The 72089-nt window shown below is 43.6% G+C and overlaps 2 protein-coding genes and 1 long non-coding RNA gene across 10 annotated transcripts in view; 2 read left to right on the top strand and 1 right to left on the bottom strand.

Moving 5' to 3' along the window:
* Nucleotides 1–7037, top strand: part of LOC129711581 (sphingosine-1-phosphate phosphatase 2-like) — a 19539-nt gene extending 12502 nt beyond the window's left edge. For both annotated transcript variants that reach the window (XM_055659302.1, XM_055659301.1), the window contains 2 exons: nt 849–938; nt 3595–7037. In XM_055659302.1, the coding sequence (XP_055515277.1) occupies nt 849–938; nt 3595–4137 (633 nt within the window). In that variant the 3' untranslated portion in view covers nt 4138–7037. The remainder of the gene's footprint in view (nt 1–848; nt 939–3594) is intronic.
* Nucleotides 7038–13234: 6197 nt separating this feature from the next.
* LOC129711583 (uncharacterized) lies at nt 13235–45807 on the bottom strand. 6 transcript variants are annotated; one of them, XR_008725865.1, is made up of 6 exons: nt 45436–45761; nt 42362–42443; nt 33138–33303; nt 31623–31659; nt 23681–23751; nt 13235–14100 (listed from the first exon to the last, which is right to left on the bottom strand). It is a non-coding gene; the product is annotated as an uncharacterized LOC129711583 (long non-coding RNA). The 6 variants fall into 6 exon arrangements; XR_008725867.1 differs by lacking the exons at nt 42362–42443; nt 45436–45761 and adding an exon at nt 45769–45807; XR_008725866.1 differs by lacking the exon at nt 42362–42443.
* Nucleotides 45804–55375, top strand: mrps16 (mitochondrial ribosomal protein S16). Of its 2 annotated transcripts, XM_055659304.1 has the most exons (5): nt 45804–45870; nt 46935–46971; nt 48239–48499; nt 53769–53915; nt 54666–55375. In XM_055659304.1, exons 2-4 carry the CDS (start codon nt 46959–46961, stop codon nt 53906–53908), a joined length of 414 nt encoding a protein of 137 aa, XP_055515279.1. In that variant the 5' UTR covers nt 45804–45870; nt 46935–46958; the 3' UTR covers nt 53909–53915; nt 54666–55375. The 2 variants fall into 2 exon arrangements, with proteins under 2 accessions (XP_055515279.1, XP_055515278.1); XM_055659303.1 differs by lacking the exon at nt 54666–55375 and having other exon boundaries at nt 53769–54075.
* The last annotated feature ends 16714 nt before the right edge of the window (nt 55376–72089 follow it).

Below are 72089 nucleotides of genomic sequence, written 5' to 3'. Positions count from 1 at the left end.
GTCTCTGTCCGTTTAAGCTGAAATGCAAAACGTTCATTACAAATTGAGGATGCACCTATGGAATGATCGTTGCTTGGATTGTGTTGGGACCCATACACTCAACCTTTGTAAAATGATGCGATTCTAGTTTGATTTATGGTGATATGGAAATCCCCTACACAAAATCAGCACTTTAAACCCCAAATCATCAGAGAAGCTAAAACGCCATTTTGACTATGTTTTCCTGCGGTTAGATTTCGTTAAACCCTAGTCCCGATCTTGCCTGATCCTTGAGATTGCCTGGGTTTACTGGAAATATTTGAGTTGGTCTCACTGCACTACTGTCTCTCTTTCAAAGGTCACAGGCACAGCTCAATGGAGAGAGCTGTGTGTTTGGCTTATAAAATGTATTTGTTAGCCTTGGGGCTTTGCAAAGCAGAGAGCTGTGTCTGTAGTGGGATCTTTATTTCACACAAGAAGATGCAAGGAGCAGGATTAAGCTGTGACATTGACTGGGGACCATGGGTGACGCATTGCACAGCCAGAATTAGAACACATACAGCCGAACATTTGAAGATCAGTCCCGTAGTATGAAATGAAATGTGGGTTCATGATTTTGGATGTCAAGGATTATAATTATCCCAAGCAACCCAGTCTCATCACATTTACTTAGATCCAGAGTGTCGACTGCAACTGCTCCCACTTGAATTAGCACTGACCTCAGAGGGAAATAGAATTCGATAGGTTTTAAATATGTTCTGAATCTAACCCGTGTGGTTCCTGTCCTTGTATTGTCTAATGGGCAGTGCAGAGAGAACGTTGCATGGTATCAAACACATTAGTAACTCCGTGTCTCTCTTTTTTTTCAGTACCCCTTTGAGCTGGCATTGGTATTTGCTGTAGCCATTTGTACCTTGGTCTCGCTGAGTCGTATTTACACAGGAATGCATACAGTTCTGGTAAGGCACGCACAGGGATTTAGGCACAAAGGATTCTATAGATGAGGGTTTGCATTATGATTTAATATGTTCAACAGATTTAACATAAAATGAACCACATTGCTAAAATGTAATGAGCAGTTACATAATCTAACATAAAAAGCAACTGAAATGGTTGTGCTTTAACAAGTGCAGGAGGCTATGTCTGAGGCATGCAACTTTCAGCACTGTTCGAAGGAATAATCACAACAAAATGTTGACATTTGCAAACTTATCAAATCCCTTCTTTTGACATTGTTATCAAATCCACTTTTGCATTAATTTTCATCTCACTATTTTACCCCATCAATCTTCCCACTGCATCTCCACACCGTCCCTTTTGATCCCCCAAGCCGATGTACAGTGTTTCTCACTGTACCCTTCAGTCCTACCTTCTCATTACAATCCCATCCCACCTACTCACCAACCCATTCTATCTCACAACTCCGCCAGAGAACCCTCTTCACCGTTTCCCCATGAAGTAGAATTGGACAACAGCTTGTTAGCTAAGAGTTCAAAACGCAGCGATTAAGCAATTTTAATAAATTGGTCAAATTGTGACACCAGATACTTGTAAAATGTGTCAAGAAAGGCGAACCTCCTGTTGTTGCTGTTGACTCTGACTAGCACTGGATCAAGACGCACCATATACGGTTTGTTCTGAAAGTCTTCATGATATCCAGGAATGGAGATTAGGTATTGCCATGGCAGCATTGCATACATTCACAAAGGGTTAAATAAAAATGGAAACCAAAATGCACAGAGCAGGTGCCATACTTTAAAAGTCGATTAAATCTGAAAAAATGAATTTTTTTGGTTTCCAACTGTATGTCTGCTCACTACCCCGTGGGTACATGAGAGTGCTTCAGACTATTCACCCTCTCCACTATTTCCATCACCCTCAGGTTTGTTGACTTACTCAAGTCAATACTGACAAACATTGCCCAGCCCAAAGTATTTATTACTGCTGGGTGTTGAACAGCTAAAATCAGCAATGTTATAGAAGTTCTCTGTTCACTAAAAGCTTCTGCTGTTATCTCAGTCCAAGAACACTCACTATTTTAGCTGGAGGATAAACTATGAAATAGAAGACTATCTTTGTACAAAGTCTGGATTGTTAATGAATGGTTAGGCATTGTAAGGCTTTAACCGGAACTTGTTCCAACCTGGAGTGTGTGTTTGTTGTAAGATGGGTAATTACAAAAGTTTTGCTGGGATGTGATTCCTTTTAGGGTCAAATAGTCTGCCAATATCATTTGGAAATGGGTTATTAAGGATGACTACTCAATAAGACACTAACGGGTGTCATTAGAATCCATCCCCCAATAAGAACCAAATACTGTTCGGAGGTAAATCGTGTCAGAGTGGTGCAACTGGTGCTGGGTTCAATCCTGACCTCAGGTGCTGTCTGTGTGGAGTTTGCACATTGTCCCTGTAACTGCATGGATTTCCTCTGGGTGCCCCAGTTTCTTCCCACATCCAAAAGTTATGCAGGCTTGACAGTTAATTGGCTTATATTAAAAATGGCCTTTAATCGTGCTGGATGTGGATGAGAAAGCGAGATAAAAGAGAACTAGTGTGTAAACAAGTGATTGCTGATTGGCGTGGAGTCTGTTTGCCGAAGGACATGTTTCCATTGCTGTATCACTAAAACTAATAGAGATATACAGTACAGAAACAGGCCCTTCAGCCCAACTTGCCCATGCCGACAAAGATGCCCCATCCACACTAGCACCACTTGCCTCCATTTACCTCATATCCCTCTAAAACATTCCTATTCATGGACCTGTCTAAAAGCTTTTTAAATGTTGTAATAGTATCTGTCTCAACTACCTCCTTTGGCAGCTCGTTCCATATACCAACACCACGTGTGTGGAAAAAGTTGCCCCTCGGGTTCCTATCAAATCTTTCCTCTCTCAACTTAAACCAGTCCCCTGGTTCATGATTCTCCTACTCTGAATAAAATACTCTGTTCATTCACCCTACCTATCTCCCTCATGGTCGTATATAGCTCTATAGATCACCCCACATCCTCCTGCGCTCCAAGGAGTAAAGTCCTAGCTTGCCCAACCTCTCTCAATAGCTCAGGCCCTCAAGTCCTAGGGCCCTCAAGGCAACCAAAACTAAATCCAATACTCCAAATGCGGCCTCACTAATGTCTTGTACAACTGTAACATAACGTAGACACTAAAAGCTGGAGTAACCCAGCGGGGCGGGCAGCATCTCTGGAGAGAAGAAATGGGTGATGTTTCGGGTCGAGACCCGACTTCAGTCACAAAATGCAACACGTCACACTTGTCTGTATTATAATGCAACTAATCATTTCTCAGCCCACTTGCCCAACTGAATTAAACCCGGCTGTGATTTTTGATAACCATCTTTGCTATCTACAGACCACCCACTTTAGTGCCATACTAAACAAGTAGGGGTAAATGTTGCACATTCGAGATTGATTAGCATGCTCCCAAATAACTCCCAACCCGTAACTATTTCTTTGTGATGTTTGATCCTTATCAGATGTTTTAGTTCCTCATTCAGAAAGTGCCTAGCTCTGGAATGCCAGCTTGGTGAGAGATTGGTATTAATATAAATGTATTCCCATGGCCTGTCACAATTCATGTTTTCTTCTCTTCTTCAGGATGTGCTCTGTGGAATTGCCATCACTGCTGTGCTGGTAACCATCTCCTACCCTCTCTGGGATGCCATTGAGGCATTTCAAATGAAGAATCACTTTGCTCCTGTGTTAGCATTGACTCTGTCCTTCCTGCTAGCTATAAACTACCCTGAGCTGGATCACTGGAGCACAGCCAGGGGTGACACCACCAATATAGTCAGTGCAGGTGGAGGAGCTACTCTGGCCACTTGGATTAATTATCAGTGGAACCTCATCCCGGATGCTGTGTCTGCTCCTCCCTATGAAATGCCATCACTGACAATTGAGCTCATCTGTAGGATGGGGGCCCGATTTGTCATTGGTATTGTGATCGTATTTTTTGCCCGGCAGGCTATAAAATCTGTGGCCTTAGCTTTTGTCTGCAAATTGGCTGGAGTGTCCCCTGGCGACAAGCAGGCTCGGAAGCTCCTGTGGGTGGAAGTACCCTACAAGTATATTACATACACATGCCTTGGAGTGGTTGGACTTGCACTATGCCCAGCAGTGCACAGATATTTATCACTTTGATATTGTTACTAATGTACATCACTGCATGCTAGGAATCTGTAAGAGCTACTGGTGGACATAGTGCAGAAGGCCGCAGCCAATTAGTCTGTTGGACTTTGGGCTCGGCCTGGGCTTAGTCAATAATCTGAGGGACAGAAGGTCAATGTTCTATAGTGAACATCCCTCAATTGACGAGCTACAAATTCTCTGGCAGGAGATGGACATTCTTCTCTTGTTGTTCAGTTGTTGCCTTGGCAAATATGTTTGTATTTAGGATCTTTGGTTTGCACTGCCTCTCAGGGTATACACAGTCAGTATGGAGTATAGGAACAAAATAACTCAGTGGGTCAGGTAGCATCTCTGGAGAACATGAATAGCTGACGATTGAATGTAGGAACAATTAGTTTAATTCTATGCCTTTAGCTCTTTAACAGATAACTCATTCCCACCCGAGTCAGATTTTGAATGGTTTGTTTGCTCCACATCTGGGTTGGGTGCAGCATTTGCTTTAAACATTATCAGCAGTGGTTCCATCACAGACCATTCGATGGGCTAAATTTTATTGCTAATATTACTCTGGTAGCTGCTCTCCATTTGATTTAATGAGCTCAGCAGTGGTGGTTTGGGAGCCGATGAACTGGTGGCCATTGTCTTCAGGGAATCTCTGGCCAGAGGGTGGGACCCAGTGCTGCCCTTGGAAGAGTTAGGAAATGGCCCTGGTTCTCCTCTACATTTTATACAATTTAAAAAGCATTATAACTTTTCAGAATTCCAACCACTTAGCTGATCTGGACTTACCAGTGGGGATGAAATTGGCTTACCTGACCCACAGGCCTTCACTGACTCGGCTTGCAGATCTACATGTGGGGTGCTGACTGTGAACAAGTCTTCACCTGTGGGCAAGGTGCTGACTGGATGTGCAGAGCTCCACAGATCACACAGATGTTGAGTACATTTACATGTCTCTAGATTACTGCGGGGACTTCTGACACCCAACAACCCATCATTCACCTCCATCCCAACTCCAAACCCATACCACAGATTGGCGTCTTGGGGATTAATTGGGTTGGGTGGAGGTTCCAGATCTTTCAAGAGCTGCAAGGAATACCTGGGTTTGGTGGAGGCCTGTTGCTAATGAGGCTGTCATGTATTCTGGTGCACTCGGCAAGAGCTTTTGAGTCACAGAATTTCAGCAAATGTGTCCAACATGAATCTACTAAAGTAAAATGAAAACATAAATACAGGAACTACTCAGATGGTCCGAATCTTTAACTCTCGGAGAACCATGATGAAGGTATTTTACCGGGGGAGGAAACAAGAATGAAGATCACACAGGAAAGCAATATCTACATATTCTATGCACATGTTATGATGTTAAGATGTTTTCTTGCAACATCATTCTGTTCTTGCCCTGGTGTGAATGTTAATAGAGACACACTTGACTGTTAGAACCCAGATGAGCCACAAAATGAATTTGCATTCTGCTTTGAAAATACAGTATTTGAAATGCCTCTGTTCAATCTTGATTACTGAAATCCCAGTACTGTATCCCAATATTAGAAACATAGAAACATAGAACATATTCAAGGGTGCTCCCTCATGTAATGAATTTAAAATAAAAGAAAATTCCAATTTGGAATTCAAATCATTTCCAGTTAACTTCTATTGCTCGAGTCCAATTTCCTTCTCGTTTCACACCTGTGACCTCTTCTACTGCGTTTGGTTCTCCCAATATGGCCTCCTTTACATCCGCGAGACCAAGTGTACACTGCTGCTTGCTCTGCTGGATCTCCCCATTGCTAACCATTTTAACTCTCTTTCCCATACTGATCATTCTGCCCTGGGCCTCCTCTATTGCCAAATTGAGGCCACACACAATCAGGAGGAACTGCACCTTATCATCTTTTACACAGAGTGGTGAATCTCTGGAGAAATGCCCATTTCCCTTTTTCCCTTAACCCCCCCACCCCCCATTCATTTGCACATATCCCTTCCTCTGGCTTCATATTTCACACCTATTCCATCCTTATCTTTTTATCTCACACTTTTCACCTTTGGTTTTTGTCCAACCATCTGCCAATCAAAACCCCCTTCAACTATTTCTACACTCTGTTCCCCCATCACCTCTCGTCCACATTTCTCCCCTCCTACTACAATCGATTTGAAGGATCCTAACCCAAAACATTGCCCATCCATGTTCTCCAGAGATGCTGCCTGATGCACCGAGTTACTCTAGCACTTTTATTTTTGTAAACCAACATCTGCAGTTCCTTGTGTCTGTGTCTTCCTTCATACTTGGTCTGTTCAGCCCATTGTATAGAATCTTTATGGACTAACCCACCACCCTTTCACAACTATTGTACAGATTCTAATGAATGACCACTTCCTATTCTTGCCATTCATCTGAAATTCCAGAGGACTTAATTCTTTCCCCTACATGTCTGTTGAATGGAATCCCATTGGATTTACAGCTCCCCATTCAGACCCAGTGTTTCAATTCCTAATGGACTGAAATCCCTTAATTTTTAGATCTATTGCATAAAATCTCTTAACCCATCCCTTCCCAAGTTATAGAAAGACACCGTTTAAGACAACCTAGCAATTATAAAGATAGACACAAAATGCTGGTTCAGCAGGACAGGCAGCATCTCTGGAGAGAAGGACTTCTCCCGCTGAGTTTCTCCAACATTTTGTGTCTATCTTCGATTCAAACCAGCATCTGCAGTTCCTAGGGCTCCATTATAAAGGATTTATTGGGATTTTCTCTGTTTGGTTAAATGACAGAGAAGAGCAATTCACGGAAATTGAGTTGTTTGTGAGTTTTATTGTTATTCTGTTGCTGCTATGAAGCAATATTTGATCATTTGTAAAGTATGTTGTAGTTTTTATGACTTCTAGAGCTTGCATAAATGAGATGCATCATTATATGTCATTATTCTTTGGTCTGTCCACATTTGATCCACTGTGGGAGCCTTGATGGGCAGTGAATACACCTGATATGTTGGGGGAAATGAGAGGAAGATCATTTGTATTGTTTTATTACAGCCATGTGTGAGGAGATACAGTGAAACGTTTTGTTTGCATGCTATCCAGTCAGTCATACTATACATGCGTACAATCAAATCACACACAAGTACAATAAATAATGCAAAGAGAATGGAGATTTAAAAGAGTGAAAGGATTGTATTTACAGTGTTGATTGCAGTTTTAGCTGTTGTCAGGGAAGGAGCACGTTCGTTACGAGAGACTGCAAGTTTTGTTTTCCCTGGAGTGAGTAGGTTAAGAGGGGATATGATTTGAGATATATCAAATTATGAGGAATATAGAGAGGGTAGACTGCAGGAATCCGATTCCCATATTATAGGTGAATAAAACAGAGGACATTAAATTGAGGTATGGGGGTAATGAAGGCATCTGAAGGAACCTTTTGTTCACCCAGAGAATGATCATAGGCTAGTGACACATGATAGAAATGTCATCACGAAGGAATGAAAGGACTCCATTCTCTGGGGTGTAGACTGAGGGGTCATTTGACGCACGGGGCACATGCAGATAAATTGTTTCCATGTGCAGATGTTTCAGAGGAAGCTTATTCACCCAGTTTGGAACTCACTCACACAGGAAGTAGTTGAAGCAATAAATGAAGTTAGTGGGCAAACAGGAGAGAAAGTGACAGAAGGATTTACATATAGGAATAAATAAAGGTTCTTGCAAAGACACAGGTGTGAATCTGTTGGGCTGAATGGCCTGATTCTGTACTGAAATAATTGTAGTTCTATGGAATTGTATTTGTATAAAATGATGATAGACAAAGGTAGACAGTCGGAACCCGTTTCCGAGAGTGGAAATGTCAAAGACTAGCAGGCAGAGCTTTAAGGAGACGGGTAACATTTAAAGGAAATGTACAGGGCAATTTGTTTTGTTACACAGAGGTGGGTGCCTGAACGCACAGACAGGTGGTACAGTGGACAAGTTGCAGCATGGAGTTCCGTTCGAATGATGTCAGTACGGTGTGATGAGACAGGAAAAGGAGGTGCAACACATTTCCTCGTGAGAAAGTCTAGTTCACCAGAGACGGAAACTAAGGTGACCAGTCATCAGCAGATACCATTGCAGCGATTCCAAACAGATAGCCTACAGGTACAAAACCACTGTGAGGGGAGTAGCAAGGCCATGTTAGTTTAGCAGCCATGTACAAGTGTAGGTACAGAATAATATACTAAAAATCTGTAAATGCCATTCTCGCTCAGTGTTGGCGTGGCAGTGAGTTTCCAAGTGGAGAGATGCGAGAATCAAGAGTGGCAGGTTCAGACAGGAGATAAAGACGTGTTCAGTTTAGGAAAATAGTGCAACATTAGTTTCTTTCAATCCTCGTGCTCTCTACTCTTCCATGTTTAGGATAGAAGTGTTACCAATTGAATTTGCCCCATTGTTTAGCTTAGTTTAGAGATACAGCATGGAAACTGAATCCACGCCAACCAGTGATCCCCGCACACTAACACTATCCTACACACACTTGAGACAATTTACAATTATACCAATGCCAATTAACCTAGAAACCTGTACGTCTTTGGAGTATGGGAGGAAACTGGAGCTCCCGGAGAAAACCCACGCGGTCACGGGGAGAACGCACAAACTTGTTTACAGACAGCACCGAACCCAGGTCTCTAGCAATTCTACCACTGCACCACCGTGACATTGTTGGCACTCGTTAAAATGCTACTACATCGACACCCAAGAACCACAGAGACAGGATAGCTCCCTCTAATATAAGCCAGCAAATGCTTCATTGTTTTTAACAATCTCAAAACTTCCCAAAGCTTGATGGGTGAATATCAATATTTTATGCATTAACCACACAAATGCAGCGAAACAAAAATGTTCCCCACGATTGTTATGCCCTTGTGTATGCAGAATGTTCAGCATGTATGCGTGACGTCAATTCTTGCGCAAAACTTGTTTTGTAGGTTGCTTCTAAAATTAGGTCACAATTGTCTGATTAAAAAAACCCATTATGGGTCAACTCACAGAGGGGAAGCTTTTCACAACAGTTTCACAGAACCCGTGCTGATTTTATCCAGGGGAGCAATATTCTCTCAGTCTGAAGAAGGGTTTCGGCCCGAAACGTTGCCTATTTCCTTCGCTCCATAGATGCTGCTGCTGCACCCGCTGAATTTCTCCAGCATTTTTGTGTACCTTCGATCTTCCAGCATCTGCAGTTCCTTCTTGAACACAATATTCTCCAGATTGTGGAAGAATTCCTATTGCAAAAGCTACTTTGGCTAAGTGCATGGATATTTCTCCAGCTATTATCTTCTTAACATGGGTGCTTCACTTCTGTGATATGAATGGAGGCAGAAGGGATACCAGGGGGTGCTGAAGAAGGGCCGATGCCTGCTGACACTATACATCAAGAGTATAAAAAGAGCAATCTCCAACTCCTGGGGGACAAAATATCCACTGAATAGGGTGTTTAAAGTCAAAGTTGATAAAGACCCGAACCTAAGGGTGCCTCCAGATTGTCAGGCGAGGGTTAAAATTATTTGCAGTTCATGTGATGTGTCCTCTTCTAATCTCTGCACTACTTGTATCTGAGGGCTTTCACTCAAGCTACTGATTGTTATCAAGTGAATGCAATGAAGATGAGATGCCACACTTTCTTTCAGTGACCTTGTGAGGGCATGGCCAAATAAGAATTGCTAACTGTGAAATGGGATGTTTCCTGTCACTCACTGAGCTGCGGGAGTTACAGAGACTGACAGATGCTGTGGGAGTGCTGTACAGTCAGAGCTATCAATGTTTATAAGCACTAGATTCTGCTGCTGATGAGTGATTCCATCCCATATCTGGGATAAGAAAATCGGGGAAATTCTCCCCAGTATCACGCCTGTATCTATCCCACAACCAACATCGGGAGTATAAGGAACAAATTTTGACATTGATCTACACAAGAAGTCCATAGAACAAGAGAATGAAAATTCAAGTGATACGCAAAAAAGGTTCCAACATTGAAAGGCTGAATGTCTCAATAGGTTCCTGTTACCATTTACACCCAATATAAACGGCATCTTGCTTCTTTACATTTCACTCTATCAATATATTTTATACCTTTCTCCCTTGCGTTTCGCCCTAAATCCTTCCTGGCTACTTGCCTTAATTGTTCATTGTATCAGTGAGCTCTACATTCATACCAATTCTGGTTAAGGACAATTCTTTATTTTATTGGATTTATTGCTGATAACCAGTTAGATTCAGTGGGGACCCGGTTCAAACAGTTGAGTGCCGCACTGAGCCACTGCTTCTACTTGTCAAAGGCCACTCAAAATCCACTGATTATAAGATGTTAACATTTGCAAATTAAAAAAAATTGGAGTGCGTTTTAAAATTTGAAAAGGTTGGGTATAAATGAATGGACTCCAGTTTCCCAAGAGGCCTCCTTACTCTGAAAGATCAGGCTAGAAATGAAGAAGTAATGATAGAATTCAACTAATTTGTAAATTAAAGATTGCCTGCTTTAATCACAGAGCCACAGCATTCATATTACCAGAGTTCATAATTGTTATATAAGGACTGAGAGCAGCAACGGCCATCTAGATAACTGATCAGCTCTCAGTAAGATTATTTTTTAAGCCTGCCGGAGGCTTGTCAAGATGACCAGGAAATGTGTCTGAAAGTTGCCTGCTCTTGAAGCGGGTCCATGTCACTGAATGGGAGATTTGGAAGCGATTAGGCACTTTTAAAGATTTGCTGTTTCACTCTCACTGGTCTTTTTTCAAGCGTTAAGCTGTTACTGAATGACTTTCCAGGACTGACCAAGACTTCGTTACTATTCTGCTGAAGGACTGTGGAACCAGAGAAAAATTGCACCACAGAAGACCATTCAGGCCATCATGCCTGTGCCAGTCCAGGGAGAGCTGCCCAACCTAATTCTACCTTCCAACAATGATTCACGGTCTTGCAGTCTCTTCAAATGCCTTTCAACATACTTTAAGTCTGTTGAGATTTCTGCCTCTATCACCTTACAGGCAGTGAATTCTAGACCTTTGTCACCTGAAGGGTGAAAACATTAGGTCCCCTAGTTTTTTTTATCCACCTACTGAGGGGAATTAGTTTATCTGGCCCCCCCATCTTATACATCTAAATTAAATCACTCTTCGCCTCCTTTCCTCTGAAGAGAACAAATCTAGCCTAACCAGCCTGAAAAAATTGGTATCTGTCCATTCTCTCCACAGATGCTGCCTGACCCTCTGAGTTCATCCGGCACTTTGTGTTTTGCTCAAAATTCCAGCATCTACAGTTCCTTGTGACTAAATACTGACAGCTTGGGCCTGTGAAACTCATGATTAATTGTGAGGTGCAAATTTAAACACAAGAGAAAAAATACCAACTGTAAAAGTGTTATGAATAAGAAAGAATGCCTAGTATCTGCTGAAGTAGAAGACAGCACAAAGTGGCAGTAAACTCCACAGATATTACAGTACATTGTTAAAACCTTGGTCATTGCTGCAGGGAACTGAAGTTCATTCATTAGCACATCAAATGAATAGACCTCTTTTAAGGCAAATATCACCATCAAGATACAGATTGAGGGCACAAATGCTCAGATTGAGGCCAATATGAACACGGGAAGGTGATTACATTAGCAGGAATGTGGCCAATTACCTATGCTACACTGCATGGTTATGTAGGATTGTCAATGTACCATTAAAAACATTTGAAACGTTGAAGAACCATTGCAACCCAATAGTCAGTCAGTCACACAGCATGGATGCAGGCTCTTCGACCCCAATTGCCCATGCCGACAAGATTTCCCATCAACGCAAGTCCCACCTGCCGCGTTTGACCCGTATCTCTCTAAACCTTTCCTATCCATGTACATGGCCAAATGTCTTTTAAATATTGTTATCATGCCTGCCTCAACTACTTCCTTCCTTGTTCCATATACCCACCATACAGAAACATGGGAGATTGTGACAGATTATGTGTAGGAAAGAATTGCAGATGCTGGTTTAAATCGAAGGTAGACACAAAATGCTGGAGCAACTCACACAGCATCTCTGAAGAGAGAAAATAACCCATTCTATCTTCCCAGAAATGCTGCCTGTCCTGCTGAGTTGCTCCAGCAGTTTGTGTCTACCTTGTGGAGGATTATGTTTGGAGCCTAATATCAAAGGTCAGTTAGGTAAGATGATTAGTGATAACACAGCCATTCTAAAAACTCTGTTGCAGCATTGCAACCTCAGCACATCCCTCTGACATTTGGATGGGGAATGAGATTGCGGCATCTCTAGAAATTGCCTACACGAATGTGAAGGAATTATGCTTCGCCCAGAACAAAAGCATAAGTATGGTACAGAGACCAATGGCAAGAGGAATGGATAAGAGTGCCAACAGTCATTGCAAACTACAATAAACATGGTTTAATGTCAAACCTCACGAGTGATCAAATTAATGACAATCATTCAACACAAATATGTATGTGAAGTGTATTGATTATAGAAATCAAATGGCATAATGGAACATTACAAATCAAAGTAGTGGCCAGGGAAACATTTACAGAAGAGAACCACAGAAGGGAGGGTGACACAGCAGTAAGAATGAGCAGTGTGTAAATAACAAAGTCTCTACTAGTGTTAAGCGAAAAAAAATATTTGAGAAGATATTTTAGTGAGACCCTGAATATATTTGGATAAGTGGAATGTATGGTTCTCAATAACTGGGCAAAGGCTAGGCTATCAATTAGAGTCATTGATCACAAGAACTAACCAGCTCTGGCAGGGTGTGATTGACTGAGGAACGAAAGGATGGGTTGGAAAAATGTATTTGGTTTGAATAGATTAAAACTATATTAAAAAAGCTTTTGGAACAGTATTAAGACAGACATAAGGATTCACTCACAGGCAGTAGAGGGCAATAAACAAATGCCCATTAAATCCCAGACCAAACTGATCTATGTGATCAAAACCTGTCCCCATGTGCTGAAAGCCCAGTTATAAGACCCACCAATCAAACTAACGTGAATGAATCGATGGGTAAAAGTGCCACATCGTGATTGGGCAACATTCATAGTACCCAAGGCAGATGAGTCCATTTGACTTTTTCTTTATAAAATGTAGAAGATAATTCAAGATTTATACACTGAATTGACAGATCGACATACTTAACACTGGCACCCAACTTGATGAAGATGAGGAAAGCAAACTGCTTGGTAATTGACATAATGAGTTCTTAGGCACCATGTTGATCTATGGGGAATATCAAAATCAAACATCTTTTGCTAGCTTTCAATAGCCTTTACCTTCATGTAAGTATCACCGTTGTCCTCAATGGCCCCAGACATTTGGGTGAAGCACTTCCCCATCATCCACACAACATTGCCATCAATTGGCCTAACCCACCTCCCCATCACCAACCCAAACCTCTCATAATCGACCCTACTGTCTGTCATCTGATCAACAACCAATCACTTTTCAAAAATCCAATTATCAGTCAGATTCCGCCTCCAAGTTGGCATTTGCCTGAATGTCATTAATCGTCTGTCTAAACCTCCCCATGCCCAGTCCATGATGCATGTTACTCCCATACATTTAACCACCCCATCTCTGGCATGGTTCTTCCCCATCTCACTTTCCCTTATTCTCTGCAATGGGGGGAGGGAAGATCGCAGAGGCGTATTCTTCAGCACAATGTGTCTTGAGCTCAAGAATGTTGAAGTCCTTCAAGGAGCCAGCTGACTTTCCACAGTGGCCCATGGTTTAGGAATCCAGTTTCCAGAGACATCGGCAACCAAAGGAATGTGTAACATTTGAATCTCATGTTGTTTGAAGTTGCCCCGGAATGAAGAATAATTCACTGAAGCCGAGGATTAGGCACAGCAGACATTAATGAGAGATAGCTCTCAGGCACAAAGCTGGGTGATTTGCTCGCTGGTGCTAGCTTGAAATGTTCAGGATTTAAGGAATTCGATCCTTTCCATAACCCCAACTGAAAGAAAAATGGAGAAAGCTTCAGGATGGATCTGGTACACAAAACTTCCAAGTATATCTTCAGAAAAATAAACAAAGATCTTCAGGAGATGGATCTGGTGAAGTGCAAAATAGAGAAAACAAGCCAGCCAGTATATCTTCCGCACGCTGATTCAAAAGTCATCCCGATCAAACAGAAAGATCATGGATTTGATACCAATTATAAGGTCCACATGGAGCATTTTTATGGCCTGGTAGGTAGTCCTGCCATATGAACCCGAGTGAGAGAGAAAAATAGATAGAAATTAGGTGCATTTTTCTCGAGCCTGCACTGCCACAATATGATCATGGCTGGCATTCCAGTATCCCGTACCTGCCTCTCTCCAAGTGATCCCCTTGACAAGGGCCACATCTAACTCCCTCGAGTCAGGACCCTCTGTGGGTAGTTTGAGATTCCCCATGAGATTGCAATGAATGAACGGCACTTCTAGGGATTGAGAAACTGTACTGGAGAAACCTAGTTGAGGTGGGACGTGGGGTGGAATTTGTGAAGTGGCCACAGAATAAAGCAGAAATCATTTCCCCCCAATTTCTATGGGTCTATCTGTAGCACAATGGCCAAAACCAGGCCTGTAGCAAGGCATCATTACAACACTTCTATCAAGCTGTTGGCTGGGCACCCACCCACCGGAGGTGCAAAAGACTGACTAGCAGGCCAGCAATGATAAGTTTTAGAAGGGAAGTTGTGATAGGAAATACTAGGCAGATTGGTTGGAGAAAAAGATGGCATCATTCTGGACTTTGGTGGTTGTTGGTATGTGAGGCAGACCATGCTTCTGTTCTCATCTTCATTAAATAAATGAAGGTGCTAACCTTTACTATACAGTGGCTTATGAAAGGTCATGTATCTGCCTCTCACTGATAATTAATTTTGTATGCGGGGGTGTCTGTAAACATTGAACAGTAGAGCCCAGGAACAGGCCCTTCAGCCCTCAATGCCCGTGCCAAACACAATGCTAAGTTAAATTAATCTCTTCTTCCTGCATGTCACTCATATCCCTTAATTCTCTGCATATCCATGTGCTGACCAAAAACCCTCTTAAATACCACTATCATATCTGCCTTCACCACCAACATCAGGCAGCACGGATTTCAGGCACCCAGCACCACTCTCTGTGTCAAAATCTTGCCCTGCACATCTGCTCCCCTCCCCCACCTCACCTTAAAGCTATGCCCTCCAGCCTTTGACATTTCCACCCTGGAAAAAATGTTCCGAGTGTCTACTCCATGGCTCTCATCATTTTTTCCACTTCTATCAGATCCCCATCAACCTCCGACGCTCCAGAGAAAACAATCCAAGTTTGTTTAACAAGCAATAGGTCCTTCTTTAATGAGTTGCGGGAGGGACATGCGTTCTAAAGGCTGCTTGAGGCGTTTGATGGAGACCAAAAACTGCAGAGAATGGCCATGGGCAATACTGCTATTAATAACGCACTGTACTCCCAATTTCAGGCCTGAGACAAATTGAGAAGGGATGACACAAAGCAAATTATACAACTATCTCTTGATGTGTGTTTTTAATACAGAACTAGGTTAGGGGTTTGACAGTCCGTAAACAAGGAAGGCAGGAACTCTCTGTGACAATCAGTGAAGGAGTGGCAGAGAATAAAAAAGGAATTTTAAGGACTGTGACCTTTTGTTTCGGAATATAAAAGTTAACATACAAGCTTTCTGAGTCTCTGGGGTATAATCCAAAGTGTGAGAAAGTTTAAAACCTGTCCTGTTATGAGTTATGGGCCATGCAAATTCCAAAAATCCCGCAAGGACTATCGGCTGGGCAATGACATCATCACCTGAATGTGCCAACTTACAAATCATATTCCAAACATGGACCTGCTGTCTGATTAATTCTTTGTTAAATTATATTTCCAGGATCATACGCACAAAAACTTAATTCTGTTCAGGATTTTAATGAGGTCTGTAGCAGTTCTTGTATTTGCAGCACTTTGAAGTCGAGTCTCCGGATTAATGTACCATCCTTTCAACAGCCTCTCTGAAAGAATGAAACAAATCTTTTCTTTTAAGACCTCGCAAAAAGATCAAGGCAGCAATCTGCGGCTTCTCCGTCACACCAACGGCTGACAGTCTGGTCACTGTTAAAGCAACACCACCTCTTGTACCATTGGTCAGTTGGAGAGAAATGAGAGACTGAATCAGCCAGGTCGGTGTGGTTCAGAGTCACTGTCCTGTCCACACTGGTTCAGCTGTTCATAGCAGGATGTATGATTGTAGTTTCTCCAAATCCTCCACCTTCAAGCCGTTGGCAAAAAAAGCTGGGTTTGGTGGTGCCACACTGCATAGACTGTCTTCAAGGGGAAAATGAAATTATTTCATTCTGCAAAATGAATAAATCAATCACCGGACACCAGGTGAGAGACCCAAGCTGGTCAAGGTCTCTCCCATTGATGTCATCTTGATATTTGATTCAAAGGCCACAAGCGTGGCTACTTGGGCGTGATATGTACCCACTGTGTTGCAAATGTATCCCAGTGACAGCCATTTCCAGAGATAACCCTCTGAAATCATTTTGAGAGAAGAACTGGGCCCCAGGGAGTGTCAGCATCTTCAGGATGGGGAGAGGTGACCTAAATGTGGGTGAGAAGCATCTTTTTCCTGAGAGGATTAGGACCAAATTTAATTGAATGTGAGCGCTTCAAGATTAGAAGGAACAAATGAATAAAAATAAGTAAACACAGAAAATAATTGCTTTTGTGTAGGAAAGAACTGCAGATGCTGGTTGTGGTTTAAATCAGAGGTAGACACAAAATGCTGTAGTAACTCAGCGGGACAGGCAGCATCTCTGGAGAGAAGGAATGGGTGACATTTTGGGTCGAGACCCTTTTTCAGACTAATCTGCCAGAAAAAGATTGCTTTCGTTGTGGAACCATATTTTTTAAGATGAAGGATATGACGACCAAGGCAATAGGTTCGTTGCTAGCCCAGGCTACCAGGGCAGATATCCATCAGATACAGATAAACCAGAATCTGCAGTTCTTATTTATTGCTAACTCTCAAACCGACACGATTCACTCTTTAGAGAATCATGAAAATGCGGAAGCTGGAATCTTGAGCATGACACAAGGTGCTGGAGGATCTCAGTGAGTCAGTCAGCAACTGTGGCGGAAGGAGAGTCTCGACTGAAAAAGTCATCCGTCCATTCCTTCCACAGATGCTGCCTGACCCACTGAGTTCATCCGGCACTTTGTTTTGCTCATGATTCACTCTTGACAGCCTTCTGAACCAGCCAAGTAGACCAGTCAGTTAAATAATACTAGTAGGTGGCCCACAAACTCACCCAAATCAATAAAGGAAAGGCAATAAACTCTCATCTTATCACTTTCATCCACAGCCTGAAAATGAATCCACAAGCCACAGACTGGAGCTATTTATAGGGCTCCTGGATATACTGGGTTTTCCGATTCTACTCCATACAATTCTATCCTTCACAAATGTGATTCATTACATAATGGGACAAAATAAATGTTACATACTTTGGACAACGTAGAATTTTAAGAAGCTCTTTTACTGACACAAGGGGAAATGTTTAACACAGAAACAACTGGGTTCCTGGAGATCTGAGTTCATAGGTTATGGGTATTTTATAGCTATTTGTTAGTGCTGGTTTGGACTATGAGAAAAATAATATATTATTTCCATGTCAGCTCAAAAGATGAATGAAAGCCAAATGTAAAATCTGAAATCATCTGTAGATGGTTTTCATCTCCCATCTAAACTTGGCAGCTCCTGTTCTCAGCTGAATATGATTAGTGGTGTAAAATCGAAGATGGTGGTAAGTTGGTCTTGGTCCCATCTATCACACTCACTCAAGGTGCATGATATACAAACAGATCTGACAGTGATGTCTGCCTAATAACGATTACAAATAGCCTAATGATTGAAAACAGGTCCTCCCCTGCTTTCCCCCAGAAATCATTGTACTGCTGACAACTCACAGAATACTGTCAGGAAAATTATCCCCTACCCAGTGAAATTTAAAATGTAGAATTTTTTAGTAAACCATTTATTTCTGGGGAAACAGAAGAACTAATTCTTATTCACATGATGAGTACTGTTATAATATAAATTACCTCAAGAAGAATCCAGATCAACATCAAGGAAAAAGTGTAAGGGTGATTGGGTGAGCTGAAGGTGGATGGGAGGACACTTGTGCACAGCAAAAATCAGACTGAATGGTCTGGTCTGCAGCATAGAACGAATGCATTTTTCTGGGTCATTTTATTAATTCTCAGGAGATGGTCGGGACTATGGCTGAATGTCCAGACCTATGTGCCCTGTGAAGGTTCCATTGTAGCCAGCTAACTGGAGTTAGCACTGAAGGTATTTAACCACCACATAGACCTCGGACTGAAGACATCTATGGCCCTAACTGGTTAAGGATGGCTGATTTCCTTCCCTGTGGGCCAAGAGTGAGCTTGGCAGCTTCACAATCAGTTGACTGATGCCACTTCCATATAGATAATAGGTAAAGGCCCAACAGTTGCTGCTCTGTTCCTCTTAGTCTACATTACACGTTGCCTCAGAAAATCGGCTAACATAATCAAGGACCTCTTTCATCCCAGCCATTCCCCCTTCTCCTCGGTCCTATCACGCAGAATCAAAAGTTTGAAAGCAAGCACTATCAGACTGAGGATCAGCTTTTTGTTTAATCTCCAAGCACTGACTCTCCTTTGAGTTTGTATTTCTTCACATGGTGAACTGCTCCTTCACCATGTTAGTAACATTCACACCATTCATCTGGTGGATATCTCTTCACAATTCATGTGTTGGATATCTCTTCACAAGTTGAACATCATTCAGTTTAGTTTATCGTCATGTGTACCACGCGTAGGGAAAAGCTTTTGTTGCATGCTAACCAGTCAATGGAAAGACAATACATGGTTACAATCGAGCCATCCACAGTATACAGATACAGGATGGAGGGAATTTCACACATTGGCTGTCCATTCATGAATATCCCTTTAGCTGCCAAATGTTCCCAGCTGTTATCAGGCAACTGAATCATCCCACCACAACCAGAGGGCGGTGCTGAATTATCTGCCTCATGGGTGACTCTCGGACTATCCTTGATCGGACTTTGCTAGCTTTACCATGCATTAAACGTTATTCCCTTATCCTGTATCGATACACTGTAAATGGCTCGATTGCAATCATGTAGTCTTTCTGCTGACTGGATAGCACGCATCAAAGGTTTTTCACCGTACCTCATGACAAGCTAAACTGAACTGTTCCTCATTGATTATTCTTTCACAATTCACGAGCAACACTCAAAAAGCTGAGGATAGTGTTCAAAGGGTGTCCACTGTACCTTAATTGATACATGTGGCAATTAAATTGAATCTTGAAATAGTTCTCTTTGTTAGGATCAAGTGTTGACCATCCCTTTGCATGATGAATATTCCCTGATATGACTTGCGGATTGCTTTACCTTGTGAGTGAACAGCTGCTAAGTATTCCATCACACACTGGGTGTCCCTTTTACATGCTGGACCCCAATGTTCGCCTGAGGCTGAGGGGAGCAGCTTACTCGTACACCAGGGCTGGGCCCATAAGGATGTCTTGCTCCGGTATTGATGTCAGTCGGCGCCAGGAGTGGGCCTGGGCCCAGGCCCGGCCGGAGCCACCGAGTCTCTGCAAGAGCGACGGCGCCTCATGTCCAGGCGAGCGGCACGAGGATTGGGCGGGAAGCGCCGAGCCTCCCGTAGGGAGTGACGCTCAGTGCAGTGAGATGGCGGCCCGTGGCCCGGTGTAGGGCGATGGCGGTGGCCGGGGGCTCGACGCAATGAGATGGCGGCCCGTGGCCCGGTGTAGGGCGATGGCGGTGGCCCGTTGCTCACCGGTAAGATCGGTACCCGATCCCTGATCACAGAGGCAGGAAGGATCCTTCACCATCCCCAACCCGGGAAGGGTGGCGATCTTAGGCTCGAACCCCCCGGACGGGAGGGGCCTGCGGGAACGGGAGAGGGTACAAAGGATGCAGAGGATTAGATGGAGTTAACAACAAGGAGTGTTTGGACAATATCTGGCACACCAATTTTGACCTTTGCGTTTCCCTCTCATTGAACGTTCTTATTAATGACCATAATTTATTTTGTTGACTTTATGTCAAGGAATGGAAAGTATAGCTGTTTACACCAACAGGGACAGTTACCTGCTACTGTGTTTTAGCTTTTCTGCTCGTCAACAGTTTTGTTCGTTCCTGTTTAGTTCATTTACAGACAGAGATTAGTTTAACTTGGCATTATGGGCCAACGTGCCTGTTTCTATGCCCTACTGTCCTGTGTTCTATGAACCTCAGCCTATAACATGCATATTGTGTGTTTTGTTCCTGAAAAATGGTTTGATACTCCTCGCAGAATTTTTCTCTTCTTGGTGTTTAATACATTTCTCATCCAATGGCAGCAATTTTCTTGGCAGAGGCGTTTTAGGCTGTGATGTGGGGAAACCGCAGCCTGTGAGAATAGGTGCCAGGAGGAGAACCAGGCTTGTCGACAGCTGAGGCACCCTCCGTGCCTGATCACCTCCCCGAGTCCGAGGGATCAACAGCTTCTCTCAGGCACGGCCAAAGATCCATCAAACACTGCAGCCAAGAACCATGACATCAGGGGGAGACAGGCCTCACCTGTTCCAGCCCATTATTACATAGAGGCAGAAAATCTTCACTCTTTTATTAATGGCAAAGAAAAATAACCTGTAAGATGAATTCCTGGGGGGGCAGAACTACAGTGATGGTCAGGCTGTTCAGACAGAACTGCAGGCGCTGGCTTGTTCCTTCCTATGGCAAATCTTTCATTGAGCAGTATGAAATAGTAGCTGGCTATCTGTTAGGTATTCCAGATTAGACACACCCTTCCATCACCAATAAGTAGCTGAGGAGAGGATAAGTTGATGGAGCAGGATAGGTTAATGAGTGGCTGTAACTGGAATAATTGGGGAGTAACCCACATCCTCTGGACAGGAGATCCTGTAAACTCTGACCAAGATCTAAGATGCCACAGGGAGTCCTTGTCACTCTTTCCAGATTGCTTGTCTCAACTCCCTAGGATGGCTATGGTTCTTCTCCCTTGATTGTCTAGTTTGAGTTTTAACTGGTCTTTGATCTCTCCGCTAGCTTCTTGTATTCCTATTTCTCCAGCCACTTCTGCCTGATACTCCTACCCCTCTTCCAAGGACAGTCATAGAATCAGACAACGGAACCAGCCCTTTCGGCCAAATCTGCCCATGCCAACTAAGATGCCCCATCTACACTAGAAACATAGAAAATAGGTGCAGGAGTAGGCCATTCCAGCCCTTCGAGCCTGCACCGCCATTCAATATGATCATGGCTGATCATCCAACTCAGTATCCTGTACCTGCCTTCTCTCCATACCCCCTGATCCCTTTAGCCACAAGGGCCACATCTAACTCCATCTTAAATATAGCCAATGAACTGGCCTCAACTACCTTCTGTGGCAGAGAATTCCAGAGATTCACCACTCTCTGTGTGAAAATGTTTTCCTCATCTCGGTCCTAAAAGATTGCCCCCTTATCCTTATCCTAGTCCCACCTGCTTGCATTTGTCCCATATTCCTCTAAATCTTTCCCATCCATGTACACGTTCAAATGTCTTTTAAATGTTATAATACCCGTCTCAGCTGCCTCATCTGGCAACATGTTCCATCTACCTACCACCCTCTGTGTGAACCATTAGCTCCTCATGATCATATTAAATCTTTCTCTTCTCACCTTAAACCTATGAAGTATGGTTCTCTAATCTCCTGTTCTGAGTAGTTCACCCTATCTATTCCCCTCATTATCTTATACATATTCGTAAGATAACCCTTCAGCCTCCTGCTCTCCAAGGAATAAAATCCTAGCATGTCCAGCCTCTCCCTACACCTCTCAAATCCTGACAGCATGCTCGCAAATCATCTCTGCACTCTTTCTCGCTTAGCGACATCCTTCCTATAGCAGTGTGATCAAAACTGAACACAATACTCCAAACAAACTCTCACCAATGTCATGTAACATAACATCCCAACTTTCTATACTCAATAGCCTGACTGATGAAGGTCAATGTACCAAAATCCTTTTTAACCACCCTATCTATCTGTGATACCACTTTCAGGGAACATCGTACCTGCACCCCTAGATCCCTTTGTTCTACAACACTCCCCAGGGCCCTGCCATTCACTAAGAAAGTCCACCCTAGTTTGACTTTCCAAAATGCAACATCTCGCACTTATATGCATTAAACTCCATGAACCATTTCTCTGCCCACTTTCCCAACTGATCAAGATTCTGCTGCAATTTTTGATAACCATCTACACTACGATACCACCCACTTTAGTGTCATCTGCAAAATTACAATCTGTATGACGTTCTTGGCTCCTAAATCTGTTTGGACCTCCTTTCACACGATACTGAGACGTTCCGGAGCTCCTGTCCTCCTGAATGTGTCTCGAGGACCTCTTTGTGGTTTATAGTTCCACAGTACTATCTATAGCCTTTGTCTTGCTTCCTGGAAAGTAGGGAACCCAAATCCACTTAGGACTGTCTTCAGATCCAGTCTGCCTTCCCAGTTGTTGCCTCAAAGGATTCTGTCTGGAGGTACTTGGGTTATCTGGGTCTACTGTCTCCTCCCAGGACTGTGGATCACCTGACTTTCCTTGGTGCAGATGAAGTTTCAAACTACCTGTCACTACCTCGCTCCTATCTCCCCAGCATTGTCTAGGGGAAGGCTCCATATACTTTCTGGAACTATAGTCCCTCTGTGGGGAAACTCCTGCCTATCAGTGTCTGGAATTCCTGCTTTGTTGGAATAGGTCAGGCAGAATCTGTGAAAAGGGAACGTTACTGGCCAGGACTGGAAAAGAGGGATAATGAAGGAGGTTTTAAGATGAAGAGAAACATAGAAACATAGAAATTAGGTGCAGGAGTAGGCCATTCGGCCCTTCAAGCCTGCACCGCCATTCAACATGATCATGGCTGATCATCCAACTCAGTATCCCGTACCTGCCTTCTCTCCATACCCTCTGATCCCCTTAGCCACAAGGGCCACATCTAACTCCCTCTTAAATATAGCCAATGAACTGGCCTCGACACCCTCTGTGGCAGAGAGTTCCAGAGATTCACCAGAAGCAGGCAAGAAGAATAGATAGTACAAAATAAATATTGGTAATAGAGTGAAGGGAGGTCAAATAGATTAATGGGTTAAATCCCTGCTCTCAGTAACACATAACAAAGTAAATGAAATAAAATTAGCTACTCTCCAGTACTGTGGGACCTTTCCTGTGGCTAGAGAAGATGCAAAGGTCTTTGGCATGGCTCCTGCAATCTCCTCTCTTGTCACTCTCAATAACCTGGGACAAATCCAGTCATGTGGGGATGTATCCACCTTATGCTCCTCAAGAGCCCCAACACCTCCTTCTTCTTAAACTCAAACTCCCATTCCATTTTAATATTCTCCACACTGATCACACTGTCCTCCATGTCCTTCTCCTTGTTGTAAACAGATGCAAACTACTTGTTTAGTACCCCACCTGCATCCCCAGACTTCAAGCACACATTTGCTGCTTGATCCTTGAGCAGTCCTACCCTCTGTGTGGTTAGCCTTTAAAAAAAAAAAGTATAAAAAGCTTTGAGACTCTCTTTAAACACTCACCAAATAACTCTTTAATCCAATTCGTCGACTCACTCACCTGCAACGAATACTTGTGTTATTATAAGTTAGTATTGTGCTAAATGCTCTTTCTGGTAAATCAAATGGGGATTATTTTGCTGCTTGTGTGTTCAGCGCTCATTTAGTCCAGGAGGGGAAATACAGAGGAAGACAATATACAGATTAGAATGTTGCTTGTTCCACCAATACAGTAATATTTGAATTAAACCTTGAAGCCCCCCCCCAAATTCATAAAATTGTGTTACTCATTCATATGTGAATCATCGGATTTCAATCGTATTCAAAACCGGTCCTTAATTATTGGGCTCAATCACAATGTAGATAGTTTGATGTGAGTCCAGCTACTCCATGCCTGCAGTGTAGAGCATGTGTGAGCTCTTGAGCTAGTATAATCTGCCAAGGTAACTGATTACGATCCATCACCATGCACATGATGGCCTATATCCTTGCCACATTTATCTCCCAATACTTTGCGAATAACCCATTATCGAAACATCTTTACAGAAGTATTTTGGTCACTTTGCTGCAATATAAAAATGGCATTGATCATCCATACAAATGCTTCTACTCTCCCTCCATACAACTCATGTGGCTGGATATTTTTCTACTTTGAGGAGAACAGGTGGCTGAGGTCAGAGAATCTGTTCCAAACCCCACTCCCAAATAGCGGTAATCACACACTGCGGCCAATAGGTTGTGATGTTGTTGACAACAGTTTGTTGTCCATTTCATGCCCCCAGCGAAATGGAAGTCTGCTCTGTCCTTGGGAAGTTGGGGAAATCAAAGTGCAGAAATAAACTGTTTGCCTCCTGATAGCTGCACTGACTCTAACCGTGGTGGAGGAAACTTGAATGAAATATTCAACAAATGCTAATCGTTGCTGATGAGAGTTGCAAGATATAAGAAATGCTTGAGACCCCATTTAAATTGTAAAATTAAAATGGTATTATTCAAGAGATATAAAGAAGATAAAAAGGCATTTTATTAAATATTCAGTGGAAGCAGATTGATGCTGGCCTGACCCTTAAAATGTGGGAACTCGGGGAGTTTACAGGACATCATGTGCGCTGTCTGAAGATTTAGGATAACTAAAACCATGTGATGGACAATTATATCCCCTCCCAACCCCCTATTCCTGTCTCCCCTTAGGATTTTTAACTGAAACCAACCAACTCAGCTGCCTGTTGCAGTGAAGGACATTCTTGTCTCTTCTCTGTTTAACACTCTTCTGTCCTATTTTAAACAGTCTGACTTTTGTTTGATATTTAATAAGCAATGCCGATCAAATGACTGGCATTACGTGTAGTCCTGCAGTCATGCGTGCAGTTATTTTATCAATGGATGTATTTAGTTTTTAGTGATAAACAAGTGGTTAGAAGACTTTGTTGCTTGTGAGGGTCTGACAAGGTGCTGCAGGGTATGTGTTTTGAAGACATACAAGGCGGAAAGTATCTAAACCACAGTATCCTCTTTTCTCTTGGAGCGACTACAATAGCTGCGAGGCCTTTCTACTGACATAAGTTACATCTTTGTGAGCTCTTATCACAATTTTTTCTCGAAATTCAACCTTATCAAAGTTTGAACTTACATTAATTCTCAGTATTAAATTGGAAAATAAGAAAAAATAGTTAACTCGCCCAAAAATTGCTACTGCCATAGGATACCTCGTTGGGTTTTTGAAAAGCATTAGAGGTTTGGAATCTCCATGATTTAACTTACGGAGGTACCGACCCCGATTAAGGTCGTTGTGACAATGAACACCAAGCACAAAAACCGTTACTGGATCTTTACTGTACTGTATTATCATTGTTACTGTATTTTTCTCCTGGTATTGATGAAGATATTTCACTAGATCATTATCAAAACGTATATGTATGAGGGGCCATATGAAGTTTATGAATTAAATATTCATGACTAAATTTTTTAATGTCACATTTTTGGTGTCCAAATTGGTGGTAAAACGATGAAGATTTGTCTGTCATGAAAAAAGTTTTTGACTTTTGTTCTTGAAGTTATCTAATTTATATCTGTTATTTATAAGGTTTCACATAATGGGTAGATTTTTTGTTAAGAACAGTGTATTGTGTAATAAACTGAATAATAATCTTGTTCCTCAAAATCTCTCCAGTATTGTGTAAAGCCACTTATATAAATTTGTCTACTTTATATAAAACTTTATCCCTTAAGTAGTTTGTAGTTCAATCTCAGTTACTTTTTATTCCAACTTAATTAAAATGATAAAGATGACTGTCCTGTGAATCCAGCTACCACATGGCTTCCTTCTCTCACGATGCCCACCTCAGTTACCTTACACTCTTTCCCAAACATATATAAAAAACAATCATTAAGGGACAGCGAGAATTAAAAATGGGGCCAACAATGTCGTCAGTTTGGACAGGCACTGAATGCACATCTAACTTGGCAGAGTTTACTGTACAGCAGCCAGGATCCTGAATCCTGGCTTATTTCCCTCTCTCTAACCCAGTGTCACACTGCAGCAATTAGGAGTTGGTATACACTCTGTATAAACATGGGTTTCCAAACAGTAACCAGGAACAGGAGCCCTGATTGACTTCTCCTCCCGAACTCATGGGTCAGTAATCAGGATTATGCACGCTTGTTGATTTCCTCTTTTTCTAATCCAGGAATCACCATAACCATTCTAACCCAGGAATCACCATTATCTGAACCAAATAACTGAATTCCCTCCGTGTTCAATCAGGGATTACTGGGCAATAATCAGAATCGTGTTCCCTGGCTGATGGCTCTTCACTGAAACTGGAGTCACTGAATAGGGATCAGGAGCAGGAACACTGTCTGATTTCCTCTTTCTTCAATGAGGGGGCCATTGCTCAAGAATCAGGAACATGAACAATGGTCGACTTCATTCACTAACACTGGAGTCACTGGACAGTGGTCAGGAAGAGAAAACACTGTCTGATTTCCCCATTCTTTAACGAGGCATCACGAATCACAAGCAGGAACGCTGGCTGACGTCCCCTTTCTCTTATGTAGGTTTACTAGATAGTGATCATAAATGGAAGCACAGCCTGATTTCTACTTGCTCTAACCCATGGATTACACGTTATTAATTAGGAGATGGAACCCTGGTTGATTTCCCCACGATGACTGACCATCGCTGGGAGCATGCCCACTAGCTGATTTCCCGTTTTCGCAGTCCCGTGGCAATTGTCTCTATACCCTTCCAAAGCAGAGATCAGCTGAATCAGCAGAGTGTGGGATTTGTAGTTGGTCTGCTTCTGAATTGATTTGCTGATGTATTTTAAGCAGAATGTGGTGGCAAGGAGCTGGGATTGCTGTTCTGGGTGGACTTAGTCATGAATCTTATTAAAAATGGCAACCAGATCATTCATTGACTACAGTCAATTAAATTCATGATCATCATTGATAAGTGTATCATTAAGTTAAATATATAATACTTTATTTCAGAAAGAAAAACTGTCTGCATGTTTCAATAATATTAATTCAATAAATCCACGCTCAATAAAGCATAAAGATACACGAATCACCATTTCAGAAATATTATGGTTTTCTGAAAATTTGTATTCTTTAAAATTAAATGTTAGTTCCTCTTTGTTAAGTAGAATAATCAGCTTTACGATTTGGTCAGGGTTCTAACTAAGATCCTGTAGTATTGCCCAACACCATATCACACTGGATTGATCAAGCAAAGCAAATATATTTAAAACTGGGAGAAGCCCATGACCGTTCTAGTTTGTGAGTAAGTCTGGTGTAAGTTTGAATCATTGAGCAGCTCTTTTCTTTTCCCTGACTGTTTGGTATAAAGAGAGGAAGTGTTGGTCAAGGCCAGCAGGAGGATGCAAAACATATTGATGCTGGGACTAAGAAGAAGGAGGTGTCTGACAAGTATAGGCTTCTGGGGTCAATTGAATCCCTCAAGGAGTATAGGGGTTGTAGGAGTACACTGAAGCGAAATATCAGGAATTCAAACTGGGGGAACATGAAATAGTTTTGGCACATGAATATATTAAAGATGAAATACTAATCAGGAAGAAAATAGGGCCCTTTAAATATCAATAAGATCATCTATGCATGGATGATCAGAGATGAGGTGTTAAATGGATATTTGTTGTCTGTATTTACTGTGGAGAAATACATACATGCTGGAAAACTTGGAGACTTTAAGAGTAATATCTTGAAGAGTCTACATTACAGAAGAGCAGCTACTGGATGTCTTAAACACATAAAGATAGTCAAATCCTCAAAGGAAAAGTGTGGAACTACAGACTGGTGAGGCGGTGGGGTGAAACCGATGCAAAGTAATTCAAGTTTCGGGGAAGGGGGTGAAAAATGAAGGGGAGGGCTGAAATATTTGGGGGGAAGAATGGAAAGGGGGAAGGAAGGTGTTTGTAGAGGTTACCTAAAATTGGACCCTAGAGCTCTATCTAACTCTCTCTTAAATCCATTCAGTGATTTGGCCTCCACTGCCCTCTGTGGCAGGGAATTCCACAAATTCACAACTCTCTGGGTAAAACGTTTTTTTCTCACCTCTGTCTTAAATGGCCTCTCCTTTATTCTAAGACTGGCCCCTGGTGCTGGACTCGCCCAACATTGGGAACATTTTTCCTGCAACTAGCTTGTCCAGTCCTTTTATAATTTTATATGTCTCTATGAGACCCCCCTCATCCTTCTAAACTCCAGTGAATACAGTGAGTCCTGGGATAAGGGCCCAAAATGGACCCCAAAAAAACAACTCCTCTACACTGTCCTTTCACGAACTCCCAGGGTAGGGATAGCACAGAATAGAAAAGCATCTGCTGCCTCACCAGAGGCCTTAGAGCACAAGGGTGCAGCACTGCAGCTGGGATGTTGTCTAGTCCTGCAGACTTTGCTGTATGCCATATCTTATATTACTTGGATTAATCAAATTGACTAACATTTATGACGGAGGGGATCTAAGACAGATCATTTGCGAAATCTTCAGCCTTTAGTACTCATATGCTGGACCCTGCGATCATTGAGACTAGGATGTTCTTGAAACCTTTTTCTTTCATTAGTTGTTGCATTGCCCACACTGGATGTGGTAGGAATGCAGAGCTTTAATTGATTTAAGAGCTTATTCTGATCCATTTGCACACTTATCTTTGTCTATTGCATGGTATTTTGTATTATAGGTAGTTCTGCTGTAACACATGTTTGCTTAACACAAATTGATTCAAACATTGCTTGCATTATGCATGCTGCATTGATTACAGCATGATCACAACGGGAGAACCTGTTTAAATCTGCACTTTGAAGGCAACTACAGCCATTTTTGTTATATGGTGATTTTCTATAACGAGAGCATTTTTAGGAATAACAGAACTGCCCATAGTTATATTTATTTGGCATCTTAAAAGCAGTATGCTATGATAGATATTAGAGGGATGGGATGGGATATGCTACGGGAACAAGTCCAGCGAGTTGCTGCAGTGATTCCATTCCAGTGAGGTGCTTTATCTGTTCACGATAAATGATGTTGATGAGCTTCTTATTGACTGGAACCATCCAAATAAGTGTGCTCCCATGAACCAACACTCAAACTCTAATATTTTTACCTAAGGGGTTGACTTTCCTACCACCGAGGGGTAATATTCTTTGGTCCTGACCACAAGCAAGGAAGGATGCACATAATCACACAGGGAATAGAAACATAATGAGAGCAAGGAATTCCTTCATGGAGTCTCTGGATCCAGGACACTGGCACCATTGTGCTGCTCCCACACAACTCGTAGGGCCTCAAATCATTTGTACATTGCCTCAGGGTCATGCTCACTCCAAACATGTGACTGCTGTCAAGGAAGAAGTTGTTTTCTGACAGCAGGTACCGCCAACGCAACAACGTACCAACGACCACAAACCCGCCGTCTCATGGGAAAACGCAATGCTTGTTTTGTTGCTTAAACACGAAGATCTGGAACTTACCCCGTGTTTTGCGGAATTACTAAATCAGGAATCACTACACGTGGCCTCAGATTCCATGGGACCTAGAGAGGGGATTTCCCCATACTCTAGTAACTCTGGTTGGAAAATACACAGCTGTGCGTAGTATGTTTAAGAAGGAACTGCAGATGCTGGAAAATCGAAGGTGGACAAAAGAGCTGGAGAAACTGGAAAATCGAAGGTGGACAAAAGTGCTGGAGAAACTCAGCGGGTGCGGCAGGTCCGTAACGTTGACCATTTCCTTTGCTCCATAGATGCTGCCGCACCCGCTGAGTTTCCCCAGCACGTTTGTCTACCTGTACATATAGTATGTAATAGGCACTCACATTCTGCTGGTCAAATCTCCCACTAATATTTTGGCTCACTTCAGGATTTGAAGCCATGGACAATAATGGATAACTAGGAGTATTTGTACAGAAAGTAACGGGAAAATACAAAAGTAACGGGTTAACATATAAAAAGTGGATGAATTGGAATGATTGCACAGAGAACAATGAATAAATGGGACAGATTTCACAGAGAATTTTGGATGAATTTGGTGAAAGAGATTGTTGATGTAAAATAGAGTACTCGGAGAACATTACAGAACAATGGAATAAATAGTAACGAATGCCCAGGAAATGATAGATACACAGCAGTGAGCTTAATGGCTAAATGGCAGCAATCACACAGAGCATAATGGTCACAGCAGTGATTAGATGGAGAGTAATGGGTATACAGTAGAGAATATACAGAACGTAATGAATAAATAGGAATCATCTTAAAGAATATTGCATAATCAGGAGTGATAAGGAAGGGAATAATACATAATTCAGAGTGCTCACTCAGATTAGCAGGAATGATTATGTTGAGAATAACGGATAAATCAGAATGATTGCACAAAATAAAGATAAATAGGAGCAACTGCTTGCAGATTAGTGAGTAAGTAAGTAAGTATCTACATGAAGAATAATGGATCCACAGTTGTGATTACACAGAAATATTTGTTAAGTGGAAGTGAACACAGAATTATGGATAAAGGAAGTGATTAATAAAAAAAATGGGTGAATACAAAATTACATAGAGAAAATTGATCAGATGAACTGCTTACACAGAATATAATTGATAAATTGGAGCAATTACACAGAGAATAGAAACATAGAAAATAGGTGCGGGAGTAGGCTATTCATCCCTTCGAGCCTGCACTGCCATTCAATATGATCATGGCTGATCATCCAACTCAGTATCCTGTACCTGCCTTCTCTCCATACCCTCTGATCCCTTTAGCCACAAGGGCCACATCTAACCCCCTCTTAAATATGGCCAATTAACTGGCCTCAACTACCTTCTGTGGCAGAGAATTCCAGAGATTCACCACTCTCTGTGTGAAAAATGTTTTCCTCATCTCGGTCCTAAAAGATTTCCCCCTTATCCTTAATGGTAGACAAATAGGTGTTATTATAGAAAATTTAGAAGATATTCCAAATGGACCACTAAATTCCCAGGACTAACAGTATTACTCTATGATAGGGAAGTTAGTAGGTTTGGTATATCCTCACTGGAGTTCAGGAGATTGAGATCTGATCACAGTGAAACAGGAAAGATTCTGGGCTGGAGTCTGGATTCAAGGCAAAGTATTGAGGGTTATTTTATCTACCACTGTGCCTCAGTGTCGCCATTTGCACTATATTGTTTGTTTTAATATTTATTTTGGATGTTTATTATGGTGTCTACTGAGTAATATGCATACATATCTATTGTGCTGCTACAAGTAAGAATTTCATTGTTTGGTTTCGGGACAGATGACAATAAAACATTCTTGACTCTTCATGATTATATTCAGAGCAAAATGGGCATACCTTTAGCCAACTAGCACGATAAATGGCAGTGGACATCCTGAAAGTAATAGACAGAATAGTTAGCATACAACGCATAATGGGAGAGAGCACAGAGTATAACGATGACAGTACAAATTACACATGATGTAATCTACCCAGATAAGCTGTAGCCTGGAAATTTGGTTATGTAGCTTCTTGTTTTTAGAAGCTGCACGACCTAATTCCAATATCAAAGTGAAACATTATAGAATATTGAAGACTTCATAGGTCTCCATGGGACTGACAGGCCGACGGATCTGGGACCCTGGATGTATGCGGTGGTATCCAACAGCAAGGCAAAATTGATTGTTACATCTGCAATGTTCAAACGCACATGATTGTCGTGCGTTATCCACAGCCAGTCGTGCTGAACAACATTCCTCAGTGTCCATGGAACCTGCTTCTCTGTGACCAAGCCTGGTCATTAGATTAGCACGACCCAAGCTGAGACTAGGAACTTGATGCCTTTATAGTTTAGTGCTCATCTGATTTGCCTTCAGGACTTCACCCAAGAACACTCGCCCTCCACACCCACAACTCATTCTGGAGTGATGCATACTCCACAAACTCACATCCCGGACTGACCTGGAGTCATACAGCATGGTAAAAGGTCCTTCAGCCCAACGACAACATTAATGAAAATCCTGCCGTATTGTTGATGGGCCCATATATTTTCCATATTATTGAATACAAAAGGTTTATTGATTTACCAGCTGTATGTCAAGAGATAATACAGTCATAGACAGATACAGCATGGAAACAGGCCCCTTGGCATCAACCAGCCATTTACAGCAATTGGACATTAATCCCATTGTTTAAATACCTCCTACATACCCATCATCTCTCCAGATTCTACCATTTACCTACACATTAGGTGTAATCTACAGCAGCCAATTAACCCACCAACAGCAAGTCTATGGGAGGAAAGCAGGGTCCTTGGAAGAAACCCGCATAGTTGCAGGAAGTATGTGCAAGCTCCATGTAGACAGCACCCGAGTCGGTATTGAACCCGGGTCTTTAGCGCTGTGAGACAGTGACTCCACTATTTGTGCCATTATACTATCCCATTTTCCTTGTAACATTTAGGAAAATCTCATCTACAAAACTTAGTTTTTATCCTTAAATTATCTGGTGAAAGTATTACAATTTTTTTGGAGCAATCTTGAATTGTTCCTGATCCTTCATTCAGCTAGCCTTTATTGGGCATGCATTGTGGTCCATTTAATCACTGCAGGCATTGCAGTATGGGATAGCCCTTAGCTTAACCAATGACAAAACAATTCAAGTCACTGTACTGGACTTGGGTGCAATTAATTGTGCAGTAACTAGGCTACTTGGCTACTAGCCAGAATTCTGGACCATTGATGCAGAGGGATGAATTTAAATCCACCATCTAGGAAATTGAAATTAACGTAATTTAAGAAAAAAATGGGATTTAAATTAAAATGTCATTAGTTTCTAATTGACTAGTTTCATTAATAGTCAAAAGAAACTCACCCAGTTCGCTCATATCCTTCACGAGAGGAAATCTGCCATCCTTACCCAGTCCTGCCTACATGTAACTGCAGAACCTACCGATGGGATGGACTTTTAATGGCCTCCTCAGTGCACGGGCATTTATGGATGGACAATAAATGTGGACATTGCCAGTGATGTCCACATCCTGTGAAAATATAAAGCCAATTAGAAGCAGGAATCTGGTATTCTCTTACATTTTTAAAGTCACTGAAACCAACAGTTTTCCGGCATAGATCAACTATCTTAGCACATACTTGGAATCAAAAACAAACATATTCTGCAAGCAAGGCCACGAGAGAATCAGCAAAAATACATTAGAAAGCTTAACTTTATTGCTTTGTTAAATAAGCACCTTCTTTAAGATTTCCCATTCTTCTCAGAGTTCCCTTAATTGAAAACATCTTGTAATTTCACACCTGAGGACTGAGTCCACTCTTTGGACCTGACAGTAAACAAATCAAAATCTGTTCCTGCCGTGGAACAGCAGAAATGCCATATGACAAAGTGTGACAAAAGGTCCATCAATCCCGTCACACCATTCAAATGCAGTTATAGATAAAATGGCAGTTTATTCCCAAAGCTGTAAACATCTTAAATACCACAGAATCAGTCTCACTTGAGTTAGATGTGTATTGAGACACCACAGCCATTGAATTTCTAAATGCTCCAGTTGGAAAGGAAAGTTACATTTTGCTTTCAGCTGATCCCATGATGTGCATTCTGTGGGCTGGCATTTGTTTCCAGTAGCTTCAGAAAAAGCACACATCCTTCTCCCAGTGAAGATTCCGACCCTTTTCCATCGGAAGACTTTGACCTATTTTCTTGGGCTTGATTCCATAATCACTGGCTTCAGTGCTCAAGAGATCAGTCCTCATACAAGGGCGCAGACAATGGCATGAATATGCTACCCAATCCAGGAGTTATCACCCTGGATAAAACTTGTTCCAGTTAGACACATAGAAACATTCCGTAAACATAATGTATGCACACATATTCTCTCAATCTCCACTTGCTGGATAAGTGCAGTTGAAACATTTAAGAAAATTAACACCATCCAGAAGGAAGAAGCGTGTTTAGTTAGTATCCCCATTCACTGTTTTAATTGTTCACTGCTCCACCATTCACACTCGACTCCAGTGTTTACCTCCATAGCAACTTATTAATGTTTCCTTTAATCCAAACTTTCAAACCCTTTTGCCCAGAAAGAAAAAGGCAGCAGACTCATTAGCTTGCCACCAGCTGCCTGTTCCTTTCTAAAACACATCATCCCGACAGTCTGAAGAAGGGCCTCGACCCGAAACGTTGCCTATTTCCTTCGCTCCATAGATGCTGCCTCACCCACCGTGTTTCTCCCCGACTTGGAAATATGTTACCGATCTTTTGTTATTGCTAGGTCAAAATGCTGGAGGTCCAAACTTTCACAATCACCTACTACATGAACTCCAGCGGTGCTCTACCATCAATTAAGAATGGGCAGTAAGCATCAGCTTTATTGAACGATCATATCCAAAGAAAGAGTAATGTTGATAAACAAACCAAGTGAGATGAGGGTAACAGCTCTTGATATCAAGCCAGCATTTGATTGAATGTGACATCAAGGAGCCCTGGTAAAATCAAAGCCAATGGGCTTCAAATAGAAACCTCTCCACTGGTTGAAGCCAGAATGCACACAAAGAAATGTGGTGGTGCTTATTGGAGGATAATCATTCCAGACTGTGTGGTGTCCCAAGTCAAATCATCACCAACTGCTTCATCGATGACCTCCCTTGATCACATGGTGACAGGGGAACATGTTTTCTGATTATTGCATAAGTTATGTACTTACCACAAAAGTGCAAGCCAATGACTGACTATCTTCAACAAGAGATCCAACCTGCTATCACATTCAGTGATGTTATATTCACTGAGCCACTGGCATCAATATCCTGGGGGTTACCTGTGACCAGAATCTCACCTGCACCAGCCTCATACCAGAGCAACTCAGAAGCTGGGTATGCTGGGCAAATCACTTACTTCCTGTCAACCCACACCTTTTCAACCATCTACAAAATACAAGTCAAGAGTGTGATGGAACACTCTCCAGTCTCCTTGATGAGTGCTGCACAAACTCTCTAGAAGCACGACTCCATCTAGGACAATACAGCTTCCTTATATGGCAACCAATGCACCACATTTATCATTTACTTCACCACAGGCACACTGAGTCTGCTATCTGCACCACCTACAAGATTGCACTGTGGCCACTTGTACTCTGGCAGTACCTCCCAAGACCATGACCACTACCACCAGGAAAGACAAGGGCAGCAGGAGCATGGGAACACCACTGCCTGCAGGATCCCTTCAAAGTCGCACATCATTCTGACTTGTAAATTACATTGCAATCCTTCATTGTTGCTGGGTCTCCTCCGTAGGACTGTAGCTGAACCTTCACTGGGAGGACTGCTACTGGCTCACCACCACATTCTCAATGAGGGATGGGAAGTAACAGCTGCCCTTGCCAATTGTGTCCTGATCCTAACAATCATTACATATAAACCAATTACATGTGTTATATAGCACAGAAACAATTCATTTGAAATAATGGTAAATTAGTTTGCGCTGAAGTTAATACCGCACCAGGTTCCTCCCACTACATTGACACCATCTCCCCCGTTCAGCATAACGGTTATTTACATATCCCTCACTCTCATGGCGGTTTCCTCTAAACGGTTATTTGCCGCAACTGTAGCAATTACCACATTCTAAACTTCCCCATATTTTCTGTTGGATGTATCAATAATCATCTTCTATTTGTGACCCCATGTTTCAGATTCTTCCACAACCGAAAACATCCTTTCCACATCTACCCTGTCCAATCCATTCAGAATGTTGAGCATAAGTCTTCTTATTTTTTTAAGAAAAGAGCTTTGACCTGTGCAATCCTTCTTCAGACCCGTCATCGCTCAGTTCCAGTGTCAGCCCGTGAATTTGCTTAGCACTTTCTCCAATGTTCCTGTGTCTTTTTGAAAAGAATGAGGATCAGAACTATGCACCGTAAAGTGGAGCTTGAATAGTGGCGGATGCACATTTAACAAAATATTTGGTTTTTGTACCTTTGGAAACTAATCGTGCAACTGTGTTAGCATTACATGTTACCAGCTTATTGCTGCTATTCACAATTTCTTCATCTGAGTATTTCAATTCATTTTTACTACTTCATTATTTCTTCTACATCATTATTTTTATTTTCTACGTTGTGTTTCCTGACACAGAAGGGGAAGACAGATGAATTAATAAAGTGAATGGCAGACTTGTATAAAAGAGGGTGATAAAGACTAATTGAATAATAAATTGTAACTCTGGAAGTGAAAAAGATAATTGTGCAATTAACAGTAGAAAAAGGGAAGGAAAATAACATATCTGCAGAGATACTGCCTGTCCCGCTGAGTTACTACAGCTTTTTGTGTCTATCTTCGGTTTAAACCAGTATCTGCAGTTTCTTACACATATAAAAACTGGAGGTGAGTTTGAATTCGTCACGTGTACCGAAGCACAGTGAAAAGCTTTTGTTGCATGCTAACCAGACCAGAAATACGTAGACGGAAACCTCTAATTATCTGAAATAGTTGAATTCAGTATTAAGTCCAGGAGGCTGAAATATCCCATTAAGGCATTGTAACACTCAACAGCTTCTCCTTTAACTCCACTCACCACACCCAAAAGAGGTTGTAGCTATGGGAACCATATGGGTCCAAGCTGCACCTGTCTTTTTGTGGGATAAGGAGAACTTTCCTGGTTTCCTGCAGGAAGATTGTTCCTGATGTTGGGGAAGTCCAGAACAAGGGATCACAGTTTAAGGATAAGGGGGAAATCTTTTAGGACCGCGACGAGGAAAACTTTTTTCACACAGAGAGTGGCGAATCTCTGGAATTCTCTGCCGCAGAAGGTAGTTGAGGCCAGTTCATTGGCTATATTTAAGAGGGAGTTAGATGTGGCCCTTGTGGCTAAAGGGATCAGGGGGTATGGAGAGAAGGCAGGAACAGGATACTGAGTTGGATGATCAGCCATGATCATATTGAATGGCGGTGCAGGCTCGAAGGGCCGGATGGCCGACTCCTGCACCTATTTTCTATGTTTCTATGTTTCACTCATACTCACGTTCTCTCACAATCTTCCTTTGCGGTACTTTGATGATAGTAGTCGTTCACTTCAGACTCTCGCAATGCACTCAGAAGTAATCAGTTTAACCCTGCTCATTCAGCTTTCTAGACTTTTTTTTATCTCTACTACAATCAGCCTGAAGAAGAGTCCTGACCCGAAACGTCACATTTCCATGTCCTCCAGAGACGCTGCCTTGCCTGCTGAGTTGCTCCAGCACTTTTCTTTGTAAACGAACATCTACAGTTCTATTTGATGCAGTGATGGTCCGTGTCAACCAATGCCCGGCCAGTCAATGTTGTGCAATATCAATGACACGCTGTGCTGGTCAATGTTTGCTGTTCATTCAGGGTATCTCATCCAGTGTCAGTGGTCAGTTAGGTCCAGCCAGTTTCAGCCTATGCCAACCATCATGTTGCTGGCCGTCAGTCATATTGAAAAGTAGTTAGTGACGTGGGAGCAAGCATTGCTAGATTGCATGTTTGAACTGAAACAGTAGAGTGATTGATATCACTGCCTTGAAGATTTGAAAACAGAGAGAACATGCTGTGTTTTACAGCTGGCTTTCAGCTTAATTACTATACTCTTTCAACATTCCTTTATTTCCTTTTGCTCATACTAAAAGATAGTTATCGCAATATCCTATCAGTCCAAGACTATGAAAAGATACTTTGTCTCACTCACAATGTCATGGGCTTGTGACATTAATACAGCCTGGATCATCCGTAAACTGGGGCTAAGGCACACTGTTGGGGCATACTTAGTAACTTTGCATCAAACCACTTGGTCACCAAGCTCACTGCCTCTTCAGCAAGAGCAGTAACTCCAACAATTGTCTTTTCTAATAATGAACCCAGCTGACATTTCAAATATGAATATAATGATATCTCAATCTGGTTTCTCATTGAGACGAGAATAATTTAATCATTTGATAATGGTCTGGAAGAATGGAATAACAGAAAGTCCATGAGGAAATAATATTGATAACAATGGATCCACAAATGGTCTCTCTGGGGTGTGAGTGACGAGCTGCCTAACCCAGCACTTAAGCTGCAAAACAGGCTGGTTAGTGGCTGCAGACAGGATAACAAACTTCCTGACCCAACCAGATAGTTCCAATGGCCATTACAAAAAAATAGACAGCTGAAGGAACTCAGAGGATCATATGGAGCTGTCTCGGTGGAAATCGGAAAGAATGGTCTCTCTCCAACCATTTGCCAATCCTCTGACCTATATCCACCTATCACTTGTCCCACATCCACCTCTCTTCCAACATTCTCCCTCCTGCTACAATCAGTCAGAAGAAGATCCCAAACTGAAACTTTGCTTATCCATGTTCTCCAGAGATGCTTCCTGACCCACTGAGTTACTCCAGCACTTTATGTATTTTATTAGAGGCATTTAGGGATAGGCAGAGGTGACAAGAAGATGGTGCTGACAATCAGCCATGATTGTACTGATCAGCAGAGAAGGCTGGAACATATGGCTGGCCTACTCCATTTATTTTTATGTTTGATAGGGTGACACGATTGCGTAGGATGAGTTCCTGGGACGAACAAACACCAGTGTAGACAAATGGACTGACGGCCTTTCTTCCTACTGTAGTTTTGGTGTAACCTTGCACAAACACGTTATCCACGTAACCATCACTGGCACGACTATGGTGCGCCATCATTTGAACTCTGGAGAAACTTCAACTCGACACAGCCGAGGCAACGTTTGGCAGATGGGATGTATTTGAAACAAATGACAGAGTTAGTGCACTATAACCAGCCAGCTCTTGGGATGGGAAAGGACCATGTCATCTCTTGGTAACTGCTCAAGACAGTCTTGGGCACTAATCTGGAAATTACTGTGTCACAGTGTAAACTTAAGAACCTTTTCTTAATATCGTTCTCTTTATCTGTGCTTGGAAACTGATATGTTTCAGTGCCATTTGTAAATCTTTGTCCTTTGAGAAGCACATTTACTGTAAAGAATGTAACAGTCTGTGTTTTGTAAGCAGTTAAAAAATATCTGTGAAAACTGTAAGCAGGTGTACAGATAATGCAATTCACTCATTTCCCGTTGCTACACAATGGGACAGGCTCTTTAAAAACTATCAGATCATGTAACAAATGTAATGATTCCACTGTGTGATTGTTTTTGCGTAATAATCTTGAAAAGTTGAAGGATAATAGTGCCAGGATTTGGAAGGCATTCTATTTCAGGCCCCTGCTATTAGCAGTAAATCAGATTCCCTCACACACCTGCTAATCTTTTTCATGCATCTGTTTTAAGTGTCAAGTCAAGTCAAGTTTATTTGTCACATACACATACGAGATGTGCAGTGAAATGAAAGTGGCAATGCTCGCGGACTTTTGTGCAAAAGACAAACAACCAAACAAACTATAAACACAATCATAACACACATATTCTTTTACATAATAAATAATGGAAGGAAAAACGTTCAGTAGAGTTAGTCCCTGGTGAGATAGGCGTTTACAGTCCGAATGGCCTCTGGGAAGAAACTCCTTCTCAACCTCTCCGTTCTCACCGCATGGCAACGGAGGCGTTTGCCTGACCGTAGCAGCTGTAACAGTCCGTTGCAGGGGTGGAAGGGGTCTCTCATGATATTGTTGGCTCTGGAGTTGCACCTCCTGATGTATAGTTCCTGCAGGGGGGCAAGTGAAGTTCCCATAGTACGTTCGGCCGAACGCACTACTCTCCGCAGAGCCTTCTTGTCCTTGGGCACAAGGCATTGGGGGTTCAGTATTGATGTGGATAGAGAACTGGCTGGCAAACAGGAAGCAAAGAGTAGGAGTAAACGGGTCCTTTTCACAATGGCAGGCAGTGACTAGTGGGGTACCCCAAGGCTCAGTACTGGGACCCCAGCTATTTACAATATATATTAATGATCTGGATGAGGGAATTGAAGGCAATATCTCCAAGTTTGCGGATGACACTAAGCTGGGGGGCAGTGTTAGCTGTGAGGAGGATGCTAGGAGACTGCAGGGTGACTTGGATAGGCTGGGTGAGTGGGCAAATGTTTGGCAGATGCAGTATAATGTGGATAAATGTGAGGTTATCCATTTTGGTGGCAAAAACCGGAAAGCAGACTATTATCTAAATGGTGGCCGATTGGGAAAGGGGGAGATGCAGCGAGACCTGGGTGTCATGGTACACCAGTCATTGAAGGTAGGCATGCAGGTGCAGCAGGCAGTAAAGAAAGCGAATGGTATGTTAGCTTTCATTGCAAAAGGATTTGAGTATAGGAGCAGAGAGGTTCTACTGCAGTTGTATAGGGTCTTGGTGAGACCACACCTGGAGTATGCGTACAGTTTTGGTCTCCAAATCTGAGGAAGGACATTATTGCCATAGAGGGAGTGCAGAGAAGGTTCACCAGACTGATTCCTGGGATGTCAGGACTGTCTTATGAAGAAAAACTGGTTTATACTCTCTAGAATTTAGAAGATTGAGAGGGGATCTTATAGAAACTTACACAAATTCTGGACAGGCTAGATGCAGGAAGATTGTTCCCGATGTTAGGGAAGTCCAGGACAAGGGGTCACAGCTTAAGGATAAAGGGGAAATCCTTTAAAACCGAGATGAGAAGAACTTTTTTCCAACAGAGAGTGGTGAATCTCTGGAACTCTCTGCCACAGAGGGTAGTTGAGGCCAGTTCATTGGCTATATTTAAAAGGGAGTTAGATGTGGCCCTTGTGGCTAAGGGGATCAGGGGGTATGGAGAGAAGGCAGGTACTGGATACCGAGTTGGATGATCAGCCATGATCATATTGAATGGCGGTGCAGGCTCGAAGGGCCGAATGGCCTACTCCTGCACCTAATTTCTATGTTTCTATGTTTGGCAGAGCAATTCCCAAACCAGATGGTAATGTTCCCGGACAAGATGCTTTCCACCGCCGCTGCGTAGAAGCACTGGAGGATCCCCGGAGACACTCTGAATTTCCTCAATTGCCTGAGGTGGTAAAGGCGCTGCCTTGCCTTACTCACAAGTGCTGAGGCGTGTGATGCCCATGTCATATCCTCGGAGATGTGGACTCCCAGATATTTAAAACAGTTCAACCTTGCAATTTAAAACAGTTCACCCTTGTCTTGCTATGTATTACCCTGTTTGATGAGGAGAGCTGTTCTCACACTGGTTGCTACACAGACAGTGTCTAATTGGTGAGTGTACAGGATGCTTGGTACCCATCAAAGGTCCCCTGGGTCGGTTTAATGGGTCAGGCGAGGGTAAGGGTTTCCTCCTATGCATCTAAACGCCGCTGTACTTGAGAGTGGCCAATCCAGCAGTATGGAGGGAGCTTTGTTTTACCCAGTGCATTACCTGCCTGTGGAATGTTTGATGGGACAGTTTGTTCTTACCTGCTCGCAGCTCCCACAGGCACGGACGTCCTGCTGCAGGGAGCAGCTGTCTTCCACTAACTGGCCGAGGGTCCAGGGGGAGATTTGCTCAATCAGCAGCCAAACATGTTGCTCTGAGAGTGTGACAGGGCAGGGTAGATACAGCGTGCTTTTGTCTGTATCTAAATTGTGCTGTATCTGCTAAGGTGTAGGATAATGTGAAGAAAGCTTCAAGCAGAGTAGGTCACCACTGGGTAGAATAATTGGCAATAAAATCCTCAGATATTGAGTTGCCGGTTTTCATAGGGAGCCATCCTGTGGCCATTGTCAGAATAGCAGAAGCTGTGAAATGAAACGGATTCATCAAGAATGGACCAGGCTCGGTGAGCACGCCGGCAAATGAATGAACATCTCACGACCCTCAGCTCAGTAGAGCGCAGGAACAACTTGTTATGGCTTCCAAGATGGCGCCCAACCCATGAGACTATTTGCGTGCTAGACAGATCTACAAACTCGTATTACAATCGCTCCACACTCTTAAATCTCCTATGTATACACTGTAAATGGATTGTTTGTAATCATGTATTGTCTTTCTGCTGACTGGTTAGCACGCAACACAAGCTTTTCACTGTACCTCGGTACACGTGACAATAAACTCAACTGATTTTCTATCAACACAACCTGGAAGCTAGGGAGGAAACCAAGGAGGGTTCCATTCTTACCTTAAAGAAAGTGTTCGTATCCCAGAGGGAGACGATGGATCCTCCTGGGTGACTTCAACACCGGGGTGGGAAATGGCACATCCTTTGGGAAAGAGGGAGTTGGAAAACTAACTCCATCATGGTCACCCTCCTAACAAATGCTTCCTAGAGCATGGTCCAGAGTCACGAACGAGCGGTCATGGAACACCCAAGCTCCAGGTACCTGCTAGATTAGATTATCGTCCAAGTGGAGAAACGCAATGTTTGAATCACCTGTGCCATTATTTGCCCTGATGATTGTTGCTTCAACCAGCATGTAATCTACCTAATTATCCCCATCAATCTGGTCCCAAAACACCATCACCAACAGAAACAGTGTCATAAGACAATCTGTGTTGAAGTTCATAAAGCATCTGCACCGGCAGCTTTTGTTTTTAGTACCACACACTAGCTGGTGACATCCAGCCAACAATACAGCATGCCTGGACTGCACTATAATTAACAAATTGGCTTCACCAGCAGGACTGATTTGACAAGAGTGATCAATACCCTTTGGCAGTGGAAGAGGTTTTTGAAGATGAAAACCTCAAACCTGGCACAGAACCCATGGTTACCTGGGAGGCAGTCATCTCTGGCCATCTACTTTCTTTGATCTGCTACTTACAGTCACATCAAGGCACTGGAAAGATCCACTAGATCTTCACTGAATCCCCCCCAATTCAGACAAGTGGGTCAACATCAGCATCCTCTCCCATGGCAACATCCCCAGCATTGTGGTCTTAACTCGCACAGCCCCATTGGGCAGGCCATTTTGTTTGCCGACTCCTGAGATAAATAGGGGTTTGCTGAACAAAATGACAGGTGGTCTGAGCAAAAGATTAAAAGATGTTTTCAAAAACATCCCTGATAAAGGTAGACAAAATGTTTAAGAAGGAACTGCAGATGCTGGAAAATCGAAGGTAGACAGAAATGCTGGAGAAATTCAATGGGTGAGGCAGCATCTATGGAGCGAAGGTAATAGGCAACGTTTCAGGTCGAGACCCTTCTTCTGATGTGAGGGTGGGGGGGGGGGGGGGGGGGGGGGGGGGGTGTAAACTGCCCAAGTGTAATATGAGTTGCTGCTCCTCCAATTTACGGTGGTCCTCACTCTGGCCATGGAGGAGACCCAGGATAGAAAGGTCGGATTCGGAATATGGGGGAGTTGATGTGCTGAGCCAACCGGAGATCAGGTTGGTTATTGCGTACCGAGTGGAGGTGTTGGGCGAAGCGATCGCCAAGCCAACGCTTGGTCTCACCGATGTAGAGCAGCTGACATCAAGAGCAGCGGATGCAATAGATGAGGTTGGAGGAGGTGCAGGTGAACCTCTGCCACACCTGGAAAGACTGCTTGGGTCTTTGAATGGAGTCAAGGGGGGAGGTAAAGCAACAAGTGTAGCATTTCCTGCGGTTGCAAGGGAAAGTGCCCGGAGAGGGGGTGGTTTGGGTGGGAAGGAACAAATTAACCAGGGAGTTACGGAGGGAGCGATCTCTGCAGAAAGCAGACAGAGGAGGAGATGGGAAGATGCTTTCTTCCCATCCAATTGTTCAAGCGCTTTTGATTGCAACATGCTCCTTAATTTAGTTCAACAAAGAAACTGACAAGTTACTAAAGAACCTTTAGTGGTGGGATCCCGTTGGAGGTGGCGAAAATGTCGGAGGATTATTTGTTGTATGTGACAGCTGGTAGGGTGGAAGGTGAGGACAACGGGGACTCTGCCCTTGTTACGAGTGGGGGGGGAGGGGGGGTGGGGAGTGAGAGCAGAATTACGGGGTATAGAAGAGACCCTGGTGAGAGCCTCATCTATAACCCCCTTTCCCTGAAGAATGAGGACATTTCCGATGCCCTGGTGTGGAAAAACCTCATCCTGGGTGCAGATGTGGCGTAGACGGAGGAATTAGGAGTAGGGGATGGAGTCATTGCAGGAAGCTGGGTGGGAAGAAGTGTAGTCCAATAGGCATGGGAGTCAGTGGGTTTATAGGGTAATTTCACGAAAGGTCACTGGATCATAGATCCTCACCCACGTGGACGCAAAATTTAGCTGGGGTACAAATGTCACTTCATGTTATTGATGCTGGAAACGAGTACTTTCACACCCATTAAAAACCGCAAAAACGGCTCGTTTTTGAGCTGTAAATAACTGTGCCAGTCGGGGTGACCGCGAGGTACAGTTATCTTACTTTAGAGTCCAGAAGATAAAGAAAAACAAAAGTAAAGACAAGAGGGAGCTGAAGGGGCAACAACAGCGGAAGTGGTTAGCAAACATTGGCCGTGCAGATATAAAGATAGAAAATATCGGGAATTATCGCGTTTGCTCACTGCATTTCATCAAAAGTAAGGCATTATGTTTTATCTTTTATTCATTTGTTATATAAAAAGTTTTAAAAGTGAAAAATCCATCATTAAAATTGCAAAATCTTCCATGGTTCTCAGGTGGGTTTTAACATGCAAAAAGAAAATGCTTCTGAAGCTACATTTACCATTTAAATAATCGTAAACCATAAATGCGTTTTGAAATGAATTTTACTCAGATGCAAGCTAAGGAATGGGATAATTGTCAGCTGTTAATTGGACAATAATAATAAAATGTCCTGATTTTGTCCAATTAACAGCTGACAATTATCCCATTCCTTAGCTTGCATCTGAGTAAAATTTATTTCAAAACGCATTTATGGTTTAGTCAGTGAGTTGTGTGCGGGTGCAGGAGGTAGCACCAATGCAATCGTCGATGTAGCGGAGGTAGAGTTTGGGGATAGTGCCCTGGTACACCTCGAACAAAGATTGTTCGGCGTACCCAACAAAGAGGCAGGCATAGCTTAGGTCCATGCACGTGCCCATAGCTACGCCTTGTGTGGGAGGAGTCAAACAAAAAGTCGTTTAGGGTAAGGACCAGCTCCGCTAGGTGGAGGAGAGTATCAGTAGACGGGGATTGGTTGGTTCTGCGGTCGAGGAAGAAACGGAGGGCTTTAAGACCCTCCTGGTGGGGGATGGAGGTGTAGAGTGACTGGACATCCATGGTAAAGATGAGTGAATGGGTGCCTGGAAAATGGAAGTATACCTTGCTCCAGCCTGCTCAAAGTGGACACCTTTTTTTCAGGTTGAGCCTGAGATCCACCTGTTGGGAATACACATAAATAAGCCCAGTGTAAATGATGAAAGGCCTACCACACTACACACCAACTACACACCAGCCCGCGCTACAAAGGACAAGAAATACTGATCAGTTCTTCAAGATGAAGTCCCCAGTTTATTTTCCAATTATATTATAAAGTTAATCCCCAATATGCCAACACCTTTATTATATGTCAGTGTGTTGCATTGTTTGCCAGCACTTGGCGTTCATTAGCTTTGCATTAACTGCAGGCCATGTGCCTTCACTGAAAATGCTCACCTGTGATTGACAGGTCCGCTCCAGGGTTTCATTTCCGGGTCAGAGTGCGGCAAGATGGCGTCGCCCAGGGTCCGGTGCTGAGAGTCCGGGAGCTTGTGGAAGGTAAAGGCGGCCGGAGCCGGGAGGGCGCGGGGACAGAGTCTGCCATCTTGAGGAGCCCCTTGCGGGGGTGGGTGGGTGGGTGTGGCCGAGGTCAGGGTCTCCCCGTCCACTCGCCTCCATGCTGAGGCAATGTCGCTGCTGCTGAGGAGTCACCTGCCTAATCACCGTTCTCCACCGGTCTGAAGAAGGGCCTCACCCCTCCCTGACCATTGTCACTCACCCTCTATTCCCCCTCCCTGTCCGTCCCCTCCCCCACATCTCCCCGCCTATCTACCCCTCCTTGTCCATTTCCCCCCTCACTATCCGTTCCCCTTCCTGTCCATTCCCCCTTCCCTGTCTATCTCCCCCAACTTGTCCATTCCGACCTCCCTGTCCACCCCCCCCATGTTCATTCCACCTCCTCTGTACATTGCCCCTCCTGCTCTGCCCGTTTCCCCCTCCTCTGCCCACTGCTCCTCTCCATTCCATCCATTCTCTTTACAGATACTGAGTTCCTCCTGTACTTTATGTTTTGACCAAGATTCCAGCATCTGCAGTCCCCTGTCCTATCATCACTGACACAATGACCCACGTTGCGAATGGTGAGATACCAGTGGTCAGAAACTACACCAGCAGTCAGAGAATGGGTGTTTGGCGATTTTCAATTCATTTCCTGCCTTAAAGCCTTCAAACTCTCTCAGGCACAAATCAGGAGTGTTGTAAAATACTTGCCTGAAGTATATAGCATCAGCAACTCTTGCGAACCACAAATCCACCCGGAAAACCAGTCTACTTGATTGACATCACATTGATCACCTTGAGTCTTCATTCCGCCTACCACACGTGCACAGTGGCTGCAGAATATTAATAGACTGACATGGGAATTGCATCATTGAAATTTACCTGCAGATGGAGATCATTTGTGGCATCCTGTCCTGCTGTCCAGAAGAAAGCTATGAAAACAACTGCCACTTCCTTTCTGCTAAATGAATTTATTTCCATCTGATAATGCTTTAGTTTAATTATTTTATGCATCTCCAATGACAACGTGTCAGTTTTAAAAAATTCATTCTTCTTTACCCTAGGCATAAAATTGGAAGAGGGACATCATGGTGCATCTCTGTAAGTACAACTGAACAGAGTCTCTTGCAGTTTAGTAGCCTAGCTCAATTATGTTACTTGTTTTGAGCACAAAGAACATAATTCTGTTTGTAATGTCAGACCACTTTACATAGAGTTGTCCAAATCCCAGTGAGGGAACTGAGGGAGTTCTGGTGACCAGCACATGTTAATCCAGCTCCCATCACCATCACTCTTTCCTGGTTCCATTCCTGCTGTTTCTGTATTTGCAATCAAATAGACTTCTGAGCTCTGGCACAATTTTCCATGCTGCAGTTCTGGTTGACGCACTGACCACATCCAGCCTTAGCTGAAGCTCAATGAGACCGTAGTTGAGGCAACAGCCCTGTGGTCAGTAAGCCAGGTGGCATTACAACATCAATTCTTGCCTGATGACTGAGGTGAATTTCAATCACTTATGTGTTTCTCATCGTGTAGTTTTCATGTCTCTACTTTCCACTTACCCGTCCCGTCCCGTCTCCTCCAACTGTTGAGAACATAATTTGGAGGAAATGAGCTTTTAATGCTCCTTGAACACTTTTCAATATTTGAATTAACTTGAAGCACTGCAGTTTGTGTGCCCCTCACACCATCACCACTTCACACTCTAACTCTGAGCTTCTCCCACTGGATGAACTGGCAGGTCATTCCCAACTCCCATCTCACATTAATCCACGATCAGCACTCAGTCCCTCCCGACTGAAAATGCTTCAAGTGAGTAGCAGTTTATCATCTCAAAAGTGTTTCCTAAGCAATGAATTACTTTGAACTGAAGTCATGCCCCAGCCAAATACAACGCTTATTTTGCATAAAGCAAGGTCTTGTTTAACAAAAAAGCAAGTTGAATTGCCCAATTATTTTGTTTTGATTGTACTGATTGAGGGGAAAGTCAATCAGTATCGCTCAAGATATTGTGAGGGATCTTGGCCTACCCTCAGAGTCCCAGGATTATGAGCCACCACCAGGACCATTGAGCAGAGGTCTCAGTCTGTTGACCTTTCTGAACAAAGGTATCCTCCTGTGTCACACTCCAAAACCATGCACATTCGATTTTGAGCCAGAGACCTGCTAAATAGGTCACTGCTGCTAACTGTAGGGTTCACTCCCTCCACTCCCACCTCTGAAAGTCAGCTGGAGATTTCTGCCTTTGGACCATTTTATTTTTCTCTGCTTTTCCTCACCTCCACACACGATGTGCAGAGTTTGGAATAATCTCAATTGGCTGGTCCTGGTGTCAAGGCAGTTGAATAATGTGTCTTTTGTTTCACAGCTCTGAATTTGCTGAAATATTATCACCGGGGGTTTGTGTGCATCCGCTTTGCACTGGGCGGCTGCACCAATCGCCCCTTCTACAAGATTGTGGCTGCACACAACAAGCGGGCCCGGGATGGCAAGTTCCTGGAACAGTTGGGCTCCTACGACCCCATGCCCAACGTCTTCAACGAGAAGCTGGTCAGTTTGAACTTGGACAGAGTGAAGTATTGGCTGGGCTGTGGCGCACAGATGACAAAGCCGGTCTCCAAGCTGCTAGGTAAAAGCCTTCCTCATGCCCTTTTTCCCCCCTGATGTTTAGAGTTATTCATCGTTCAGCAGTGATTGGATTTGAACACGGTTTAGGTCGGTTTTTATTGTCATGTGTTCTGAGGTACAGTGAAAAGCTTTGTTATCTATTCATGTCAGATAATACTCCGCATAAATTTAAGTTCAACTCAATTCCTAATGGTAGAACAAATGGGAAGATACAGAGACATAATATAGTTCTCAGCATTGTGGCACATGTGTTTCATAGAAGCCCAATCTTCGCAGTTGGGTGAAGGTGAATTGGACAGTACCCCAGTTTATCGTAGGACTGTTCAGAGGCCTGATAATAAATGGGAAGAAGCTGTTTCTGAGTCTGATGGTGTGCAATTTCAAGCTTCTGTATCCTCTGCCTGACAGGAGTAGGGAGAAGGAATGACCAAGTTGGGACAAGTCTTTGATTATGTTGGCTGTTTTTCCGAGGCATTGTGAAGTGTAGATGGAGTCAGTGGTGGGGAATCTGGTCTGTGTGATGGAATGGACCATAACTACAACTCTGCAATTGCTTGCTGTCTTGGGCAGAACTTGGGTAAGTTGCTTGGAGTTGGTGGCTTGAAGGAAAAGGAACGTCAGGAAAGTGGGATGTTGTTAAAAATGTGCTGACAAGAGTTCAGGACAAGCACATTCCTGTTCGAGTGAAGGGCAAGGCAGGAAAATGTAAGGCAAGACAAGGGAAATTGAGGATTTGGTCAAAAGTAAGGAGACATGGGACAGCTGGGATCAAGTGTACCCCTGGAGGAGTTTCGGGAACTAAGGAGCAAGCTAAAAAAAGAAATTGGAAGGGCAAAAAAAAAAAAATAGACAGGAGATAGCTCTGGCAGATAGCATTAAGAATAATCCCAAGAGATTTTAGAAGTAGATAAAGAAAAAAACCATGAGAGAATGGAACCCGTCAGGAACCAAAGCGGTCAACTCTGCGTGGAGTCACAGAAGATGGACAAGTAATTCAATGAGTATTTCTCCTCTGTTTTTACCGTGGAGAAAGACAGGAAGACAGAGGAATTTGGGGCAGTCACTGGAAGTGTCTTGAGAGCAGTCAGTATTATGGTCGAGGAATGGCTGAAGGTCCTGACATGTATGAATGTAGACAAATCTCCCGGACCTGATCAGATATCAGGAAACTGTGGGAAGGGAGGAAATTGCAAGAGCCCTGGCTAAGATTTATAAGCCGTCATTAAATACGTGAGGTGCCAGACAACTGGAAGGTGGCAAATGCTGTGCCTCTATCCAAGAAGGGCAGCAGAGAAAAGACTGGGAACTACAGGCCAGCGAGCTTAACATCTGTGGTTGGAAAGTTACCAGAGAGTACTCTGAGGGATAGGATAGGCATGCATAACACATACATATATGACAAGGGCTGATTAGGGATCACCAGCATGGTTTTATACGTCACTTTTGAATCTGATTGCGTTTTTTGATCATGTGACCAAGAAGGTTGATGAAGGCATAGCGGTGGATGTGCATATGGATTTCACCAAGGCATTTGACAATGTTCCTCATGGTAGGCTACTCTAGAAGATTAGATCCCATGGGGTCCAAGGAGAGATAGCTGAATGGATAGAAAATTGGCTTCATGGAAGGAAGCAGAGGGTGATGGTGAAAGGCTGCTTTTCGGACTGGAGGCCTGTGACTCGGGGTTCGTTGCTGAGCCCATTGCTATTTGTCATCTATATCAATGAGGTGGGAGATTGCAACCTTCATGTGGTCTACTATGTTTGGACTAATGCAATCAACCCGACGTGCACAAACAAAAGATCAAATAGAACAAGTTGACCTACAACTTTAGGCTGTACACACCATACGCAAGAAGAAGATCTTTATCAATGATTTGGATGAGAACGTACATGGCATGGTTAGCAAGTGTGCAGATGACACAAATGTGAGTGGTGTTGTAGATAGTGAAGATGGTTGTCAAAAAATGCAGCAGGATCTTGATTAGTTGGCCAGGTGAGATGAGGAATGATTAATACAGAGAAATGTGAGGTGTTGCATTTTCAGAAGACTAACATGGGCAGGACCTATACAGAGAATGGCAAGGCTCTGTGGAGTGTTGTAGAGGAGATGGATCTAGGATACAGGTACATAGTTTGTTGAATGTGGCGCCACAGGTAGATAGGATGGTCAAAAAGATACAGGCACATTGGCCTTCATCAGCCAGAGTATTGAGATTAGAAATTGGGAGGTCATAATACAGTTATACAAGATACACAATACACACAATACAATACAATTTATTTGTCACTTGAACCTCATAGAGGCTCAAGTGAAATGTTGTTTCTACAGTCATACACACAAGAAATAAAAAGACCCAAAACACAACACAATTTACACAGACATCCATCACAGCGCATCTCCTCCTCGCTGTGATGGAAGGCAAAAAAACTTATCTCTCCCCTGCACTCCCCATTCCCCTCCCGATGTCAGAGTCAAAGCCCTCGGCGGGCGATGGCAATTGGCCCGCGGCCATTAACACCGCGCCGGGGTGATGCAAGGCCGCGCTCCTGGTCTTGTTAAGCCGCGTGGGGCGATGATGTAAGGCCCCGCTCCAGGTACTCCTCGCCCCGCGACTCGGGCGGGAGAAGTCGCCGTTGTGGAAGCCCCGAAAAGCGGTCTCCCAGCAGGGACCCGCGGGCTCCCGATATCACCGTCCACCGGACCCGTGGCCGGAGCCTCCAAACCCCTAGGGGTCGGGTCGCAGCAGCTCGCCGCCACAGCTCCACCCGCTCCGGACTCGGCCAGTGAGTAGCTCCGCAGCTCCGCGACTGGAGCCCCAGGTTGTTCCTGCTGGAGGCCGCTCCACGGTGCTCGGTCCCAACAACAACGGAGACCCGACAGGGAAAAGGTCAGGCTCTCCGTGCAGGGGATAGATTTTAAAAGTTTCTCTCCCCACATACACACACACAGCCCATCAAAAATAAATCAAAACTACATTAAAATGGGACAAAAAATAACAAAAAGACAGACGGAGTGCAGAGGCTGCTGCGACGTGAGTTGTTAGTGAGGCCGCATTTTGTTCAGTTATGGCACCATGTTATAGGAAAGATTTTGTAAAGTTGGAAAGGGTGCAGAGAAGATTTATGAGGGTGTTGCCAGGACACGAGGGCCTGAGCTATAGGGAGAAGTTGAGCAGGCTAGGACTCTATTCCATGTAGTGCAGTCAGATGATGGGTGATCTTATAGAGGTGTACAAAATCATGAGAGGAATTGATTGCATAAACACACAGTCTCTTTCCCAGAGGAGGAGAAATCGAGAACCAGAGGACATAGGTTTAAGGTGAGGAGATAAGTTTAAGATTTAATGGGAACCAGAGGACACACAAATAGATGCTGCATAGATGCTTCGCTCCATAGATGCTGCTGCACCCGCTGAGTTTCTCCAGCATTTTTGTGTACCTTCGATTTTCCAGCATCTGCAGTTCCTTCTTGGACACACAAAGGATGGTGGGTGTATGGAAAGAGCTGCCAGAGGAGGTAGTTGAGGCAGGTACTATGGCAATGTGTAAGAAACATTTAAACAGGTACATGGATAGGACAAGTTTAGAGGGATATGGGTCAAGTGCAAGCGGGTGGGACGAGTGCAGGTGGGATATGTTGATCGGTGAGGGCATGTTGGGCTGAAGGGCCTGTTTCCACGCTATATGACTATGAGAAACGTTCCCAAACAAAGCTATGATGCAACCCAATAACATGCTTTCTGTAGAAATGTAGTTTATTGTCACGTGTGCCGAGGTACAGTGAAAAGCTTTAGCTGCATGCTCATCACTCAGCGGAAAGACTGTACATAATTACATCGAGCCATTCACACTCTACAGAAACATGATGAAGGAAATAATGTTTAGTGCAAGATAAAGTCCATTAAAATCAAATTAAAAATAGTCCAAGAGTCTCCATTGAGGTAGATAGTAGCTCAGGACCGCTCTCTAGTTGTTGATAGGATGGTTCAGTTGGCTGATAGCTGCTGGGAAGAAACTGTCCATGAATCTTGGCTGATGGGAGAGGAGGAGTGACCGGGGTGAGACTCATTCTCGATATGCTGTAGCCTTGCTGAGGTAGCGTCGGGTGTAATTGGAGTCAATGGGAGGGAAGTTGGTTTGTGTGATGATGGTCTGGACTGTGTCCACAATTTCTTGCAGTCTTGAATGTAGCTGTTCCCAAACCATGCTGTGATGCATCCCGATAAATTGGCGCATTCTACGGCGCATCTGTAGAGGTTGGTGAGACATGCCAAACTTCCCGAGGCTTCTAATGAAGTAGAGACGTTGGTGTGCTCTCTTGGCCATTGCTTTGATATGGGTGATCCAGTACAAGATGCTGGTGATATTTACTCCTCAGAATTTGAAACTTTCACCCATCTCTATGTCGGCACCATCAATGCATTGGTGTACCTTCTTGACTGTTCACTTCAATGTGGTTGGTCCACCACAGATTATTGGTAATATAAATGCAAGGAACTTGAAGCAGTCAACCAGTTCACCCTGTTGGAGAGAGTGAGAGCAGATGTGAGCCTGATCCCTGTCAGGTGTAGATTGTACAGCACAGTCCCCTCATTGCCCTCCCTGTCCCAGCAGCACAGGATGCAACACGTTTCCAGTTGGCTCTGACACACACCACCTCAAACACCCACGCCACAGGAAGCCGGTTCATATTTTTTTATTTTATGTTTGTTGCCCTCTCATCCAATGTCTCTGGCCAGCCAGGTATGGGATCCTGACAGTACATGGTCTGGGTGGACAAGCAGATGGATCCCTTCCCAAAAGGTTAAACTCACCCAGCGTCTCAATTCCAACAACTAACCAGGTGCCAGTAACTGATGTGCCAGCACCCTGCCCCAATGCCGAGTGCAGGGTTAACAAACTCAAGGGTAGCACAGTGTCATGGCTGGTGGAACTGTTGGTTCCTACTCCAGTGGCCCTGATTCATTACTGACTGGTGCAGTGCATGTATGCTCTCCCCATGACAACATGGCTTTCCTCTCACATGCTAATGAATGCAGTTTGATAGGCTAATTGGCTAATGTGAACATGTTCAATATGAAGGTCAGTGTAGAATCCGGGGGGGTTGATGGGAATGAGTGGAGAATAAAGCAGGATCAGTGTAAATAGCTGCCTAATGGTTGGCATGGACTCGGTGAGCTAATGAGTGTTTCCACACAGTGTGACTGCAAAATTGAAAATTGAGATATCGTCGGGTGAATGCTGATCTGTCCCCTTCTCCATTGCTAGGCTTGTCCGGCTTTTTCCCGCTACACCCCATGACAGTGACCGGGGCAGAAAGATTCCACAAGGAACAAGCACAAATGATGCAGGCTGCATCACAACAAGAACCGACAAGTGTTTCAGAGGATGAGCAGCCAATTGCCTAAATGCTGGGTAAGCAAGTGGCTCCTGGAAATTGGCAGTGACAGTCAGCGGAGTATCGTCAAGTTGAGGAGACGACTGTTTTAACCAGTGTCTGTGCAGCAGCAGTGTTGTCACAGGAATTATTGCCAGTGGACTACAAGAATTACACATTAAAATCAGTGTCCTTTAATATTATGTACCTTCTATTTCATTGAGTGGTAACACAGGTCAGAATGCCCAGACTTGGGAATGGCATGTTTTATTTATAATGCAACAGCAATATGTTTGTTTCACTTTGTGCAAGGAGCATGGAAGCCTTCTCTACTCAATGTAACCTTGCTGGAGCATTCGTTTGTTGGGATTCCAAACTGCATTCAGCCGCTGCTGTGTTTAGTCTCCTCAACTAGTGTTTCTGCACACTCTGTGTCACATCTGTCTCTGGGACCTCAAGCATTACTGATATCAAAGGCCCCCTCCACCACAGAGTAATGTATAGAATGTCTATCTTTGTAGCTCTGAAATATGCTATTTGGCAAGAGGTCCATGCCAGCATTTATGCTTCATGCAAGCCTTTTCCCACCCTTAGCTGAACTCCCATGTATTTTCCTTTCTCCCTCGTGTGTTGATTTTGCACCACCTTAAATGCGGCCCAGCTTCTGTAGCTTTTTCAGAGCGGAAATGATCAATGCTTGCCTGGATGCTATTTGTCATAATTCCCAGGTTTGATTGAAGATCACGACTGTTAATTCTCTCGCTGACCTGTGCTTCATTTTTCCTTAGGTCCAAGCTGTAAGAAACTGCTGTCATCACAAAAACAGGTGTTGGTCACAAATCATTATGATACCATCGACATCAAGTGGCAATGACCCACTTGAGATTTGTGATTGGGCTGCTCAATGACTTGCCTCCCTCTTGTGCAAATGAAAAGCAACAGGTTCACAAAGGCAATACACGGCGCTTTTAACAGCAATGTCTGACACAAAGGTTGGGTGCTAGCTAGAGACAATTGCATAATCAGCCAAAGATGATAGTGCTGATAGACAGAGCAAGGGTTCATCACCATCCCAAATATGGCCTTTTGTCACTCGTGCCACATGACCTTTCAATAACTTTAACGAACTGGTGCAGAAGAGCTCAAGTTTCAGAATCCCCTCTCCTGATCAAAAACACCAAATGTATTCATTTTCATACTTAAATATTTTACACATCAATGGACAAATAGCACACATGAGCAAATGGGCTCTAATTGTTTAAGAAACAGTTGGTAGATTAGTTGAGAATGACTCAATTCTTGCATTGCCCACTTGCAATACTGGACCACTGCCATTAGGTGGCAGCTAAGAGGCAGGCATCCAGCACCAGTCTATGGGAATTGCTACTGGAATCCTTCTCACATGAGGTGAGGTACAAGGCTCGACCTTTGGCAATGTTCAAATTAATTACCTGTGCTTTTCAATTTTATTCAATAAAATTAATGATCACCTTTAAAAGCTTAATTATTCTAGAGGATACCAAGTACAGAATTGTTTAAAAAGCACCCATTTTATATGTTACAAAAATAATAATATATTAAAAATGTAGTGTATTGTGGAAAGCAGTTTCTATGCCAGGAGAGGTTGCTGGCTCAAAGGTGGTCAAAGCATGTGGGGGAATGGACAGATATTGATGGAAGTGGCACTGTTCCATGTGAATATTTGCTGAATAATGTTTACTGAAGTGGACATTAACAACCCCTGCCCTGCTGCTACTTTCTACCTCAAATAATTTACACAGGTGGTATGAGGTGGTGTTCCTGCATCCTGCCCCCCCCCTCCTGCCCAAGGGGAACCGAGTGCTTGAAACACAAGGGCTGAGGATGCTGGAATCCTGTGCAAAAAAAAGTGAAAGAACTCAGCGGGTCAGGCAGCACGTTACTGCAAAGATGAGGTGTAAGAACATTTGTTACTTTATATTGAGAAGCTTTGGTTATTCGCCAAATAGCTAACCGTGTGAACCTCTGGATCAAATGCTGGAAATATCAAATCAAAACCAAAACTGCTACCTGCACTCAGTAGTCAGCCAACGTCTATGAGAAACTGTCAGCAATGCTTCATCCGTACAGGAAGCGCCAGGATAGCTCTTCAATGAATACAGAAAATGGGAATTGGATGGAGTAAGCAGAAGCACGGAAAGCCACCTGGCTGGATTCTACAAATATACGATGCATGAAAATGTGGCAGATGGATTGGTTTAAGATGAAACAAAGAGACAATGGGACACAGTCCATAGGAAACGTAGTCACAACATGAGGGGGCGTGTCAAGATACAGAGGTACACGCGCTGGGCAACAATGGGAATGCTTCAGTGGTTCAGAAATGTGGAGGGGGGGGGGGCAGGAGAGGAGGGAGGACTTGGGGAATAGATACTGCAAGTAAGTCACTGCCTTAGGTTTTGTCTGTCTTTAATGTGGTCGTGTTGATCTTGATTTACAGGGTAGAATATTCCTAAGGTGTGCCAGTGATGGCTAGAACCCACCCTGGGAGGAGAGTTCCTTCACAAATGCAGCTCTACAGTGTTCCCATTGAGTGAATACGTGGTCTGCGGTGGGACGGGTCAAGCAGGGTTAATTTCAGTGCAGACTGATGTCAAACTGCATTCCTGCTCAACACAATGCTCGCCTCATCGCCAACGCACATCTTACTGGGGTAATGCTAACACACTGGACGAATAGGTCCCGAACCAAAATCACCTAAACATCAATGAATGAGTGACATTTGCATCTGTGCACATTCATCACCGAATTCTTAGTTATCGCCAACTTATTCATTCAACATCCACAAAACAAGGATTCTTCACCCAACCTGCTGCCACACAACATTGCCCTCTGATGACAAACATCCACAGCGAGACCCAGAAATAAATGGACCACTTCTCATATCATGGGGGCCCCATTGTCAGCAAAGGCAGAACTCAATGGCAAAATGCATCTGCTTTTAGTGCTCAGCCCAGGACCAACTGAGAATGTGTGATGATCAAGATCTCAAATCCATGACAAAACCAATCACTGGCCTTTTGGACTCGGAATCTCACAGCACAGAAAAGAAACCACCAGCACGGTCTCTGCAAGATCCTCCAGACTCACTGAAAGAGCAAACTTCAGTATCCTTCTCAGGCCAACATCCCCAGTAGCAAGGCTCCCATTGAGCAGGACCTCCAGCCTCCCGAAACAGAAACTAGATTATCAGAGTCAGGCAGGGGAAATGTAATTAAAGGATATTGTCAAAACCTCTCTGATAAACTTTACCGCCTCCATTGACTCCTGGGAATCCCGTGCGGTTCCCGGAGGTTGCAGGTAGTGGAAGCAGGTAGGGAGACTGACAAAAACCTCCGGGAACCTCACGGAAAACTTGGGTGGGGCGCAAAGTCTCCAGAGCTTTCCGTTCTGGTTTCCTAAGTGGGACGGGCATAAGAGTTCACGGATCCCAGATTGGCCTCATCGGTTACCTTAGCACAAAAGCAGAACGGACACAAATCATTTTTGATTGTGAAAGACAGCTTAAGACTAGGTAGCAGCCGACAGGGTAGCAATTAGAGATTCAAGATTCAATTTAATTGTCATTTGGACCCCTTGAGGTCCATCGCTGTGATGGAAGGCCAAAAAAACATATCTCTCCACTGCACTCTCTCCCCCCACCCCGATGTCAGAGTCAAAGCCCCCGGCTGGCGATGGCGATTGTCCCGCGGCCATTAAAGCCACGCCGGGTGGTGCGAGGTCGCTCACCCGGTCTTGATGTTGGAGCCCCCGGCGTGCGCTCGCAGAGTCCCGCGGCCATTCCAAGCCGCGCGGGGCGGTGATGTCAGGCCCCGCTCCAGGAGCTCTTCGACCCTGCAACTCGGGCGGGAGAAGTCGCCGTTGCGAGAGCCCTGAAAAGCGGTCTCCCTCCAGGGACCCGCGGGCTCCCGGTGCCGCCGTCCGCTAGACCCGCAGTTGCAGCCTCCGAATCTCCGGAGGTCGGGCCGCAGCAGCAACAGCGCTCCACCCGCTCCGGACTCGGCCAGCTCCGCAACGGTGAGGTGAGTCGTCGGCACCAGAGCCCCCGGTCTTCTCCTGTTGGAGGCCGCTCCTCGTTGCAGCCCCAACGACAACGGAGACCCGACAAAGAAAAGGTCGGGTCTCCCATGCAGGGAGAGATTAAAAGTTACCCCCTCCCTCCCAATTAGAGCTGCAATCAGCTTCACACTCTCGCAGTGAAGAGTCAGTAAATTAGCCTCTTCTTCCTGGGCCGTCACTCCTCACAGTATAGTGGCTCCTGCCGGTCACTTCATTTGATACTGAAGTGGAAATCAAATCTGACAGCTCAATTAGCACCCATGGTCAGGCCATGACCATTGGGGCCCCTCAAGCCTGCTCCACCATTCCATAGAAGTTGGCTGATCTGCCGCAATTCAGGTTTCCTGCCCAATCCTTTCTTTATTTTGTTTGACATCCAGAAATCCCAACAGTTCAGGTACTCATGGCTGGGTGTACTGGTTCCTCTTTTCTAGACGGGGTCAGAAAGGTTAAGCATCGTAAGCCATGAGGGCAGAGAGATTTCTCAAAATTCACTCAATAGTAAGTGGCCAAACATGTAGCCTACTCCAGGAGAGATGGCCACCCTGTGCTTCTGTGTTCAGCAGCCATCAACATGGATCTTATCTGATGGCTTGGTTCGGCAACTTGAGGGCCCAGGAGCGGAAAAGACTGCAAAAAGTTGTAAACACTGCCCAGTCCATCATCGGCTCTGACCTCCCTACCATCGAGGGGATCTATCGCAGTTACTGCCTCAAAAAGGCTGCCAGCATCATCAAGGATCCACACCATCCTGGCCATCCACTCATCTCCCCGCTGCCTTCAGGTAGAAGGTACATCTGAAATCTGCAACATCCAGGTTCAGGAATAGCTACTTCCCCACAGCCATCAGGCTAGGAAACTCAACTCAAACAAAACTCTGAACATTAATAACACTTTATCTGCTTATTTATGTGTGTAGTATATATATGCAGTGGTATATGGTCACACTGATCTGTTCTGTATTTATTTATGGCTACTATATTCTGTTGTGCTGAAGCAAAGCAAGATTTCATTGTCCTATCTGGGACACATGACACTAAACTCTCTTGAATCTTGAAATGGAAGGGGATAAACACTGGAAATAATTAGTATTGACTCACTGCTTCCACAATGGAATAGACGAGACATTCACATATAACAAGATTTTTTTTTTAAAGTGTAACTTTGGTGCTTGTGTGTGTATGCAGGAGAGGTAAGTTATTACCTATTGTACTGGCACTGCACAGATGAATGGAAGAAAAATGGTGTTTGTGGAGTGATGGCATTGTGCTCTACTAGTGAGGCCATTGTACTGTGGATAGATTTCATTAGCATAGCTTTGAACTGGGGAATTAATCACTTGCTTGATTAAAGGAAATCTAATCCTTTAAAAATTTGCTTTAGTGAATTTAACAAATTTATGGGGCTGCCACTCCCAGCATATTCCAACTGGCCTGCTGTAAGAGGATTGGCACAGAGCTGGATTTGAGTGGACTACGATATCCGCTCTGTTTCCTTTGTGCTGGCACTGCTGAAATTGATACCAGTCATCTTGCAGATTGGTAGTGGTGCAGGGTGCGTTTCTACATCCCTTGGACATTCCTGGTTACAGAGCTTCTGGCCAGGTCATGAAGGGTTCACGATTGCTGAGGATTGGTTCTGTCACAAGGTAGGCCTATCCTATAAGTAGCCATTGCCTATACTTCCTTGGATTCTTCCAGTTCCCTACACTCCAGGAACTTGCCTATGACTAGAGAAGACACAAACATTCTCATCAGGCTCCTGCAATCTCTCTTCCCTCCACCATCAGGTCCTGGGGATTTATAGGAGCAAGGAGGTCCTACTGCAGTTGTACAGGACCCTGGTGAGACCGCACCTGGAGTATTGTGTGCAGTTTTGGTCTTCTAATTTGAGGAAGGACATTCTTGCTATTAAGGGAGTGCAGCGATGGTTTACCAGGTTAATTCCCAGGATGGTGGGACTGACATATGATGAAAGAATGGATTGACTGGACATATTCACTGGAATTTAGAAGGATGAGAGGGAATCTTATAGAAACATATAAAATTATTAAGGGATTGGACAGGCTAGATGCAGGAAAAATGTTTCCCATGTTGGGAGAGTCCAGAACCAGGGGTCACAGTTGAAAAAATAAGGGGTAGGCCATTTAGGACTGAGGTGGGAAAAAAACTTTTTCAGCCAGAGAGTTGTGAATTCTTTGCCACAGAAGGTAGTGGAGGCCAATTAACTGGATGTATTCAAGAGAGAGTTAGATATAGCTCTTAGGGCTAACAGAATCAAGGGATATGTGAAGAATGCAGGAACGGGGTACTGATTCTGGATGATCAGCCATGATCATATTGAATCGCCGTGCTGGCTCGAAGCACCAAATGGCCAACTCCTGCACCTATTGTCTACGTTACTATGTTAAGAATCTTTAAGATCCCCAACACCTTGCCTACTCAACCAATGTAATATTTCCACACCCTTTAGAAAGGAAAGGGGCAAAATTAATTCTCACCTTTCTGAGTGTCAAACCCAGAGTTAAATATCTATCAAAATGTTACAATTTTCGAAGTGGCGGCACAGTGTCGGAGCAGTAGAGTCGTTGCCTTACCGTGCCAGAGACATGCTTCTTGCGGGTGCTCCAGTTCCTTCACACATTCCAAAGATGTACAAGTGTGTAGGTTAATTGACTTCTATAAATTGTCCCTAGTTTTAGCATGGAACTAGTGTATGGGTCGGTGTGGAGTCGGTGGGCTGGAGCGCCTGTTTCCACACTGTCTCAACTAAACTAAGAGCTAAACTACAGGTGTGGTTAATGAAGTCAAAGAAAAGCATCGAGTGTACCAGCATTTAAATTAATCCTTTAAACATCTTTACACCAACCTGCCCATGTCCCACTTTCTGAAGATGTTATTTCATAAGGAATAGGCCAATTTGGCCCATCAAGTCTACTCAGCCATTCAATCATGGCTAATCTATCTCTCGCTCCTAATCCCATTCTCCTACCTTCTCCCCATAACCTCTGACCTCTATAATGTTATCATGAGAGCTTTGATGACACAAGAAAAAAAATACCAAGCACTACACGTTACTCTTCCTACAATATGGAGAGAAATGAAAACTAGCCTAATAGTATCCCAAATCAAAAGAAGTTAGAAATACGCATGTGCAAGTGTAACGTGACTGCAGTTGTATTTGATCATGTGTGTACTATTAGTGCCCAGTGTGAGGGGGAACCTTGCTTTAGAGCTGTGCATCTGTTGCATTTCACTCTGGATGGCACTGCCTGGGAAAGGGGGTCCCCAGGGCATGAAGCGCCATGGGCCTAGACATGAGGGTGCGACACTGCCTAGGGAATGTAGCCCACATGGTGCATGCCTTCGATAATAACTTTCCTGGGCATTGACCATTCATCCTCTGACATTTTCACCAACTCCAACAGGATTCCACTACTAGCCACATCTTCCCATCTCCACCCCTTTCCACAGTGACAGTTACCTCCACAACTCCCTGGTCAACATGTCCCTTCCCACACAAACCACCCCCTCCCCAGGTATTTCCCTCTGCAACCACTGGAGATGCAACAGCTGTCCCTATAGCTCCCCCCACGACTCCATCCAAGGACCCAGAAAGTCTTTTCAGATGAGGCAGAGGTTCACTTGCACCTCCTCCGACCTCATCTACTGTATCCACTGTTCCAAGTGTGGACTGCTGTATATCGGCGAGACCAAGTGCAGGCTCTGCGATCATTTTGTTGAACACCTCCGCTCAGTCCGCCTAAACCTACCTGATCTCCTGGTTACTCAGCACTTCAACTCCCCCTCCCATTCTCACACTGACCTTTCTGTCCCGAGCCTCCTCCATTGTCAGCGTGAGGCCCAGTGCAAATTGGAGGAACAGCAGCTCATATTTCGCTTGGGCAGCTTACACCCCAGCGCCATGAACATTGATTTCTCTAACTTCAAGTAGCTCTTGCTTTCCCTCTCTCTCCATCCCCTCCCCCTTTCCAGTTCTCAGGCAGTCTGTCTCCGACTACATTTTATCTCTGTTTGCTTTGTTGTTACCTTCTCCCAAATAACAATGATGTATTCTGCATCTTACTTGATCTCCATTCCCTCGGTCTTGTTTTCACACCTAACACTTCCTTATCTATCCACCACCCACTCCCCAGCCGTCAATCTGAAGAAGGGTCTCAACCTGAAACGTCACCCATTCCTTCTCTCCAGAGATGCTGCCTGTCCCGCTGAGTTACACCAGCATTTTGTGTCTAAGCTAAAACACTAAATCACTTCTCACTCCAAAGATGATGATTCAGCTGCTGAATATTTCCAGCATTTCCGGACAAAGTCAGCAGGTAGTTATTGCTGATCGGATGTTAATTTTTGCTTCTGGACAATTTCCTGGAAGCGCAATAAATTCTGTTTAAAATATGTTTCTTAACAAATCCAGTGTTCATATTAAGCGATCAAATGGCAATTATCAGAATATTGCATAAGAAACTAATGATTAAAATAGAAATTTATTAAAGGGAATTCCATTTTACCCATTAAGATAGTTCTCGATGTGTGGAAAGGAACTGCAGATGCTGGCATATACCGAAGATAGACACAAAGTACTAGAGTAACTCAGTGGTACACAAAATTGCTGGAGAAACTCAGTGGGTGCAGCAGCATCTATGGAGCGAAGGAAATAGGCGACGTTTCGGGCCGAAACCTTTCTTCAGACTAATGGAATCTGATTCCATCAGTCTGAAGAAGGGTTTCGGCCTGAAACGTCGCCTATTTCCTTCGCTCCATAGATGCTGCTGCACCCGCTGAGTTTCTCCAGCAATTTTGTGTACCTTCGATCTTCCAGCATCTGCAGTTCCCTCTTGAACACAGAGTAACTCAGTGGGTCAGGCAGCATCAAAAGGATGTGACATTTCGGGTCGCAAACCTTCTTTACACTCTGATGAAGGGTTCCGACTCAAGATAGATCTCGAGTTTTATTTAAACAGGGCAATCAGTAATAAAGTTTGATTTGCTCTGTTTGCCATTGTACTTATCTGGTATCGGGAAATATGCCTGTATTTGGAGAGGCTCGTGTTTGTTGTGGAGACCCAGTCAACTCGCAGAAGCATGAATGCAGTGTTAAACAAATCACTCAGTGTCAATGCAATAAGTACTACAGAGCACAATTGATGTTCCAAATAAGGAGGGTCATTTATAACCTCACCGTCTGCCCAGATTACACCTACTGGCCGTGGCACTGAATGCATCGACTGCAGCCAGCAATGCAAACCCTGGCTGTAACAATTCTGCTCATTTGCAGTAATTGTGCTCGTGTGTGTGAGGAAGTCAGTTGTCAGAGTTGTATACTGGAAAATGTGGGGAGGAGAGGCAAAAAGGGGGCGTGGAATTCACTCAATAGTCCATTGGACATTGTGGATGGATGCACATTTGTCCGTTAGGATGAAAGATCTCTGAATATGTCCGACAGAGGCCAGCAAGTTTACACTCCTGTATAAGCCTCTGCTATGTTGCGAACTCCTGCTTCCATCCCCTCTCCTGCCTTGGAGTATATATACCCCTTACTGGAACCATCTTGTTGAGATAATATCATAACTTGAAAATTGAAAACTATGAAGGGAAGGCCGAGGATGATGACATGTTATCTGTGCCTTGGAAAGAAAGAACATGCATTTGGCATAAGCTTCTGCTGACTGAGACTTTCAAACAAGGTGCTACACAACAATGTGGATGCCACTGTAAGAATGTCAGCAGTCAACACACAGCAAATTCCCCACACACAATGTGATAGTGAGCAGATCAATTGTGTTAGTGATGGTGACTGAAGGATAGAAATTGGCCAGCGTGCGGTGATGAAATTCCCAGGGCTTCAAATAGTCCCCTGGGATCATTGACTTTTTTATAGGGTCAAACAGACGCAACAGCCCCATGCAAAATAAAAATAACGTCATGGAAGTACAGAGGTGTTAAATAATGACAGGGAAAGACTAATCAGAAAGTTGCTAACAGTAGAAGTCTGAGTTGGATGATCAGCCATGATCATATTGAATGGTGGTGCAGGCTCGAAGGGCCGAATGGCCTACTCCTGCACCTATTTTCTATGTTTTACTCAGTAAAAGGCAAAGTAAGTCTAAATTAAGGACACGCAATTTCTTCACACAGAGTATCATCATTTGGATAGGACACTGAATAAGCACAGACAACAATAAGATGGAATAATCTACACATATTCATCCAGAAATACATTTTGCCATTCCCTCACTGCATAAATTAATTTCAGAAATTCTAGTTACAACATCAAAGCTACTCGGACTTATCAGACACTATTTTTCTTGTCTAAATCCACATTGACGTCATCCAAGCATTATTATTTTCCAAGTGTACTCCCACCACTTCCTTAATGATAGATTTCAGTATTTTCATAAGCATTGATGTTGGTCAACAGCTTCCCATTTTCACTCTTTATTTAAATATCAGGGTTACATTTGCCATGTCCAACCTGTGGGAGTGACTATAGTAATGCAGATCTCGGCTGCAACAGTTCTGTTCAGTCGCAGTAATTCTTCACCTCAGCAGTGTTCAAGTGTGAAGTTTGTGTACAAAGGAATGTAGGGCAGAAAGGTCAAGACAAGGTATGTGACTCACTCAGTAACAATGTTTTGGACTCATTTCCCCCTGAACCTGGAGAATACACACACACACAGAAGTCAGCAAGGTTAAGTTTCTGTGTATGTCCCTAGAGGTTCTGAATGCCCACTTCTACCACATCAACTCCCTTGACAAACAGTGCATTAACTGTCCCCATAGCCAACATGGTCACAAATATTAATCAGACTGGGCATTTATTTTCTTGTACAGAAAAATGAGAAGTGATTTGGCCAAGACCTACAAAATTACTTGAGATACAAGGAGCTAGATGCTGGTTTAAAAAAAAAAGACACAAGTGCTGGACTAACTCATTGGTCAGGCAGCATCTCTGGAGAACACGACAGGCTCGATTGTAATCATGTATTGTCTATCCACTGACTGGTTAGCACGCAACAAACGCTTCACTCTGTTCTTCGGCACACATGACAATAAACTAGGATGAGCAATGTTTCGGGCCAGGACTGAAGGAACTGGACCTGAAACATCACCTTTCCATGTTCTCCAGGGATGCTGCCAGACCCGTTAAGTTACTCCAGCACTTTATGTCCTTTTTTCCCTACAAGATCTCTCACTGGGTTTGACAGGGTAGGTGCAGGGATGATGTTCTTGGCCAGGGTGTCCAGAATGAGAAATCACAATTTTAAAGTAAGAGTTTAGATGTGAATACATTTCTCAATGAATCTTTGGAATTCTCGAGCCAAGGCCGGGTGGATCTCAGTTGCTGAATACACTCAAGGCAGAGTATGATAATTGTTTTCTATAGGAAGGGACTCGGGGGGGATGTGGGGTTGGTGCAAGAAAATGATGCAGAGCTAATGGTTCAAGTGCGATCATATTGAATGGCAGAACTTATCACCTTATAACTGGCACAGGGGGGCTTCCAGTTCTTAACCATCCAGGAATGCAGTGAGATTTCTGAATTTCTCCAGTACACGGTTACTATGTGCGCAAGGCAAACAATCCACAGATCCCAACCCCCGCCCATCACGTTCTCCTGCCGACTGTTATTCTGTGGATCCTGACTCAGTCACCTCAGCACCCACAGAACCACAGTGGAAAATGTCACCTTTACCCCCAAATATTCCCCACACATGACCTAGTAATATATAGATTACTTTCTCTGATCCTATGAGGGGTTTTTGACCTAAAATATATTTTTCTCTTTCCACAGATGCTGTTTGACATGCTAGATTTTCCAGTGCTTTTATTTTTTATTTAGATTCCTTGTCCATCCTTCCTATATCCTGTCTAAATATACAATATGAATTATCCACGTTCTAATTTACCTACATATTCGCAATATCTCCTTCCTATATCAATGGGTCCTGTATCTTATCTAAATATGTCCTATGTGTACATACTATGTGACTGGTTAGTCTAGTGAACAATAATTAATTCAGTTATTTGCTCCATGTCATTACTAGACATGTTCTGACAGTTTGTGATCCAAATATCCATCAGGATGAGGTTTAAATATGAAACCGTGAAACAAGCAATTAGATTTATGATCCAACACTCCAGTACAGGAAGTCCTCCTGCCAGCAATGTACTGAGCTTGGCACAGAGTGAAAGGGCATGAAACTGACAGTGATAAGAAGGCTCACAAATCCCAGTGACATTAGCACTTCAAACTGTGACAGCAACATTCTTTTCTGGGCTTCCAGATTGTTGTCCTTGAGTATTGATTCCCACCAGCACAAGTGTCAAGTCTCTACCAGGCATCTTCATTTCTCCACAACAAGTCTCTGGTGCCTGCTGGTGGCTTCTGTAGACATTGCATTAAACCCAGTCCTAATCTCATTTGGCCTCCTGCACACATCCCTGCACCAGTCTATGCAAACTAATTTGGTGCCTCTCCTTCTTCTTCTTGTGTATGGCGTGCACAGCCTAAAGTTGTAGGACAACTTGTTCTATTTGATCTTACTTGATTGTGCACGCCAGGTTGATTGCATTCATCGAAACAGGGCGGACCAGGTGAAGGTTGCAATCTCCCACCCCATTTGGTGCATGATGCACACTCTCCCTTTGTAATTCTGGTGAACTGGTCAACACCTGGATTTATTTTTGAGATGTAGTCATCATTGGCAAAGTGTGCATTTATTCATTAGTAGAAATTGCGATTAGATAAATTTCATTCCAACCAAACAAAGATTACTTAAAGTAACACTTGATATTATCTAATGTTACAGCAGTGAGGAGGCAATTGTAGTGAAATCAGAGACACATGTGACTGCAGATGTTGCCATCTTGATCATAAAACAAAGTGTTGGAGGAACTCATTGGGCCAGGCAGCATCAGTGGAGGGAATCCAATGCAATTGACTACTTCAGGTGGCCCTATGGTCAGAGTAGAATCAACTGTAAACCCAGAACTGGTTCAGAGTCAGTTTTCTTTTGCTGGTGGCCAGTGAACTAGTTGGGGTTTTACAACAACATAAAAACTTCATGGTTACATTACCGTTCCTTGCCATTTATTTGCTGATTCTCAAACTGCCGTAGTGAAAGATGTTGTTTGACAAGGCTCTTGCGTTCTCTGCAATGTAAGCGGCATTGCAACGAGCAGTGCAGTGGATATCTCCTCACTGTTAACGGAATAGCAATCAAACCTAATGAGTCCACTTGCTTCAGTTGTTTACAAGGTAACCAACCAACAGGCCGATCAACAGTGGGTACACCATCTGTGTGAAAAATTCTCATGGAGACTTGCTAAGTCAACACAAATTGAGAATAACCCTGGGCCCTTCCTGTCTGCGGATTGCTACTACAATACTGGGAGTTAGAATTGTTAAACAAGCCAGAGGCACTTAATCAGAAGATAAATCGCAGATTAAGTGCTAGAGGTTTAATTTGCTCAAAATGTATGTGTAGAAAATGAAATTGTGATTAGATAAACTTCATTCTAACCAAACAAAGGTTACTTAAAGTGGCACTTGATCTTATCTAAAGACTAACTGCCGCGGGCACATAAAAATTGATAAATCTTTTGGTCAACATCCGTGTTCGTTCTCCAGTGTTCCTTCCTCATTGGGTATTGATAATTACTGGAGCCTATGCTCCCTCCATGCCAGAGGCTCTGTGTTAGGTTTCAGCAGAAAGGTCGATGGCGAAATGCAAGAGTTGATCTGGTCTACAGTCCAACTCTGCGCTTGTGTGCGTGGAAACATGCCCAGCTTCCTGCAGGGTCCCGGTGGAGCCACCAGGAACAGGCCCCAGGCCCCACCCTGACCATGTACACTCAGGGCAATACATCACCTCCTGCGAAGTCATCATGACACCCATTAACTCAGAAGAGAACGATTTTCCAGTCGGTACAATTAAGATTTACAATAACAGAACACAATAATGCACCCACTTTATAAAAGGGAGTGTTCTGCTTGTTTCAATTTGAGTTATGTTTAAGAAGGAACTGCAGATGCTGGAAAATCAAAGGTACACAAAAATGCTGGAGAAACTCAGCGGGTGCAGCAGCATCTATGGAGCTGAGGAAATAGGCAACGTTTCGGGCCAAAACCCTTCTTCAGACTGATGGGGGATGGGGGGAGATGGTGGGGGGAGAAGAAAGGAAAAAGGAGGAGCCCGAGGGCTGAGGGAGAGATAGGAAGGGGAGGAGACAGCAAGGGCTTTGTGAAACTCTCCGGAGGGAGGAGGAGAACTTCTTCAAAGTAGGCATACCTTGAGGAGATTTCGCAGTGGAGTAGACAAAGTGTTTAAGAATGAACTGCAGATGCTGGAAAATCGAAGGTACACAAAAATTTGATATATGACTTGTTTTCCCAGTTCTTTGAGCATGCTCTATTTTGCTGAACGCCATATCGACAACCGTGGCAGAATCTGCGAACGTGCACAGAAGGATCTCAGTGGCCCACTGTGCAGTGTCTGCTGTCACAAACGAGGTCCAGCATGCCAACCGATTTCAAGTAGAGGAACACTCATTGTATCCCTTGTGGTTATGGATTCCAAGTCTAATGGGACAACAGAGTTCTAATGGAGCAGGGAGCTGCGTCACTGAGGTATGGCTTCTAGATTTGGCACAAAAGCATGTTCCACACTAGCTGCTCCAGTGAATACAAAATATACAGCCTAAAATGTAAATACTCTTTAATCAAGCAGCAGAGAAGCTGATCATTAATCTTGTGGCCGTGTGTAGACAGCTCCTGGAACAGGACAAAAGCGAAACATGCCACATATCAGTTGTTGTTTTGCAGATGGGTATGCAAAGAATTGTGAGATTTTTCAGGTATAAAAAGACAAGAAAATTATCATATAATCTAGTAAGTACATCATGACTCCTGAGAAAAACTGGTATTTGACATTTATAGAAATCCCACTGGATATCAACCTTTTTGTGGCCAATGAAAGTAGCAAGATTGAAAACAAACCTGATGTTACAGATTGGCGCTGCCTTATTTATTCAGTGGGGTGTTGACGGGTAATATCTGTATCATGAGTTTGCCTTGTCAATACTATCAATACTCAGTGGATTTAACAATAGCCAAACTGGTTTAATTGGATGTTTTTTCCATTACATCAAAAGCACTAATGGATGGGGTCAGTGTGTATACTGTTGGTTGGGGATCAGAGCTGAACAGGCTGTTAGGCTCCAGTCTCAGTGCCAAGGGAGTTGGTGCCCACAGGCCCTATAGTGTGCATGTGGGTAATAAGAGGGACATCACTCAAAGCTCCAGGGTAGGAGCAGACACAGATATGGATACTGTGTGTACGAGCTACTGGAGCACCTTTGTTAGTCATAGATACAACTAATCATCTCAACCCACACTTGGATGGAAGAGGTGGGCTGCAAACCTCCAATTGGTACGGGCAAGGGTACAGGAGGAGGTAAATGGGATAATGAGGAGAATAATTGAGATTAAGTTACAAACATATCAACACTTCTCTCGGGCTTAGTACAGTAGAGTTATGTGATCGTGAAATCAAAGTTGTCTTTGTGCTGGAAGGTCAACTATTGTTCTCAAGCGGAGTCATGTTGCTGTTAAGAGTATGAGATCACAGGCGGCTTGGCCTGAGACATGTTGTTCACTTCACAGCCAAGTACAACCTGTCGATCCAAGAAGGAGACTGTGAGCTGGGCGGGGGGGGGCGGGGGCAGATAGAAATGTCTATTCAGTTTAAAAAAATCTTTTTTAAAAAAACAAGTTTAAGAGTTGTTTATCGTCACATGAAAAATTAAGTCATAAGTAATTTTAAATATTTTATATTGAGTTAATCTTAAAATTATTATAAACCAATATGCAAAGACAAATAACATCTTGCAAGTACTTTTCACACAAATTTAACGCAAACCTAATATCATGGTCCTACAATGCTAGGTAATGGGAAAAATCAACTTTTATTGATATAACATCTTCAGAGCAGGAGAATCATGATCTAGAGGGTATAGGTTAAGGTGAGGGGAATGAGCCCGAGTGGCCATTTTATCCACATTGCGGGTGGTGGATAGATGGAACAAGGTAGCAGAGGAAGTAGTTGTGGCAGAAATAATAACAATGTTTAAAAGACATTTGGATAGGTACACGGATAGGAGAGGATTGCAGGGATACGTGCCAGAGGGCACAAGCTTAGAAAGAGCATCATGGTCGACATGAACCAGTTGGACTAAGCATCAGTATAACATTGCATCCAAAACTGGTGTCGTTGAGAATGCAGCACACCCTGAAAATGCTCGGAAAGGTTCGCCTGAATATGGCCCCATTTCTCTACAGTAGAATTCAAGGCCTTGACCTTCTAACTCAGACAGCTGATAGAACCCTCAGTTGCTGATAGAACCTCTTGAACGATTCTAGCTGTCCTGAAAGGGAAAAAAAAGTTTGAGAGCATCCATGAAAACGTGCAAGGCGTTTCCATGCAGTATAGCTCCATGACTATGAGTAAGGCCATTACGAGATTCAAGATTGTGCAATTATGCCGTTCCAACATTTTAAGTCATTGTTGGCCCTGCACTACCTGAAATAAACAATTTCAAACTCCATTCACTTGTTGACCTTTTCAACAGTTGTCAGGAAGGGATCAAAGTGTAATCCTGTCTTTCAGTTCATTAAACCAATTTAATTGCCAAACATTGGCAAAGGCCAGGCAGTAAATGGGGCATTGTTGTATCATGTACACAAAAGTGGAGATAAAGAATAAATGTTCAAAGAAAAATCTTGCTCGAATTGCCAAAAAGCCATTAATTATAAATGGTCTATTCGTTTGGGAAGTATTTTTCTGGTCCTTGGCAGTGTCACATGCTTGAGATGACTCACAACCAGCCCAGCTTCAAGAAGGTGCTAGTGATTTCTAACTATACTGGATGGCTATTGGACTTCAGTAACCACACTGACTTGGCCACGCAAGCTCTTAGCATGTGGTCTTACACAATTGGAGATAAGACGCAGGGCACATGCATGGCAACCCACACATAAAGACACACAGGTCATGTGATGTTATTCATATCCTCTTCCTTAGCGCCCTCCCCTTGTCCAATCCTTCGGGCTCTCTTCCTCCATTTACCTCCCCCCACCCCCCCACCCCGACTTGGGGGAACCTTCAGCAGCCAGTCCCAGTCTACCCCATGTGGGTAGATCTTCGTTAACTCTTTGGGAGAGTTGGTGGGTCACTGCACAGTTTCCTGGCTCAGAGGTCCATCACTCAGCTGTCATTCGCTCTTACACTTCCACTTGATTCCCTATTACATCACTGGATATGCATGGATTGGAGGGATATGGATTATGTACAGGTAGATGGGGGTTGGTCTAGGCACCATGCTCAGCATACAACTTTGTGGGCTGAAGATACTGTTCCTCTGCTGTACGGTTCTATGTTCTAAGTTGCATCACTGAAAACACAAGATAATGGTTGGTAATAGTAACTGCTCCAGCAGAGAAATCCTTTTCAGGAGTTACTTGCTGCCCCTTTCTGGGAAGACCTGCATTGTCCAAACCTGACAAAGAGCATTTTACAAAGAGTAACATCCAGGATCACACCCCACATTTCTCCTTATCGGTATCCGGAGTAATTTAGCACAATGATCCCAATGGCCAATGTTTCAAGACATTTTTATCAATGCAACGACTTCCTGCCAGTACTCTACCTCATCAAACTCCAGTAATTGAGTTTTACCATATAACAATTCTAAAAAGACATAGCCAATATAATTAAATTCCCACACCATCCTGGCCATGCTCCCATCTCACTACTACAATTGGGAAGAAGGTACAAGAGCCTGAAAACTGGACCACCAGGTTCAAGACCAGCTTCTTCCCGGCAACCATACGTATGATAATTAAAACATCTGACTTAAAATATCTGTTCTTCATGGGATCAATTTAAACTGGTCAAGTTTACTCCTGTACCAGGCAGTTGTTGCAGATTTTAAAATGCTTTAAAAAAAACAAACAGATTTTTAAATGGTTATAAGATTTTAAAACCACCCTGGCTATGCTCTCATTTCAATCCTACCATCAGGAAGAAGGTATGG

Source organism: Leucoraja erinacea, chromosome 30 (assembly GCF_028641065.1).
Source record: "Leucoraja erinacea ecotype New England chromosome 30, Leri_hhj_1, whole genome shotgun sequence".
In the NCBI taxonomy this organism is placed as follows: domain Eukaryota; kingdom Metazoa; phylum Chordata; class Chondrichthyes; order Rajiformes; family Rajidae; genus Leucoraja; species Leucoraja erinaceus.
Note: the sequence above shows the minus strand (reverse complement) of the source record. Positions and strands in the feature narration are given on the sequence as shown.

What these genes read in the sequence shown, in the direction of transcription:
- mrps16 (XM_055659304.1), top strand. An exon ending in GCCGGTCTCCAAGCTGCTAG is followed by an intron (nt 48,500 to 53,768) that starts GTAAAAGCCTTC and finishes CTCCATTGCTAG; the next exon opens with GCTTGTCCGGCTTTTTCCCG.